Here is a 60,948-nt window from a genome sequence, read left to right as displayed (position 1 = left end):
TGATGGATACATTAAAGAAATTTGGGATGACACTCTTGGTTTAACATATGCTTGTTGTGAATGTGGGATTTTTTTCTATGATTTTGAGAATGCACAAAAACATCTAAGGAAAGATCGTCCGGTCTTAAGGGACAAACTTTTGTTTGGTGGTAGATAGATGTTTGTGTTGTTATTCTTATGTGCACCCTAGTGGGTTATGTTCATGAGTGTTTCATGATTGTATGGCTTATAGCCTTAATTTTTGGGATTTGTAGTTCTCTTTGGGAGGAGATGTACCCCTTTAAAGATCATACTCTTTGGGGATCTTGTAAGTTTTATGCCTTTGGTTCTATATACAGGTGGGGGTCTGCCTTTTAACCCCATAATCTTTAAAAATAAAAAAAAAATAAAAAAATAAAAAAATAATCACAATCCACAAAACAATACTTGCAATAACAACATGAGAAAATTCCATCAAGGCGAGAGAAGTGTCTTGTGAGAATCTAGGCCACTCATCGCAAGGGTGTGTGTATTGCCCCAAGAAGTACTCCAATCAAGGTCCCTTATACCTGCATACAGGTGCAGCCTGCATACTCTTGAACTGCTACAATAACATTGGGTCCTGTAATGGGCACTCATCAAATTGGATTGGGCAACCCCAAAAAAAAAAAGAAATATTACAAATTTACCATATTACAAGTTTGCCAACAACCAATCCAACCGTCTCGGCATAACGAACCCTCGGAGTCGTTTGGGTGTACACTCAAACAATCTCGTCATGTTGTTTGAGTGTACACTCAAATGACCTCACCATGTAGTTTTGAGCGCGACCTCAAACGACCTCACCATGTAATTTTAGTGTTACACTCAAAGTAGTCCATGGCGTGTCGTTTGAGACAAAACTCTTGATTTTTGTTAGACGATATGGCGGGGTCGTGGGTCACCTCCGGGATCGACATGGCGGGTCGTTTGGGCATCTCCAAGAAGGCGACATAGCCGGGTCGTTTAGGGACTCTCTTTAAAGGCGACATGGCTGGGGTCGTTTGGACTTAAACAATTCGGTTTGTTTGTCACGATGTTCATTTTAAAAATCAACTTCCACTTAATCAACCCAAACTCGAAAACGACTTCATCAAGCTTGGACAAGCTCAAACTCAAGTTTAATCAACCCAATCTTCCACCCTAACTCCAAAAACATCAAGTTTAAAATCATCAAGTTTAATCAACCCAATCTTCCACCCCAATCAAGTTTAATTAATCAACCTAATCTTCCACCCAATCAAATTTAATCAATCTAATCAAGTTTAATCAATCCAACTAAGTTTGAGTATATACTCAAACCGGGACCACTTCGAATTGGGTGAAGTCGCCAACTTCAATTCCCATTGTTGATTCACAACTCAACACTCGAAGTATGAACACGACGGAAAACTCGAAGTTTTTTTTTTTTTGGGTTCAGTCTCGCGAGAGAGATGATACCGGCTACAAAATGTTTGAAAAAAAGGGTAGCAAGTATGCTTTGAGGGGGGGTTATTGGCTATTGTTGTTGGACTTAGTTGTCGGGTTGGGAAGTTTTATGATGCAATTTGATGAGTGCCCGATTAAATCACCGTAACATTATGTCCCTATTGAGGGCAAAACTCGAGATATGCTAAGACTTTACGTCTGTGTTGCACAGTTATTTTCCTTTTGGTACATCAGTTGAAACTTTCGTTTCCAATTCTCGCAACATGTGTTCTACTGCAGACCATGGCCCAAAATATCGCCGAGATATCCGATATCTCGCCGATATATCTCGCTAAATTGGTACACCGATATCGATATTTCCGACATATATCCACAATATTAAACCCCTTTTTCCGAGATATATATCGGAATTTCCGATATGAAAGTTTATATCGCCGATATAATCGATATTTCCGAGATAATCGATATATATCAGTTGACTTTTTGACCAATTATTAATAATTTAATATTGAAATTTCCGAAATTTCCGATATATCCGAGATATATCGGCGAGATATCCGATATTTTAGAAACTTTGGCCTGGTCACAAAAAAAACCGAGATATCCGATATATCCGATATATCTCGGTTTTTGGGTACACCGATATATTAACCGATATCGAAATTTTGGGCCTTGCTGCAGACAACTCTTCCACCATCTCCACATTTACCCTTCCAGCATTGCGTTGTTGAAAACCATGAATGCGTTCGAGGCCTCTGACTATTTCTTCAGCCACTTCCTTCACCTTTGCACGGTATCTTGCATTTTCATCTTGTGCTTCCTTCATTTTTCTTTTTGTTGATCGATAGCCATCAAGGGATTTAAAGGAGCTGCTCAGCGAGTTTTTTATTACGATCTTGGAGAAGTTCGCTCCCTGGGGAGTCACCACCAACAACCTTTTTATCTTTGTGTTTAGAAGCGCAAATTTGTTCTATCATTAAATTGCTCTTCCATGCTACTCAGTTCCTCAACTATTTTTGCAAGTTCAGCTAACATAATCGACTTTTCCTTCCCCAAGCTTGAAAACATCTTCTCAAGGCTTTTTTCGAGCAACTGAGCAATCGCTGAGCTCATTTTATAACTTCTGCTTCTCATCCAGTACTGGTTCTGGTGGTTTCTTGTCCTTGAGCATACGAGTAGGCTTAAGATCAGTGAAGCATCGACGGAATTGAGCTGAGCTTCCCTTTTCTTGCCAGAAGATTGTGACTTTTGGATTCGGTGTTTAACATCATCAAGGATGGTGAGCATTCCAGCAACTCTTCTTTGCATTTTTTACCTCCACCTTCTTTAGGGAAGCACTGTTATGGTCTTGGATTATTTTCAATAGTAGCATCACATTTGTTGTTAGGCACTTAGGCCTACAAAATGGGCAATGCCCATAGTGATCAAGTATATATCGAAGCAAACATCAATATGCAAAAAAAATTAAATGCGGTTAAAACGGAACTTTCTTCTTCCAAACAGAGAAGTCGCAAAGTAAAACAGAGAAGAATATGATGGAGAAATAAATATTAAGACGACAAATTCTTCCCAAAGATGAAGGCAACTTCACAATCTCAGATGCTAGGGTAACTGCTACAAACGAATGGAGAAAGAAGAAAGTGATGAATTTGATGGAAGAGTAGTAACACACCGTCGTGAGAATCCTCGGCAAATAAGGAAAATAATTGAAGAACTCTCGCGACGGAATCAGAAATTGTCTTCTTTGATTTGATGAATGATGAAAATAGTTTTTTTTCCCTATCGCAAGAGAATTCCTAACGCTCATTCGGATAAATGAACAAAAATGAATTCAAAAAATTCAAAAAAGAGGAGATCACATTCCTCCATGCAAATACAATAGTGTTACAACACAGAGCAGCACTTCAAACTCAGCAAGCACGCCATAATGATTCTAAGACCTTTAGGGAGAGACAATTACTCGTTTCATGAACAGGCCTTAAGACTCCTTCCTCGTTTAAATAATTTCAAGGGAAAAATACAAGCATCCGTGTCATATACTAATGTTCTTCGACATCATCGCCCAATTGATGCATACTCTCTGCATTTCTGGTTACTGTCTGCTTTTTGTTTTTCTTGTTCCTAGCTTTCTTGGCTTTCATCCGACGCTTTTTCTCATTGGCATCAACCCACGTATAGTCTGATGGTATATGGAAAGGGTCGACCTCTTCCTTGTAACTGCGGCCCTCACTGTCACTTGAGTGTCCGCCCACGGCTCCCTCTCATCCATGAAATCCACGAAGATGAACCGTCAGATTCCTTGGCTTTGCATCTTGGAAATGTCCTGGGCTAGATAGAGGGTTGAAAACTCCTCGCTTTGCTGTTGTTCTTCAAATTTTGTGAAGGTGACGAAACCGGATTGTGGGAACAATAGGTATAGCAACCTGAGTTTAACATTAAGAAAGAAAAAGCCAATTGTATTAGTTATATTATTTCTGCTATGCATGCAGACAATAATGTAAAGTTTAAACCTGATCTAAATAAAATTCTCTTTCATCAACTCATAGTTGAAGGTATCCAACCGACAAAGGGCTCCATTGTACATAATCCAGACTCTCACAAGGATCTTACGATTAAGTGATTAACTGAGTAACTATTATATTACAATCTACCTTCCAAGCACACTGGTGCATAAGCCATTTAAAAGCACATACTAATAACACCTAATATAAAGGGTAAAGAAATTATCACATGTTAGGATCATACTGAATGTTTGAGGCAAAAAGCCTAAGGTCCCATGTGCTCGTCAGAGAGCATAGTGGTATGTCATACTGCCATACTTCCTTCTTTTTTCAATTTTCTATTCACTCGTAGGTTTTACTGTAAGTTGAGACAGTTTGGTTTCACTAAATGACCTTACCTTCTGACTACATAGCAAATTCATGGACAGATACGAAGTACAAAATATGCTGACTGCTCACAAAAGACCAATTGGGTTGGCATATGCCCAACATGTGGGGTATCAAACAAGGAATACTCTTAAGAGCAAGGGATCTACTTCGTACATATTTATGAAATAGATTAGGCTGGTTGTATGTGAGATAGATATTTTCCTTTCATTAGATCTGGCTGGATACACATCGTTGTTTACTTGGTCCAATGAAATCCTTTACGAACATCTACCTATTTTAAATTTGGATCTAATGTTCTATCTTCAAGATTGAAACTAACAACAGTATATTCTCATTTATGGGAATAATCATCATGATCCTTGCCTTAATCCCCTTCGAATGGGGTCAACCACATGACATTGGTCAACCATATAAATTGACATGTTGCAGACACTTAGTTTATGTAATTTAAAGATAAGAAAGTTTAAAGATTCCAGTTTGATATGATAAGTATATCAAACAATCAAACATTTATGAAATAACAAACGCACTAAGATTTATAAACATAGTTATCATTTGTCAAAACATGCATATTATTTAGAGAACTTGAAAAGCATGCCGTAGCACAAGAATATCAAAGATGTCTTTACTTCTGTGAAGCACGAGTTGAAGTAGACATGCAAAGAAACTCTGCTTCTAATTAATAAAACAAGATTTAAGAAAAAAGGGGTCCTCATACAGAAAGATTCCTTTGTCTTGAGAATAAACATCTCTTCAAGTAATATACTATACATTTTGGTGCATTAAACTGAATGGCTTGTCATATAAATAAAATGATATTAACATGAAGAGGTATAAGCCTAACAGAACAGCAAACAAAAGACTACCATATCAGAGAAAGGAATCTTTTAAATAACAGGTTGAAATCGAAGGCATGAGAAATAATATATTTGATTACCTTCACAGGGAATGTGCCATGAGGTAGTTTCAGGTTAGAAGCTCCCTTAGTTAAGCCTTATAGCCTTCACCTTATTTGCTAAGATGTCAAGTAAAGGCAAAAGCTCATCTGTTTTCAAAGGAAAGTCTGGGGTCAACCACAAAACAGGTCTCAACCCCTTTTTGTACTCACTCTCATGCTTAGGTTCCCCAGTGGTTCCATTCTTCTTTTTCTTCTTGCTGTTTTTCTCTTTCCCTTTTTTAAGATCCCCAGAATCCTCCTGCTGCAACTCAGACAATGACCTCTGATAATCAACCGTTTTCTGGTTGCTGCCTTCTGGTGCTAACTTTGAGAACTTCTTTAGGATCTTTGAATCATCAGGGTCTTCTGTTCCATTCTTTCCCCCCTTCTTGTTCCACCCAAACCAACTTTTCTTCTCTTTGGTAACACCATTTGTTTCAACATTTTCATAACCACCTACTACACCATTCTCTTGGCCATCAAATGCCACACGATCCTCGGCATCACCAATATCATCTGCATTACCCATGCGGAGAGCCGAATCTAATTGCATCCTCTCCTCAGGTGTCAAAACATCATCATACTCTTCAACGTTATGGGCACCATTTACCACCCTCTCCTCACTCTCTGCTGCAAAAAGCTCCTCGTCAGTCATTGCACCAGGAACCCTCCTTGACTTTACACTGACCATAACGTGAAGCATATCATAGACCTTTGCCTTCCAACTTCCAACCATCTCAGTTCTCTCTTGTCGACGCCAACTTAATTGTGGATTGAGTTCTGCTTGGGTAACATCGATTCCAGGCCTATACATGTTGGTCTGAGACATCAAAGCTACCTCATGCGCAACTTCAGACTCTGTTGGCTGTGCCCCAGCACCTTCAAGGGCATTTGTAATTTCTTTCTCCTTGTGAGAAAGAACAATCAAAGAACCTGGGGCTAAAGATCTAGTACCATTGTCTGAACTGATACCATCTCCAAGGAAGAGGAATGTTTGGTCAGAGCTGGATCGCGGAATCCATCAAAGCCAGCAAGGGTCATATCAGCACGCGTAAATTGAACCACGCTTCCAAATGCGATAGGTGTCTGATGGGGCAATGCGACCTATGAAAGGGATGACTGAGCTCTGAAAATGGAATGTTATCTCCATATAGAAATCACGAATGCGGCCTACAGAAGATACAATCATGGGTAGGTGGCGACACCATTTGGCCCAGGCAAGGGGTTGGTAGTGGCGTGCAATAATCATGGCAATGGAATCCTCGCGGGTGCACACAGCTTCCTGAAGAGCACTCCAACCATGTTCATTCTGAAGGCTCAATCAGCACCTGCTGCCATAAGAACCTCTGCAGAAGTGGCATCAATGGAGGCTAACAGCAACATGTAATGGAGTCTCACGGCCAGGGACATCCGCGACGATCTATTGCAGCTGAGACAACATCAGCCTGAAGCTCAGCAGCAACAGATTCATTTTCAGTGTTAACCTCACCAGCCTTGGGTAAACGGGGTAGGGCAGAGACTATTCGTTTGAGAGCCACGTAGTCACGGCGAATCACAGCTGAGTGAACAGGACTATGGGAATACTTGGAGATATCCTCCATAATCTTCTTTCCCTTTGTTCACTAAGCTAAGGTTCTTTCCATCTTATCTCAATGTGGAACACAAAGAGACTAATACTTAATTTCACTATAACGTCAATCCCATTTATAAGTTTCACTATTTCCTCAAGTTTCTGGCTAGTTTTTCTCAAAATGAGCACTTAGAAACAAATTCCAAAGCCCAAATCTGATAAAAACTAGCTAAAAAATCACCAAAAGCAACTTGATCTCTATCCCCTTCAAATCTTTCACAACTTTAAACACCACCCCACTTCTCAAAAACCAATCTTTTTCAAAACTACAGTACCCAATCACATAAAAACACTTGTACCCAATCTTCCTTCTTCTTCAAATCACTAAAACAAACTTGATCTCTTTCTCCTCAACTCAGATTCCAACCAACTTAACTTTCAAGCTACTTAAAACAAACCCCAGTATACAAAAACAAAGTACTTCATGAAGTAAAGTAGATAAAGAAGAAAAAAATATACCTGCAAGTTGGAATCTGAGATTGGTACTTGAACAAGACTTTGATTAGTTTTAAGCTTGAGCCACCAGTATTGACAGAAGAAGAAGAATAAGTGTAAAAGACTAGACTTGACCTCAAAACTTGATCCAAGTAACACACTCGAACTTCATCTACTACCACCAGTCCACAACAAAGCTCTTCTTTCTCTCTCCTACTACTCTGTTTTTTTTTTTACTTTTCCTCACTTGTCTTTATTTTTTTAAGGACAATAATATCTTTGCCCCTTATTTAGGATAGATTTACTATTTTGTACAGTTGTAACTGTGAAAAAGTGACTAATCTTATTTACTAATTTTCTCGTGGAATCGTGATTGAGACATTTTAAGTAAGCTTATTTAGATGTATGTATTGAATTAGATAAGATATATGTTAAGCGTTCACGAGTCACGACCACATAAAGCCAGTTTAGTAGCACGACCAATCACGCACGGAGGAAGCTAAAGTTAGCAACGAAATTCAATCATTTGTTCCATGTTAGAGTCTTAGAGACGTTGCCACATCGCAAAATTATTGGACATTAAATTGGATAATTTCACGGCACAAGGACGAAAGAAAATACTAGGAAAATTAATGATTAGTTGGTGTGGTAGAACTGTAGAAGACGTCGTGATATATGGTAGTTGGTCAATCGTCATTGTCATTGGATATAGTCATTTCATTTCTATCCCAAACTCTCTTAATTAACCATTGCTTTAGCCTACTCTTTCCTTTTAGTTCGGGGGTTGTGAATTTGGCAGCTCTTTTCTTTATTGTGTTTTATTTTCGCATAAACCACTTTATAATATTCTTGCATCTTCTCACATTCCCAAATTTCAATGTAAATAAGTAAACAGCTTCCCCGTAAATCTAGTCTAAAATAATAACAACCAACCAACCAACTTGGACCTCACCGATTGTGTTGTAGTTCTCTATTAACAGGCAACCCAGTTTATGTTTCACTTTAACGGTGCACTCCCCAACTTTTTTCTTTAAAAGTTTTGCTTGTTTCTTATATTTTAATTATACATTGGGCCATGATGGAGGCCTATGATAGTACATTGCTAGCCAAGCAATCTCCACTGAGTATAGATTGCATACTCCAATAGTTGGCTGCAATCCAACCACTACCTGACCCTGCATGGAATCTGGTGTACTCTTTCACCGTTCTGCACAATATTGTATGTACCCACTCAGCAGAACTCAGTGTCAGTACTTCAACAAAGATTAAGAAAACCCCATTCACGATTTGTTCCTATAGAAAGTACTTACTGAGTAACTTTGCTAGCAAACTATTTGGACTACATAAGCATTGAGTAGCACTTGTGGTTATAGCTTGTGGTTGGTCTGTTGGTGCAACACACCATTTTGCCTTGCTCTTGTCTGGCTTTCTTAACTGTATGGTCCCTGCTACATGTGGCCAAGGCTTCAAAGTTAAGTTCTTTATTTTGCCTTTATTCAATGAAAGCCACCACACGGATTGGGCACGTAACTTAGCCTGCGTTGCTTTGTAAGTAGTCTGGCACACATGATACTTCGTTATTTCCACGAGTAGGTTTATGAATTTATGAGAGGTTTAGCTCGGTCCCCATTCATAGGGCCAGTGATTAATGATTAGTTGTTATCATCGCCCTCATATGAAAGAGTGGCCAAATCAAAATTGAATTGTAAAAACGAGTTTTTTTTTTTGGCATATCCCTTTTCCATATATATATAGGTTTATCAATTATCAGTGTCAATAATTAAGTTCTAAGAGCATTCCCAATTCCCAATTCCCAATGCAGCTACTATTATTCACCTCTACGTAGTCAGAATTTTTCATCTTTTCACCGTTTTGGTGAAAAGCAAGGTAAAAACTGTCCAATGCAAATGTGAAAAATAATCCGGGACGGGATGTTGGATTCCGTCACTCAATGTAAAAATAAAAAAAGCTACCGGATGGCATCCTATCTGAAGTTTTAAAAAAAAAAGCGAAAAAAGTCGAAAAACACATGAGGCGGAATCCAACATCCTGTCCGAAAAAAAAATCGATTTTTAAAAAAAACACACACGCGAGGCGGAATCCAACATCCCGTCCAAAGTTCACAACTCAACCACTATCTCGGTTGAAGGTTTTACCCATCGTTTTGACTTGGAAAAATAGTCACCTTCATATTCACTTTTGTATTGGGCAAAGATTTTTGTAAAGACTCAAATTCTCGTTAAAAGGTATTTTAAGTAAATTACATAGCAAACCTAAGGACATTTATATAATTGGTCGGTCGGGGTTACATTTCAAACGTACATAAATTAATGAAACTTACCTCAAACTCCTAAGCCCGTTAGATAAGCAAATCTTATGAGAAAAATTTGACAAAATGTCGGTTAATGGCTTTTTTTTCGAAGGTCGGGCGAGTTAACGACGAACTTACACGCGTGAGTGGGTTATTGTTATAGTCTGCGGTGGGATAGAATGTAGAAAAATTAATTAAAAGCGGGTTGGGCGGAAAAATAATTAAGACGCTAAGTCGAATTAGTGGGTGGTTAGAAGTTAATTAGGACCTTAAGCCTAATTTGGTCATATTGGGCTTGGGCCTTAACAACTTAAACAAGAAAAAAAGAAAAAAACGTATCGCACCCAAAATAGAACGAAATCGCGAAAACAGAAAAAAATCGCCCAAATCAAAGCGCACCTATTTTTTCCCCCAATTTCGCTATCTCTTGAAACCCTAAGAGAGAGAGGGTTAATTCACTCAATTTCAATTGATTACAACCTCAATTCTTCACACCCAAACCTTAGAAACCTTAAACCCAAGTGTGAGGATTCGAAATTTCTTGAAATCGCGTCGTACCAAGGTAAAAGGTGAGTTTAATTTCTTCCTAAATAGATATTTAAACTAAATTTCGATGGATTAGGGGTGTATGGATGAAATTAATTGAATGGGGGTGTTGGTAATGTCGGCAGTAGCTATTTGGTGAAGATAGAGTGGAGCGAATTGGTGGAGAAGCAAGCTAAGGAGCTATTCTTGCTGACTCGGTAAGAATTATAAATATTCAATCTATTTTAGAGCATTGATGCTAGTTCACACTTGTTTAAGATCACGTTGAGTATCGAGTGAGTGAGAAAGAACACCCACTTAGTATTATTAACGTCGAGAAAGAATTACTATGCTATCTACAATATTCAACGTTAGCATTATTATTCAACGTTAGTAATATTCAACGTTAGTATTATTAACGTTAGTATTATCAACGTTAGTATTATTAGTAACGTTAGTATTATTAACGTTAGTAATATTCAACGTTAGTATTATTAACGTTAGTATTATCAACGTTAGCATTATTATTAACGTTAGTAATATTCAACGTTAGTATTATTAACGTTAGCATTATTCAACCCACTTAGTAATATTCAACGTTAGTATTATTAACGTTGAGAAAGAATTTGGTTTTGATGCTATCTACAAAACCAAATTCTTAACGTCGAGATTCTTCTCGACTTTCGTAGATAAGAATTTCCTCGTTAATTTGATAAACTCTAACGACCGGCGCCTACATCGATGTTATAGGAGTGAATTCGAGTGGATTTGGTTAAGTGGACTTGATTCGGTTAAGTGGGCTTGAGGAGAACGGAGCTTGCTAAGGTAGGAACTTACATACCAATATATAGCATGCTTATTTTCATGCATGATTTGATTTGGTAAAATTGTTAAGAGATAGTTTGCGTATCAACCATGCATGTATATATGGTATTCATGTTTTGCATTTGTATTTTTCCGCGATATAAACTAAATATACGGATAGCTTTTGTGTGAAAAATGAGTTTGCTAAATCGGGATAGTGGGGATTTATTTTCTTTGTTAAAAGAGTAAAACCTGGTTTTGGGAAGGGTTTCTTGTCTCTTTGTCTCGATGGGAGGCGAGAGATGGATTTTGTAATGCGGGTAAAGATTACCCGGTTATTTGTAACTAGGTGTGAGGTTCGATTGTTCCCTGATGGTTGTTGTTATTTACGATGATTATCCGCTTTGGAATCATCGGTTGTTATTTACTATGACCGCCCGTTTGGGGAGTCATAGGTTGCTTTTACTTGATGGTGGGAAATTCAGGAACTCACACCTACAGAATCAACAGTTTAAAAGGAAAACTAAATATGTAATTATAGTATTTTGAAATAACCGGTAATATGAGTATATATATATATACTATGCTTATCACAAGGGGATTTGGAAAAGAATTGGTGAATTCCTATAAAGAAGGAACTCGTCGATTTCGAGATTCGGAGCGGCAGTCTTCTAGATTCAACCGGGGTACACCTTTCGAGGTGGTGGGCCACCTTTAAAGGGATGCATCACAGGATGTAGTCCGAAAATTCTCTTTCTACTTTTCTAGATAACCATGCTTGTATGTGTCACTATTTGTATGGTGCTTAGCTTGTGTGAGGTTACATGTTATCTCGATGAGGTTTAGACGCGAGGAGGAGAGAGTTTAGTCCACTCGATGTGTGTCGATCCCGAAAGCGGTCTGCGGTCGTCGAACGGTTGACCACCGTAAGTTAGGTGACAATCCGTTATGGGGTCGTAAAAAAATTGTGGCCCCCCGAGCCCTAAAAAGCTTTGGGGATTTTATGTGTATGCCAGAACACGACAACGGCATTTCAAATCTCCTGTACGGTAAAAATCGGAAAACAATTGGTCGCATGGTTCACACCGAAAAGTCTTGAATCGAGATTTGCCTGTGATTCGGGATACCGGTCGTGCCCTCACCATTCTAATAGGATCGTGAAAAATAGTTGTATGATGATTGTGAAAAACTCTATTTTGTATATCAATGAAACATGTCGAGATGATTTCTTCTAGTTAGTGATGTATATATATATATATATAGTCCGCGATATTTGAATACTTTTATGAAAACCCCGCATGTTTTAAATGTTTTCTATAAGTAGACTATTTATTAGTTATGTCGTTTTACCGGGCATAGTTGTTGCTCATCCTACTTAACATTTCGCACAAGCCCGATTCTGGAGGAGGCTTTTCCTAACCCTAGCGATGATGGTTATGAGGATTTGGGAGGATTCCCTTATGCTTGACGAGGGAAGTCAAGTTCATATTTTGGGTTGTATAGAGATAGTCTAGTCATTTTGGTTGTATATATATAGAGAGCTCTTTCCATTTTGATGTAATAAACGATGTATTGGAGTAATAGTTATCTTAAACCTTTTGTGGATATGTGTATATACATCTCTATTGTTTAGAAAGTGGATTTTGGATATACATATGGTTGTTGGATGGGTATTTTATGATGTCGAGGTTTATGAGCCGTGTTTTTTTTATAAGAAACGTCGATTAAACAAAGAAAACTCACCAAATTTCGTTAAATTGGAATGGTGTCGACCTCGAGATTCACTCCTCGGATCCCTGGATGTGTGTTGGATCTCGGCTGACAATTTTGAACCATTTGAAAGTGAATATTTTCACATTCCCACCACATCCACCTGCATTGGGAATGCTCTAAACAGCTCTGTGACCACTTGTCATAACAGGGGCCAAGTCATGGTGGCCTCATAGATTTCTCACCCTAACCCAATATTATCCCCAACATCAGCCACCACAGAGCCCAATGGTAATTGGGCCTAGTCCACTTTTATTAATTGGAGCATTGCCCAATCCGAGACTTTTACTTTTTTAACAAAGGTGGGGCTTTTCTTCTAGTCCACACACCCCACAATTATGATATCCCTTGTCATTGCTTGAAAGCAGCCGAACCTAGTGCCCAATTCATACTTTTCATAGTGCCCTCACAGTCTCTTACCCTGGCCCGATATATTGCCCCCAATCTTAGCCATACTTTTAGCCAATGTACCATTGAGCCCAATCGCAACTAAGCGTCATATATATGGTGAAAAGTTTTAATTCAAAAGGCGTGTGTGATGTTAGGGGTGAGAGCGGCTCTTTATTAATTGGAGCATTGCTTATTGTTGCTCATTGTCTATAGTATTCAAGGAAAATGAAAAGAAATATCATTTGTTGCGCACTAGACATGTAATTGGAGAGAGCGTGGAAAGTCCGGCCAGCATATAGTGTTGAGCAAGTTCCGAACAAATATATCGATTTTCTTTGATTTGGGTGGCACATAGCCACATAGGGACCTAAACGGCTAAACCTGAGGTTACATATGATATGCCTAGTACCATGGTCCATATAAAATGGATCTTGGAGTTTTATGTGGTCATGACTCATGACACCATCAATTAATTGATTTGAGTACTTAATGTACTCTTCACCAAAAAAAAACGTACTTAATGTACTATGTGGTACATGAATTAATTTCACGATTAGTTACATCTTACCTTTAATGAGGTGACAATTGTAGCTCAATCATGAGCGATTATTGCTTCAAAATTTCAGTTCATCGGAATATTCATGCATGAATCCAACTGACCGACTTTTAAGTCCTTTGAAATTTCAACTCATTCCATGATCCATGGTCGCTGTCCTATCACATGGAACACGTGGCATCAACTTTTGTCAGTCCAATCATATCCACTTGTTAAATTGTGAAGTACAGGAGACTCCTCAAATCCATCAACAGAGACTTTTATACTCACTAATAACAATGGCTACTTCTCTTCTTCAACTCTCAGCTCTTCTTTCTCACTCTTCAACTTTGACTGACATGCCCACAAGACAATATATTCATTCAGTACCTAAAAAGTTTACTCATTCGAAGAGAAATAAGCTTACTCTTAAGTCCGCCCTTGGTGATTCCCCTGTGCTTGAACGCCCACCTAAGCCTCCAAAAGTACTTTATCCTGAATTGAAGTTCAAGTTACTGGTCAGTAGCTAATTCAATTCTATCACTTGGGCTTACTTGACTTTGTACTGTTGTGCCTTTTATGAAGTGGGCATGTTTTATTTTGCTTCTAGTCATTACATTCTTGTTGGATTGGATGATTTATTAGCTGGAAATATTGCGGAATCTCTAGAACAAATCAACTAGTGGAAACTTAATTCCCCAGTGAAAATTTACTATGGTATATGCAGACTGGTTTGGAAGTAGTTATATGGTTGGCAAAACTTAGAGTTTTTGCTTTGGGTTTAAATTATACTTGGATTTCGTATATTTCAAGCCTAGTCATTGTTTTCTCTCTTATAGATATAGTGAAGCAAGAAGTAGGTTTCCCATAAGTAAATCGTTTATCGATAATTATGTATCTTGATATTTGTGTCAACTAGTATGTAGGCTGAATAATTTGATTGGGAGTGTGGGAGACATGAATTATCAGTAAGTAGAAATAGTATAATGTAAGGAGAAGAGAAAAGAGGTGGTTCTAGCCATAACATTATATGTTCTAAACTTTCATGATAGCATAAACTTTGAAAACCTATTTCTTGGTTGATTGAAATTTAGAGCCTTTTATAAAGTGTTGGAAAAGAGCATTTTTTGCAGATTACTACTGACCAATTGTCCTTCACATCTGAGAACTGAAACACATCTTTACCTGATTATGCATTATCTATTTTCAGTGCTGAAATCACTTCCTAGTTGCTTGAATGAACTCACTCATATGTCCTAGGTATCTCACTCGAGCAACTGAAAAACTGAAAATCTAGTTTGAGCAACTGAAAAAACTGAAAATCTAGTTTGAGCAAGCCAAAAACTACGGAGAACATTCTTCTATCTTGTCGAAAGCATGTGATTGTGAAAGAAATGCAAAACGATTTTGCACCTTTGATAGTGCATGAGAACTTACACAAGTAGTTTATCTTGTTATGATAGGAAGAACACAACTATTGGAGGTACTACAAGGATGATTGCTTCGAGTAATATGAACTGCAATTTTAGTCTTGCTATATTTCACGATCTTTATCTCTGTCTCATTCTTTCTACATCTTAAAATTAGTCAATTAGCCTTTTGTTTTTTCGTGTGAGGCTAGTTTATTCCTGGAAACTTGAAAAATAGTTAGAAGAGAAAGGGAAACACGATGCCTATAGAGACTTGTTTGTTTTGTTTACATACATGAGAACCACATGTTGAGGCTAATTTCTCCTACTAGTTCACGCATTATCTATTCTCTAGAGAAGTATAAATTACATGAATATAGCTGAGAACCACTTTCATAAGGTAGTTCAAGCATGCGTAGTGCATTGTCTGATTAATGCTGAGCTGATATTGCTTTATGAATTCCTAGATTTACTATTGGCTTTTGTATAAAATTAGCGAGTGGGCATCTGTATATTTTTATATACCACCTCTGTAGTGAAAAGCTCAAAGGTTTCACCTTGAGAACTTAGCCCATCAAGTTGAGCAACCTAAAACAAGTCTAGACCTGGTGGCTGGTGCTAGAAAAGTTTGAGTTTTACAGTTTTACTCATCTTAATACTTAGCTTAGGAATAGCTTTTCAGAACGTTACCATACAGCATAAGTCATTGATAAAATTGCTTGCACAGTTTAGACTTCACGGATGATAGTTCATTCTTTCTAATTTTGAGCATATCAGTATATGACTTACCGTCTTCTTCTCACTGTACTTTTGCATGAAGATTAAGAAAACTGATCTGGTCAAATTTCTATAAATGCATTCAGATTTTCGAGCTCAACCATTTTGACAGCCCAAATATCTCTATTTCAATCCCTTTTAAATCTGCGTAAACATATTTCCACTGAATGTTCTATAATTTTTTGAAAATACATCCATGTATGAGGTGATCGAATGCAGAGTGCTGTTTCTGGGTTGAACAAAGGACTTGCTGCAACTGAAGAAGATAAGAAAAAAGTAGATGCTGCTGCCAAGGAACTTGAAGATGCCGGAGGTCTTGTGGACCTCTCGACTGATCTTGATAAACTCCAGGGAAGATGGAAACTGACATATAGCAGTGCATTTTCATCTCGTACTCTTGGTGGGAGCCGTCCTGGGCCTCAGTTAGGGAGATTGCTTCCAATAACTCTTGGTCAGGTATGTTGTGAGTGTTACACTCCTAATATCCTTATCGTTTGTATGACAGTATAAATGATGTCGTCTAACATCCAAATTTACAGTACAGTAAAATTGGATAGATTTCTTAATCAAGTGAACATTAATTACTCTTGCTTGACCAGGTTTTCCAACGGATCGATATCTTGAGCAAAGATTTTGATAACATAGTAGAACTTCAGTTAGGCACTCTGTGGCCTTTTCCACCTATAGAAGTGACAGCCACTTTAGCACACAAGTTTGAATTGATAGGTTGGTTGCATAGCTCAATTGTTCTATCATGCATAACAATGTGCTCCTAATAGTTCTATGCAGCACTTCTTTTAGCCAAATTTCTTTTCTTCAAAAGGATCTTGTATTGAATTTTGTTCTCTGTTGATATGATTAGGGTCTGCTGTAATAAAAATAGTATACAAGAAAACAAGTATCAAGACAACAGGAACCTTATCGCAGCTTCAACCCTTTGAGCTGCCTCAGCTTCCAGAAGCAATTAGGCCTTCATCTAATGATAGAGGAAGAGGTGAGTTTGAAGTTACATACATTGATGCTGACACCCGCATCACCAGAGGAGATAGAGGTGAGTTGAGGGTGTTTGTGATTTCTTAAGCTCAACAAAGTTTAGAGCACCTTTCTTCAATAGTTTAACACTATAAACTGTGTATGAAAATTTCATATGGTATATACAGAGAAAAATTATAGAAAGAAGATTGTAATTTTGCCTTGAAAGGGTGTGAAAGGTGACATAGAGAATATTTTCGAAAATATGAATATATGACTTCTCTTTCTTTATCCTTTTTGTGGTGCCACAAACTTTGTCCAATGTACTGCTGTATATAGCAAAATCATTCAGACAGTGCATCGTCTCTCAAATTATACTATACATAGGTCAGCTGCCATTCATTTGAAATTTTATTTTCCTTTCCAAATTTCCTCTCTTCCTTTTGAGATATAGAATATTTTAGAAGATTAAAAGTTTTTTTTGTTTTGTTTTGTTTTGTTTGTTTTGTTTTTTTTTTTTTTTTTTTATTTTTCACTGAGCAAAAATTTGTATTGACAAAAGGTGGTGGGGAGAGTACATGAAGAGTTACTTACATTCTACGCACACAGTAGCACTCACTATAAGAATTTAACAAAACTTATAATAAACATGTTCTGGAACCTCCTATTTGGTTATCCATGGGGTTTTACATTAAAAATAACTTGATCATTGTCTTGCAAACTGATCGAGTACTTTGCCAATTGATTTGTTGTGAAATTGGCTTCTCTCCCATCTTGAGTCAATTTTGATAGTCTAAAAAGATTTATGCATCTCTGCTTCATACACTAAGGTACACTTGAAGTTCCAAAAGCATTAACCGTAGATATCGAAGTCCGACTCCACCGATACCTTCTTCCAATTTCTCTTAATAGCATACTCCACCGCCTCTAAAATTGCTAAACATTCGGTTATGAAATTAGCCCCGATGTCTAATATTTTTTCAAAGAATCGCTAGGAACACACATTCATAATTTCTAAAGCACACACCATAGCTCGAAGGCCAGGATTACCACAAGAAGCCCCATCAACATTAACTTTTATGATGTCACCCTCGGGTGGGTACCATTTGCAATCCTTGATCCTAGGAGCCCTCCCTAGCTTATCTTGCAAACCCTAATTCTTCAAGATACGAAACTCACTACCCCTACTTTTCATCTGACCGGCCCGTAGCAAGGCAGCAAGAGAAATGGATAATAGTTCTCAATTGTGCTTTTTTTTGACATAGACTCAACTGTGTTCCCTTCAAAGATGCATCGATTTCTACTTCTCCAGTTGATGACCATGCCTGCTAATACCGCCGACACCCACAACTGCTTAACAAGAGAACCACTTCTTCTATGTAGCCTAAGTGCCTCCAAAATTTTTGCAAAATTGCCATTACATCCAAACTGAAATCCAGCCCATTCTCATAACTTCTTTGCCTCTGTACAATCCCACAAAATATGTTGGAGTGTATCAGCCGCATTACATCCCATGTAGCATCTGGAAACTAGTTTAACACCTCTTTTTTGGAGAGACTCATCAGTAGCATCACAGTTCCTCAATAGTTTCCAAGCAGTACCTGAGATCTTTGGTTGCAACCAATTGTGCCACAAATGTTTGCACCACCAAAAGACTGGTGCTTTCCTTCTAATTGACTCAAATGCAGATTGAACCGAAAATTGACCTTGTTGGTCAGGCTTCCAAGTCGCATGGTCTGCCCCATTGATAATAGGCAATTGATTTAAGTTAAAATCTGCAATCATAAGAATGACTTGAAGAGTTCAAGGGATAGACCATGCACCGGGGGAGAGAGTACATGAAGAGTTACTTACATTCTACGCACACAGTAGCACTCACTATAAGAATTTAACAAAACTTATAATAAACATGTTCTGGAACCTCCTATTTGGTTATCCATGGGGTTTTACATTAAAAATAACTTGATCATTGTCTTGCAAACTGATCGAGTACTTTGCCAATTGATTTGCTGTGAAATTGGCTTCTCTCCATACTGGAGTCAATTTGCAGTAGTCTAAAAGATTTATGCATCTCTGCTTCATACACTAAGGTACACTTGAAGTTCCAAAAGCATTAACCGTAGATATCGAAGTCCGACTCCACCGATACCTTCTTCCAATTTCTCTTAATAGCATACTCCACCGCCTCTAAAATTGCTAAACATTCAGTTATGAAATTCGTCTGATGTCTAATATTTTTTCAAAGAATCGCTAGGAACACACATTCATAATTTCTAAAGCACACACCATAGCTCGAAGGCCAGGATTACCACAAGAAGCCCCATCAACATTAACTTTTATGATGTCACCCTCGGGTGGGTACCATTTGCAATCCTTGATCCTAGGAGCCCTCCCTAGCTTATCTTGCAAACCCTAATTCTTCAAGATACGAAACTCACTACCCCTACTTTTCATCTGACCGGCCCGTAGCAAGGCAGCAAGAGAAATGGATAATAGTTCTCAATTGTGCTTTTTTTTGACATAGACTCAACTGTGTTCCCTTCAAAGATGCATCGATTTCTACTTCTCCAGTTGATGACCATGCCTGCTAATACCGCCGACACCCACAACTGCTTAACAAGAGAACCACTTCTTCTATGTAGCCTAAGTGCCTCCAAAATTTTTGCAAAATTGCCATTACATCCAAACTGAAATCCAGCCCATTCTCATAACTTCTTTGCCTCTCAGACAATCCCACAAAATATGTTGGAGTGTATCAGCCGCATTACATCCCATGTAGCATCTGGAAACTAGTTTAACACCTCTTTTTTGGAGAGACTCATCAGTAGCATCACAGTTCCTCAATAGTTTCCAAGCAGTACCTGAGATCTTTGGTTGCAACCAATTGTGCCACAAATGTTTGCACCACCAAAAGACTGGTGCTTTCCTTCTAATTGACTCAAATGCAGATTGAACCGAAAATTGACCTTGTTGGTCAGGCTTCCAAGTCGCATGGTCTGCCCCATTGATAATAGGCAATTGATTTAAGTTAAAATCTGCAATCATAAGAATGACTTGAAGAGTTCAAGGGATAGACCATGCACCGGGGGAGAGAGTACATGAAGAGTTACTTACATTCTACGCACACAGTAGCACTCACTATAAGAATTTAACAAAACTTATAATAAACATGTTCTGGAACCTCCTATTTGGTTATCCATGGGGTTTTACATTAAAAATAACTTGATCATTGTCTTGCAAACTGATCGAGTACTTTGCCAATTGATTTGCTGTGAAATTGGCTTCTCTCCATACTGGAGTCAATTTGCAGTAGTCTAAAAGATTTATGCATCTCTGCTTCATACACTAAGGTACACTTGAAGTTCCAAAAGCATTAACCGTAGATATCGAGTCTGACTCCACCGATACCTTCTTCCAATTTCTCTTAATAGCATACTCCACCGCCTCTAAAATTGCTAAACATTCAGTTATGAAATTCGTCTGATGTCTAATATTTTTTCAAAGAATCGCTAGGAACACACATTCATAATTTCTAAAGCACACACCATAGCTCGAAGGCCAGGATTACCACAAGAAGCCCCATCAACATTAACTTTTATGATGTCACCCTCGGGTGGGTACCATTTGCAATCCTTGATCCTAGGAGCCCTCCCTAGCTTATCTTGCAAACCCTAATTCTTCAAGATACGAAACTCACTACCCCCTACTTTTCATCCGACCGCCCGTGGCAAGGCGAAGAGAAATGGATAATAGTTCTCAATTGTGCTTTTTTGACATAGACTCAACCGTGTTCCTTCAAAGATGCATCGATTTCTACTTCTCCAGGTTGATGACCATGCCTCGCTAATACCCGTACCCACAACCGCTAACAAGAGAACCACTTCTTCTATGTAGCCTAAGTGCCTCCAAAATTTTTGCAAAATTGCCATTACATCCAAACTGAAATCCAGCCCATTCTCATAACTTCTTTGCCTCTGTACAATCCCACAAAATATGTTGGAGTGTATCAGCCCGCATTACATCCCATGTAGCATCCGAAAACTAGTTTAACACCTCTTTTTTGGAGAGACTCATCAGTAGCATCACAGTTCCTCAATAGTTTCCAAGCAGTACCTGAGATCTTTGGTTGCAACCAATTGTGCCACAAATGTTTGCACCACCAAAAGACTGGTGCTTTCCTTCTAATTGACTCAAATGCAGATTGAACCGAAAATTGACCTTGTTGGTCAGGCTTCCAAGTCGCATGGTCTGCCCCATTGATAATAGGCAATTGATTTAAGTTAAAATCTGCAATCATAAGAATGACTTGAAGAGTTCAAGGGATAGACCATGCACCATCAGAGATAATACTGCTAACCTTAGCTTTACAGCCCTTAAGAACCTCTGGTTGTAATTGTAGCCTCTGTTGAATTGATTGGTCCCCAATCCAACAATCTCTCCATAGATCTACCTTCTCACCTGAACCCAAAATCTACTGAGCCTTGCAAGAAACTTCAGGCAAAGCCCACTTAATTCTTGACCATATAGTAGACTTTGCATAGTAGTTTATCAACTCCCCCTCTCTAGTAAAGACCTTCTTTCTCATGAAAACAGAATAATCATCATCATTAAAACTTATATGCCAAGCTAATTTCATTAACAAAGCCAGATTTAATCTCTTTCAATCTTTTGATACCGAGACCACCATCTTTTTGAGGTTTGCAAACTTTTTCCCACGAGGTTGTCATTAGTCTTTTTGTAGTTGGATTGCCCGTCTAGAGAAAATTCCTTAATAGTTCTCCGGCTTCTTTTATAATATTTACAGGTCACTTGTAGACTCCCATGTTGTACACCAGAATACTAGACAGGACCGACTTTATGAGAACACTCATCTCTTGAAACAATAGTAATTTTCCTCTCCAACCCGTAATCCTCTTTTTGATCTTGTCTAGCTGGGGAGTTAACACAACTCTAGTAACCTTACCTTTGATCAACGACACCCCCAGATATTTCTTGGGTAAAGCTCCCACTTGAATATTCAAAATATGTTGCAAGTGATGTCTTCTTTCCATATTCGTACCCCCAACAAACATCATACTCTTATTCTTGTTCATCATCTGACCCGACGAAACTTGATATCTCTCCATAAAATCAGCTATGTTGGACACACTTCTAGCATCCCTTTTTGTTAAAAATAATGGCATCATCTCATCTGATACGTGAGTAGGGCTAGCAATCCCTTTAACCATTGTAAGAGGTTTAGATAATCCTGTCACCCTCAATATGTTGAGACCCTTGCTCAAAGAGTCATCTGCTAGCGCAAACAACAGCAAGGAAAGATGATCCCTCTGCCTTAAACCTCTTTTTGGCTCTATGAACCCAATAGGACCTCCATTCAACAAAATAGACAACCTAGTTGTGCTAAGGAGAGCCAGAATTAGCCTATTCCATTTTTATGAAAAACCAAATCTGTTCAAAACCTCGAACAAGAAATCCCAACTCAACGTGTCATAAGCCTGAGTTATGTCCACCTTGATAGCTATACTCCCACCATATCTCTTCTTATCCAGTTCATTTATCATTTCCGATGCAAAACCAATACTAGCTTGAGAGTTTCTGCCTTTGATAAATCCACTTTGTTCTTTCGAAACCAGGTCATCGATGATAGTATTGAGCCTTTGTTGTATAATTTTGGAGAAGATCTTGATCAGAAAGTTACTCATACATATAGGTTTGTACTGAGATAACTTAGAAGCACTCCTATCTTTTGGAACTAAAGTAATGAAACTCGCATTGCCACCATTGGGTATGATACCTTCCCTGAAAAAAGATTTGACCGCATTACAAGCATCATACCTGATCAAATCCCAGCAATGAACATAGAAGTGGCCATTGTATCCATTGGGGATTGGAGAGCTGGTAGCCTTCATGTCATTCACTGCTGTCCAAATTTCACACTCTGTGGGAATTGCACACAACATCATATTGTCTGCATCTGTTACTTTGTGTGGGATCAAATTCAGTAGCTCTTTATCTATATTCACCTCCTTATACAAGAACTTGTCAGTATAATATTGGATAATGTAATGGGAGATATCAGCTTGACTGTGTAGTAGGACATTATCTTTAGTTTGCAATTCCAATATTAGAGACTTGGTCTGCCTTATTTGACATAATCTGTGAAAATAAACCGAATTCTTGTTGTTACCATTCAACCAAGAATTTTTGTTCTTCATCTTCCAAAAAGTACTTTTGTTCTTTCTCAAGGCAATAGCGAGCCTCTTCCTTCAATTCTCTTCCATTTCGGTTTTGCATCGATCATTTGTAGGGTCATTGTCAAACTTCAGCTTTGTGCCAATGCAAAACTGCTTGGGCTTTGCTTCTTATTCATACGGAAAATGGGGAGCCCTCAACATAAAGGCGCCAGGAACACTTCATGAAATCTTTGAACTCTTTATGCCTAGTCCATGCTTGGTTGAATCTGGATGGTACATTGTGCGGTCTAGGAATGTGGGCCACTACCCCCAATAATGGAGCATGATCAGACCTCTCTCTAGAACCCACCTTATACCTCCAACCACCAAATTTTTGAATCCACGCCTAATTATAGAACACTCTATCAAGCCTAGCAAGAATCCTCCCGGAGCCATGATGATTATTACACCATGTATACTTGAGACGCACCACTAAGCTGCAAATGACAGTTATTGTACCAATTTAAAAACTCTAGAATCGAAGACCTTCTAAGAGCCAGACCCCCCTTTTTTCTCATCATTATGTAAAAGACAACATTAAAATGAGTCAGACCCCCCTTTTTCTCATCATTATGTAAGACAACATTAAAAGTTTTTTACTTCCCATACATTCTTTATTTTTTCAGTTTGACATTTCATTTGAGTGCGAGTGTTTCACATTTTTTTTTGTGAACCTTTCATGTTCCTGTTCCTATGACACTTATCAAATATTCAAATATCCTTATGCCTCTCTACTAGCTGGAGGCTATCAGGACATTATGTGCTATAATTCTGATTGCTCACGCTTGTGAGAGTGCATTACATCTCTCGCTTCCCTTGCAGGATCTCAAGTCTCAACGCAGATGCCACTGTGCATTCCAGCTAATCAAGCAAAATGTAAAATATATATCAAGTGATTCTACCTCTGGAAAATGAACATAATCCTCTTGGACGGTTCGCTATGGAAAAATAAGTAGAATAAAAAAAATAAGTCAAGGGTACGTCATGACGTTATGTATGGCTTAGAAAGTTTGGAGCGTGTGGTGCTTTTGAGTCTAAAAATTGTTCAATCCTCGTTAAGTCAAAACCAGAGTTTGACACATGCTATACAGATCCACTTCTGCCACTGTCGCACGCACTAATAAATCTGATGATCAACTTATAACCGTTGATTAACATTTTCAAACCCAATCATTACACCAAATTAAAAATCACGAGAAAAGTTCCATAAGGAGCGTAGTACAAAATAATCATCACCATCTTTACACTCTTGCCAAATATAGTCGTTACAATTTACAAACCTAAACGGCTATATTTCATTTTTTAAAATTTCAAATATCCTCCCAAATCTTTCCTCTTTTCTCTCTCACTTTCAATTCGACATTCACAAACACCACTTTCCTTCTTCATTCCATCTTTCTTTCTCAATCCTCATTCTTCTTCTTCTTCTCAAACTCAACATTCTTGTCTGTAAATCATCGAGAAAACTTGACTTGACCCTTTTCTTGAAATCTTCTTCCAATGGCACCAACACAAACACCAAAGTCTCTACATTCTACAACAACCCCATCAAGAACACCACAATCTAAACATCGTTTACACTTTAACTCAGCAAAAGGCACACACCCATCACCAAATCCAGCACTTAAAGAAACTGCGTTAGCCGAACACCCTGTCGAAGTTGTAGGCCGTATATGCGATTACCCTGACCAGAAAGAAAAGCCCATTTCAGCCTTGAACATATCTTCTGACCGGTGTAGTATTAGGGTCAGAACTGAAATTGGGTATAGGGATTTTAGCCTTGACGGTGTTTCTGTATCTAGAGATGAAGATCTTGATATGTTTTATGAGAAATTTATTAAGTCTAGAATAAGTGGTGTGAAGTTGGGGGAGAAATGTACTATTATGATGTATGGGCCAACTGGTTCAGAAAAAGAGTCATACTATGTTTGGGTGTGTAAAAGCAACCTGGAATTGTTTATAGAGCTTTGAAAGATATTTTGGGTGATGAAAATGAGATGGATGGTGTGCATATTGGGCTTGGGTCGTTTGTTCAAGTGTCTGTTTTGGAGATTTATAATGAGGAGATTTATGATCTTATGTCGAATAATAGTGGGGGTGGATTAGGTCTTGGCTGGCCCAAAGGCAATGCATCGAAGGTAATTACTTTTCTTAATCTTTGCTAGTTTGTTGTTGTGTCCTTGAATGTAATGGGTCTATTAATTATGAAGTATGTAGTTGTGTGTTGATTCGATCATAAGAAAACCAATTGAAAAAATAGTTATACCAGTTGTGGGAAAATGATAGTAGAGTTAACTTAGGCCAGACACATGGATTAGGTAGTTATGCACTAAGTGCAAACATAGACGAAAATAGTAGTACCAGTTGCATGAATGGAATATTACATCAAAAGCATTACATTTAATATTATATTGATGGACAATTTTAAAAGCACAAAGTAGGAGATATTTTGTGAAAGTGCTCATCATAACAATTCGGGAGGACAGTCAACAAGTTGGGAAGTTAGAGAATGAAAAGTGCATAACATGATTGGTTGTGTAGGAGAAAAAGTTAACATGAATACCTAGGTCTAGTTCTAGCTGAATTGAGATAATAATCTTAAAATAGGGCTCCCTTCGTAAGTAGCAGTGTTAGTAGTTAGTACTTTTTACAAGTGGTTTATCACTAGGTGTGAGTGAGACCTTTATTATGTGGGAATGGATGCTATCAGCTTTTGTAGTTAGGTAATATTAAGTACTACTATTTTTGTTAAAATGCTCATGATAACCTCTCGTGATTGAAGATTAAAAGTTACAGAAGGTTAGGTGCGTAACATGTGATGGCTTGTGTAAGAGTCCCTAATCCTAGTTATAAATAATATATAATAACTGTTCCAGAGCGGCATTCAAGAAATCAGTTCGATCCTATTCTGTTGCTGTGGTAGTTAAGCAAAGTATCATGGTAAAATTTGTTTTTTCTATCAAGATATGGTTTCCTTCTTTTGTAGCTTTTTGCCTATCATTGTTACAACTTTCAAGAACAAAAAAGTTTTTGTAATGTTGGTGTTGAGAGCTTTCTTCTATTTAGAGAAAAGATGGTAGATTATTAAAGGGTTCTGCTCAAACGGATTGAAACAATTCAATTATCTTTGACAAAGTTCAATGTGTTATAGTTTTATATGAAGCTTTTCACTTGATCAGTAAGTTATCGTCGACACTGCGGAATTTATTTACTGTAGCATCGAATGTGGTTCTATTCCCCATACTTGTTAAATTATTTCTAGTAACTGGATCATATTTTGCTAAGATGATTGAGAAAACTTTGTTATTTTCTCCTGGAAGTCGTACTTTCTTTACTTTATTGTTTTAGCTTAACTTTTGCGCTTTAGTAGTCAAGTTTGCTATGTTCATAGGAGCTTAGATTCTGGTATGGTGTCTTATACTATATATTTTTCTTGTAGGTAGGACTTGAAGTGATGGGAAAGAAAGCAAAGAATGCAATTTTTCTCTCTGGAAATGAAGCTGGTAAAATATCAAGAGAAGTGGCAAAAGTGGAGAAGCAGAGGATTGTAAAAAGTACGCTTTGCAACGATAGGAGCTCAAGAAGCCACTGCATGGTTGGTCATTCTGACATTGATCTATCCGTTTTTGGTTCTACTTGAAATCATTTCTGTTAGATTGACTTGACATCCGATATATTGCAGATAATTCTGGATGTCCCTACAGTAGGAGGTCGACTGATGCTTGTCGACATGGCTGGTTCTGAAAATATTGAGCAAGCTGGCCAAGTTGGATTTGAGGCAAAAAAAATTCAGGTAAAAATATTGTGTCTTGTAGTTGGAACAGCGTAGATGATGTTAGTTTCGATGTTTTTGTTTTGTTGTATGACACTAATCTAATGTTACTGCAAACAGCAAAGATCAACCAAGGAAATATAGCGCTGAAGAGAGTGGTTGAGTCCATATTCTCATGTTCCATTCAGAGATAGCAAATTAACTATGCTGCTGCAGGTAACTCCCATTTCTCTCCACAGTGTAGGTGTTTGGATACCTTCAAGATGCAATTAGGGCTTTCATTTAAGAATTATTCCTGTAATTTCATTTTCCGTCTGTAGGACTCCTTTGAAAACGACAAATAAAAAATATTGATGATATTGTGTGCCAGTCCAGATCCCAAGGAAATGCACAAGACTATTTCCACTCTTGAATATGGGGCAAAATCGAAGTGCATTGTTCGTGGTGGTCATACACCAAACAATGATAAAATAGGTTCAGAGGATGGTTCTTCTGTGATTTTGGGTTCAAGGATTGCTGCCATGGACCAATTTATTATAAAGTTACAGATGGAGAATAGACACAGGGAAAAGGAACGTAATGAAGCCCACAAGGAGCTTATGAAGAAAGAAGAAGAAGTAGCAGCACTAAGGGCTAAGCTTGAGCTGATGGAAAGGAGGAAACCAGTTGAGAGTGAAGAGGAGATCAACCTGAAGATCAAAGAAAGGGAAAAGATTCTGAAACTTGAATTAGACAAGAAGTTACAAGAGTGTCAGAAAATGGCAGATGAGTTTGTTGAACTGGGGAAGAGGCGAATGGAGGAGAAGATCTTGCAGCAGCAGAAAGAGCATGAGTTATTGAGGAGGCGGTTAGAGGAACTGGAAACTGAGCTACAGCAGTCAAGGGACAAAACTGGACATGACAAAGTACGAGAAGTAGAGGGTAGTGGATTTGCAAAAAGACTGCTGGAACTCTATGCAGATGCAGATCAAGGGATGGAAAAGTCAATGGATTTGGATATGGGGGACCAGCAACCCTTGGTCGTTCATGAGGTGAAACAGGTGGACAAGGGTGTTTCACAACATAAAACTTATGGAAGTCTTGATGGGCTGTCTCATCATTTGACCGATACGGAAGTTGAAGAAGATGGTGATATGATTGCTCCAAAATTTACAGAGAAGGTATACTTGAGCACAGTATTTGAGGAAGACAAGGAAGGACAAGACAAAGACGATGCAGAAGACATAGAAGTGAAGAAAGAAGTAGTGGAAGAATCTTCTGTACACTTCAGTAGGAAAATAGCTGATGCTGGTGCCCATTTGAATATCGATAAAGATTCTGTTGTCAGTCCTCAGAATATACAGATAAGGAAGCCTTATACTGGAAGCATTGAAAGGCCTGACTATTGTAGTGTTGGAAAGTTGGAGCAGAGTGGGGTGGGTCTTGGATCGATGGATAACCTAGAAAGCGCAAAAGATCCAGCCTCAGTATGAAAAACAAGAATTCAAAACATTTTCCAACTTTGTGGGGGCCACAGGGAGCTTGCTCAGCATATCACAATCCCTACACCTTGTAAGACAAAAGCTGAATTCACTGATGTTCGATCATCACCCACAGCAGTGCCTAATGAGGAATCAGTTGTAAAAATACTTTCGCTCTTCAGACTGCTCCTGCACCAGAGTTTGGGCATAACTATCGAGTTTTGTCTGATGTAACGACAAACACCATGGAGCCATTTGTGCTACTCAAGTTTTCGAATGAGCAGAACTTAGTAGAATCCCAGCTCAAGAAAGGCCAGATCTCCTTCGAAACAGTAGGAGACATGAAAGAAAATAGTATGCCGGAGGAGGAAATGATTACTGCCTCAGTTAAATGGGAGCCCTAAAAAGAATGCCCTGGGGAATTCATCACAAAGTTGAAGGTGGTAAAGGATTGCACCCTTGCTGATCTGCGGAAACTTATAGAGATTAACCTTGACAAGGAAACTATCAAGCAAGGATTCAGCTTTCTCATGCTCGGAGTAAGTACTTCTGAACAGTAATCACTTTTATTTTCTTTATTTATTTCTAGTTGTCAGTGGTCATCCACTTATCCTCGTCATACTGGTGGACACTCGGTTTTTTAAATTACAAAGAAATTTGCTTCAGTTTAGTTTTTATGAACTCGGAAGATAAGATTGTTTAAACATTATTCTTACGAGTTAAACAGAATTTGGGTACTCTTGCAGTTTCTAAGTTTGTTTACCGGCGTTTACATGCTGAGTTCCTTTTTCTAAAACAATGTACATTTTTTGTTTTTGACTACAGGATCCCCCTGGTGCTCCAGTTATAAAGGAGAAAGAAGCAACAGTTATACAGGATCACTCGACTTGTTTGCGTCCACTTAAGATCATCCAACGGCCTAATAATCTCCCATTTAGCTCACTGGAGAATAAACTTCAAGTTTCTTCTAAATCACCATCAGCTGTTGATAGCTTCTCACCTAAACTAGGGCAATGTTTAAGCCCGTCTTGTTGTATCAGTACTGTGCTGAGGTAGATCATTAAAATTCCCATGACTTGTGAAACATTGGTTTGTATATGACTTGACTGTTGAGATCAGCCCATTTCAAGTGAATGGAGTAGTTTCTTGCAGGATTGTGGTTTGTATTTATCTGTCGTATTGAATTTAGTTCGGGTGAATTACTTGTATCAGATCAAACTATTTTTTTGTATGAATTTTGGTTATCTTTTCTGAAAGAAGTAACGATTCTCAATTCCCTCTGTGCGGTTTACTAGACACTTTTTTACTTAAAGACTAACGTATGTGGAATTTAGGTTTAGTAGTGCTTTAGTGAAAATTAATACGTAACCAAGACGGATCAACTGTCGGAGACGGGTATATCCTTTATCAGCTTCTAATATTAGAAAATGCAGATCTTAGCAGGATGTCTAAAACTATTGAGAACTTAGAGCTCGCTTTTCCCTTTCAGCATAGCACATCTAAAGTTTTAGCAGAGATCCTCATAGGTCTTGCTACTAAATCAGATTACTAGGAACGAGCTTGCAGCAACATCCAAGTAAAGCAGGGTTTCTAGTAAAAGATTAAGAAACGCAGCTTCTGTTCATACAGCAGACAGAGACACACAGTGTGCTAATTATAGTTTATAATACCATCATCGACTGAACTGAACTGGTGCTAATTATAGTTTAACGCACACTCATCGATTGCTTTAAGCTTATTCTTTTTTAGTGAACTGAACTGTTATGGAATGAGAGTTATCTTGAAGAGATGAACCGTGTAGAAAGTAGAAACCAAGTAGTCAAGCTGGACAAACTAGGGCGGAGTTCAGAGTTAAAAACACCACTCCAAACAATATATGTAACTGTACGGCTTCAGCAATCCTCTCTACTATCTTGAAACAAGATATTGTGCGTGAAATTGAACACTGTATTATTAAGAATTGAGCATCCTGACCAAGGATCAAAGGAGAATTGTGAAATCGCAGAAATCTTGATAAGCAAGAAACGGATAGTATATTACTATGAACTATGTTCGGAGCACTTCAATTTTGGGCAAATCAATCGCTTCTTGAAAAGAACGTCTTGAAGGATGCTTGCATTCAAGACAGTGGGATAGCCAGTTGGAAACAAGAAGATTAAATATCATAAAGCTTTGGCAGTCTTCTAAATATTCGGTTTCCATCTGATACCTAATTGACAAACAGATACATATAACTAAATGTTGGCAACTTGTTTCACACAACATTGAAAATTCCGGTCACCCAGTCACACAATTCAAAAGAATACAACCTATTGATGTTAACTCCCTTTCAACGATTGCCGGAATCCAACAAACATGAGACTGAACCTACGACAGCATCCCATTCTAAAACTTTAAGAAGAAGCACTTGGTGTGGATAACATGCACAGAGGGACTTCAAAGGTGGAGGATTACAACCATTTGGAGGGAAGGAAACTTCACGGCGGACTTGCTGGCCAAACAGGGAGTATCTTTGACGGAGAATGAGGAGTGTATCACTGTTGGTAGGCCAATCTGGCTGCACAAGTGGGAAGCTCCATTCCAAATATTTTTCCGATTTGTATGAGTTTGTAATAGGTTATGATATAGACATGACTTGTAGAGAATGAAATAGGGGGGCAGCATGTTGCCCACCCTATACACCATCCCCTTTTGTACGTCTGTTACAGTTTTAATGAATTCAAACTTACCAAGCAAAAAAAAAAAAAAGGTGATATCACCAACAACTCAATAACCTCTTTAAAAATAAATAAGAAAAAGCATCAACACATTCAACAGTAGATTTATTAGTTGGTTTACAGCATAAACCAAATACTTCCATTAAACTTAAGCATGTAGTACATCAGAGACAATATATGCTCGTTACATAGAAAGTAAACACCACAATGTAAAATCAGAATTGTAATACTGCTTTCTAGGAGTTCTAGCTAGAAGTTCAACAGAAGAAATGATAATATATCTTTTCATTGCACCCTGCATCGTGTGACATAGGAATTGAGCTCAAGCTTTGTGCTTATGAAATCATTTGATCGCATACACCAAACAATCCACCTTCACCAAAGCCATGTCTAATAAGTGCATGTTCTGCCTAGCTTCTGTGGCCATTCTATTCACCTTTGTTACCATTCCATGTGGCATATGTTATTCATTGGCGATCTCGATAATCAAATTCCGGATAATGAAATAATAATTACAAATCTAAGATATGTTAGAACAATAATTACAAATCTAAGATATGTTAGAACAACCATTCTCGGCTTAGGTGTGGGGTGTGGCATAGAGAAGTGGTGGGTAGATTGAGTTTTGATTGAGTTTTGAAATTTGGGTTTCAGTGAAACCATAGGATTTTAAGAGGGAGAGAACTGAGTCAGAGAGGGCATAGTACAAATGATTTCCTGCACCAATGTCCTGCACAACCAGGTTTCTCCCATGATAGGTTTATACAGAGAAAACACGGAAGAGTACAATTTTAACTCTTTCATTATACCAAATCCCTCACCCAATTGAACAAAGGATCTAATCGATCGAAAACAAAGCAAACTAAATATACAGCATAACAAACCAAGGCCATCTTCCAGCTTAAAATTTAACGTATACTAACTTATAAATGAACTGGTATCTAGTTGCTAACCTGTTGTAAGACGAGAAACAATGATTAGAATATCCAGCCCTTACATGAACAAAAACCGCATCCCACATTAGGTCTTGGATTCTTGGAACCCCTTTTAACGGGTCGGGTCAATTAGGTCTTAGCCCATCCAAGAAACCCAAGTCCACCTGTTAGAAGAGACCTATATGGATACGGTTCTATTAGTTTTACTCAGTCAAATTCCTAAGACTCAAAACCTAACCCAGACCTGCCATCTATACTTTTCTCTTTACCTCTTTTCCCTATCAAAGACTCGATCCTTGTTTTTCAATGCAGCGACGCCAGCCCAAAGCTGAAACAGTTAGTGTATAGACTGTGATTACAACCTCCAATCTTCTTCCCCTCTCCTCTTCTCTTTCTCTTTTTCTTTTCACCTTTTTCTCTCTCTCTCGGCTCCTCACTGCCTTATATCCTCTTTCTTTCCACGCATCGCGGCGTTACCCCGGCGGTTCACGGTGCCGCTCTCCCACTCTCCACGTTTAGCGGTTTCCAGGCGGTTGGGATCCGCTTTGATCGATCCTGTGCACCACGTCTTCTAACGCTATACCGCATCCGTCCCTTTATCACCACTAACCTCCTAGGTCGGTATACGTCCTATCTGAGATGCCCTCTCTCCGCCCCCATTGTTGGTCCGCGACGGGCGATGGTGCCGAGAACTCCTTTTTCTCTTTCCGTACACCCTCTGCTGAATTCTTCTTGTTTGATCCTCCCACTTCGACATATTCCCTTTTTTCCCGGCCGCGTGTTCCACGTGCTTCCTCTCAGATATTGCCAACCGGAAATCTGGCGTATCTGGCGCCGCAGCGCCTCGTGGGCCCGCCCAAACCGAGACCACACGCCCCCTATTCCTTTGGTTCTCTTTCGGTCAGTTACTCTTTTGCCCCTGCCCCCTCAAATCCCGCTTAAATCTCTTTCTCCTCTCACAACCCTCAAAAACCCTCAACAGTAAACCCTCGCCATTTTTCTCTTCAACCTTCACTTCATCTTCTTCAACCTCTTTTCCCTTTCCGATTACTTTTCTTGGCGACCTCCCAAGACGTCTTGGTTCGCTCCCCTTGCTTTGGCCCTCTTGTTCTGGGTTTGTCTTTTAGCTTCATTTCCTTTCCTCTCGTAATTTGTGCATTCACTTGTTTATTTTGGAAGTGCTTCCTCATTATCTTCTTTTCCTAGATTAGCGATCCATCTTTTTCTCAATTTCCCTCCTTGCCTTTGTTTCCATTATGCCTTCATCGAATGTGAGGGTCATCTCCTCCACCCAATCCTCCGCCACCACATCGGGCCCATCTGGATCCTCGACCCCTAGGTCTAGCCATCAATCAGCGGACGGATCTGAATCCCGACTTCAAACTCTACCGATCCCACCGTGTTCCCTCTACTTCCGGTGGGATCACCTTCTCTCGTCATCCCAAAATAGTCCTATTACCGGACCCAATCTAGATGCCGTTAAGGCCGCTTTTACGGCATTCCGGTGGCGTTAATCTCGAACATGTGCCGGCGTCACCCACTTCCCTCACTTAGTATCGCCCCGTTATTTAGTAGCTCTTGTAGGGACGGATAGCGGCCGCCTCGTTTTTCCTTTGACTCCCCGCTTGGCGTCGAGGTGCGTAACCATTTCAACATTCCTCCGGTGTCGGGGCATAGGTAACTTCCGTGTTATGTATGCCGCCAACCACTACAATGAGACTCACTCCCCAAAATACAACTCCGTGATATCCTTGCCCACTTCTACATAAAGAAAAGCACTAAGCTAGGGGGTGTGGGATACCGATCCTTTTGCACCCGTCCCTCAAAAGAAGTCTTTCCTTCTTCACATTACCGCCGACAAAGTGTGGCATCGATTACCGTTGTATGTGTCGCGGTAAATTTTTGTCCAGCGGACCTCCCTCGGACGGTTTCTCACGAGGCATCTCCATTTCCTAACAAGTGGTAAGTAAGCCGTTAGAGTCGCGGTATTTATCTCTCCCCATCACTAATTTGTTTTGCTCTTGGTGATGTAGGTTGGAGACCAGTTCAGCGATCCCAAATATACAACGGTGTTTACTCGAGAATTTTCCAATCCCTCCGCGAAACTTCGGTAGTTCCGCGATTAGAAGTCCTTGGCATTGATCCGGGAAAAAGCCACCCTCGCTTACTTGACCGCTCTCTAAAAACATTGGCAAATACCAAGGCCCCCTCTATCGCTGCCAAAGAAGAAAGGAAGCCCAAACCATCCCCACCTCAAAAGACAACGTTAGTCTTACAAGTCCTTCAACTATACCAAAAAATCTCCCGTTCACGAAGTTGCTTTCCGGCGTGCATGACTACTAAAAACAAGGCCGATTACAGCGGAAAACCTTCCTCCTTCCTACTCTGGTGGGTGGGAGGGGAGGGCGATTTTGCTGCTAATACCGCTCCCCTGCTGCCCGCCATGGATGTGAACAAATACAAGCTTTGGGACCGGCGACTCGATGGGGACGCACTTTGTTGACTTGTCAAATAAGAGCCCTCCCGCCAAAGGGCCAAAACTTCCGCCGCCGTTCCTTCCCCACTCTAGGCCGTAATGAACCTCCGAAGTGCGTATATCTGCCCGCCGCCCTAGAGCGGGGATTAATCTTCGGGCTGGTCCGGTAACCTCTGGGCTGCCGAGGTGTGGCACCCCAGTTTAAGGCTAGGGACGCGATGTGACGACAAGAGACTTCGGCTTTGGAAAACCCAGCCGTTGCCGCCTCTATATTTTTCAGCTCTCACCTGCCGCGGGATCAAGCTTATGGAGATGCTGGAACCGTTGCTTCCCACAGGGCTTCCATTTACACTGGATGGGAAAAGGTATGTCTTGGGCTAGTGGGTAGTGTCTACCCAGTGTTAATGGTATTTCTCCATTCTTTGTGCCACTCTTATACCCCTTGTGTCTCTGCAGCTGAGTTTAGACATCGGCTATGTGCTGCGTGGTCTGACCAGCACCGTGGAGAATCTGGATGCGGCGAAGCACGAGATACACGGCCCTGACGGCTGGAAAGCAAGGTACGCTAAGCTGGAAAAGGAGGGGGAAGCAAACCGGCTCAAGGCAGTCAAGCTTTATAAGGAGCTCCAGGTAGCTGAGGACAGACACCGCGATTACGTAGCGGGTGTCAATTCAAAAATGGACAGCCTTCGAGAGACGGAGAGGCTTGCTACGCAAGCTGCTGTGGATAAAGGTTGTCAAAGAGGCCGCGGATCGATTTCGGAAGCGCTTCTACGAAAAAAGATCGCCCGAACCGCAATGACTACAAGAACTTGATCGGCTTAAGCGCCGGCCGGACGATTTGCTCCACCTCCTCCTCTTGTTGCAGGGACATCATCCCTTGGAGAACCATCTGAAGCCGTTGAGACGCCTACCACGGACGTCACACCAATCCCCAGCGCGGTCCCTTCTCCAATACCGGCGAATGAAGATGTCAGCATCGCAATCAGTGAAGATGAAAATGCTTCCCCTGGAGAACCGACTACCGCGCCTCAGTAGTAGCCTATCTCGGCTTACTTTCTTTGTAGATGGCCTTGGTTTTGTAATAATTAAACAAGTATCTTTGTCTTTGTCAGGAACCATGTTGTTTGTAACTAGTACTTTTGTGCTCCTTTTGCAAAGTAAATCGCTTTTCGTTGTGTTTGATTACAACGTATATTAACTTCTTTATGCATAAAACTATTAATCAATATATTCCATTGACTTAACCCTTTTTCATTTGGATCCCTAAACTTAAAATTAGCTGGACATTAGATATGATTGTCTTTTTTAGTTGGTTGTATGTCTTGTAGGTGAAGAGCTCTCTTCCTCCGCCTTTAACATTTGCATAATTTTTTCCCAAGTTAGGTTTGCCTCCATTTGCTTTCGCTTTGGACAGCTGTGAAGGCGGGTCGAGTTACCCATTTGATTCGGACTCACAGTCCGCGAAGGGCTCGTCCCCGCTCCGCTTTGGACGGCCGGAAGGTTGGCGGGGTTACCCAGTTTGATTCGGACTCCACGATCCCTGAAGGCTCATCCCCGCTCTCTTCCAACTGGCGTGGGAGCGATAGGCGCAGCTCGGTTTGCCCCGGATTTGACTCACGCGATCCGCGAAGGGCTCGTCCCCGGCGGATTTCTTTGAGCGGTATAAGGCTGATAGGGCGCGGCTTCGGTTTATGCCGGTTTGATTCGGACTCCGCGATCCCAGCGAAGAACTCATCCCCGCTCTCTTCCAACGGCTTTGGAGCTGATAGGGGCTTCAGTTTCAGTTGCCCCGGTTGGATTCGATTCGGACTCACGATCCAGCGAAGAACTCGTCCCCATGTCTTTGAGCGGTTGTGAAGCTGATAGGGGCGGCTTCAGTTTACCCGATTTGATTCGGACTCCACGCGTCCAGCGAAGGGCTCATCCCCGCTCTCTTCCAACGGCTTTGGAGCCTGATAGAGGCGGCTCGGTTTGCCCCCTTAGATTCGGACGTGTAGTCAGCGAAGAATCATCCCCGCTGTCTTTAAGCGGTATGGAGCCCGATAGAGGCGGCTTCGTTTGCCCGGATGGATTCCGGAATGTTGTCCGAAGAAGGGATCACGACTTCGTTAGATCGATCAATTTCTATGCAAGTTATTAGTCGGGGAATGCAAATTGTTTCATTGACTTAGAATTCCTCACATAACATATATACATTACACAAAAGATGCTTGTTTCAATGAAAGCTACACCTTTTGCTCCTCTCATGGAATTTTTTTAGCATTCTTATATTCCATTGTTTCTCCACGATTACCCTTCCGGTCTCTAATTTGTAAGTACCGAATATCCCTTTTGGTCCACGACATACGGTCCTTCCCGGTTAGGCCCCAGTTTTGCGTCATTCTCCTTTTTTGTGGTGGTGTAACCGCCAGCAGCACCAAGTCCCCAACCGTGAATTCCTCGCGGCTTCACTCGTTTGTCATCTTGTCCGCCAGAACCTTCTATGATACTCCTCCATTCGTTATTCGAAGCCAGATCTCTTTTTTCCTCCATTATATCCAACTCAGTAGCCAATATATTTTCATTAAGACCCCTTTCCACGGCCCTGGTTCTTGTCGTTTCCTCTATCATTTCCACCGGTATGACAGCCTCTACGCCATATGCCATTGCGAATGGTGATTCCTTTGTCGAAGTCCGCGGTGTAGTACGATAAGCCCATAACACATGATTCAATTCATCCACCCACGCTCCTTTTCGGTCTTCCAATTTTCTCTTTAAATTGTCCATGATGATTTTGTTTGATGCCTCGGCTTGGCCGTTCCCTTCCGGATTATAAGGCGTCGAGAACTTCTGTTTCACTTTGTAGGCCTGAAGAAATTGACGTACTTTTCCTCCAGTAAATTGTGTTCCATTATCTGCAATGATTGTATGGGGTAAACCGAATCTGCATATTATGTTCTCCCAGAGGAACTTCTTCACATTTTCCTCTTTGACTTGCTGGAGCGCCACTTCTTCTACCCACTTGGTGAAATAATCAGTGGCGGCCAACATAAATCTTCTCTTGCGGCGGCGGGCGGCCCCACTATATCGAGTGCCCACATGGCGAGCGGCCCGCGGACTAAACACATTATGGAGTGGCTCTGCCGGGAATGGATTAGTTGGGCAAATCTTTGGCATTTATCACAAGTTGTTGCATACTCGCATTGATCTTTTTTCATATGAGGCCAAAAATATCCTGCGATATCAATCTATGGGTTCGGTTCGACCGACCGAGTGACTTCCGCAATCACCTTCATGTACTTCGGCCAAAACTTCTTGCACCTGCTGTGGCCCTATGCATCTCAGTAGGGGGCCGCTGAAACTCTTTTTGTACAACTCCCCATCTAACAAAACATATCTTTGGCTAACCTGCTCCATCTGACGTCTTTCCTTGGCATTTTCTATCTCTGCTCCCATAAGAAAAGTTTTAATGGGCGTCATCCATCCTACCTCTTTTTCAACGGTGAAACACACACTCTCAGTTTCAGATGTACTTGGTTTGTTTAATACTCTTATTTCAATAGAACGACCCTCTGTTCCTGGTAGTACCGCGGCCACAAATGCTAAAGCGTCAGCATGTCTGTTCTCACCACGGCTGAAATGAGCAAATTGAATCTTTTTGAACTTACTGGCTTTCTGTCGGAGAACCTCTAAATATCGTGCCATCCTTGGACAACGTGCCACAAATCCCCCATTCATCTGACAAATAACCAAATTAGAGTCCGAGAACACAGATAACTCGCTTACTCCCAGATCCTGTGCCATATTCAAACCTGCTATCACTGCTTCATATTCGGACTCATTATTAGAAGCCGCAAACCCTAGTTTCATTGATAACTCCAACTTTGTGTTGTCTGGAGTCACCAACACCACGCCAATCCCATTTCCGGTTCATGCGTAGGCGATCCGTCCAGCGAATAATCTCCAACCATTCTTGGCATTATCCCATGGGTCCAAGGGATCCGCGACCATTCTTCTTCCCGATCCATAACCATTTCTTCTCCCCGAGTGGGATCCTCGGCCGGAAATTCCGCTTAGAACTCCGCCATGGCTTGCGCTTTTTCGGTTGTTCTAACTTGATATTTGATTTAAGTAACAACTAAGCATCACCGCCCATTTCAAGCATTCTCCTGACTTTTACGCCTTCAACGCTTGCTTGAGAGGCAAATTTGTTATCACTACCAATCGAGTGTGCATCGAAATAGGGTTTCAGTTTTAATGCGGAGAACATCAATGCTAAAGCATACTTCTCCGATTCTCTTGTATCGCGACTTCGGGCGCTAGCATGGTTTTACTCGAAAATAAACCGGTTTCTCTATCTTCTCTACAATACGCACGAGAACTGAACTTATCGCGTACTCTGATACCCCCAGATATAGATATAATATCTCTCCTTCCTCTGGCCGCGCCGTGATAGTAAAGGGGCTTTCCCTAAATAAATCTTTAGTTCTTGGAAGGCTTCCTCACACTCGGTGGTCCATCGAAAAATCGGCGTTTTTCCAGTTTATAAAGCGTCTGGCCGTGCGCACTTGTCCGAGGATTTGGATATAAATCTGTTCAATGCAGCGACTCTACACGCTAACCGTTGCACTTCCTTTACATTCGAGGGGCGGCATCTCCACTAGGGATCTAATCTGCTTTCGGGGATTGGCCTCAATTCCGCGATCACGTGACTATATAACCCAAGAACTTCCCGATAATACCCGAATGTGCATTTCTCGGGTTCGACCGGACTATGCTTCAGCGATGTGAAAAAAGTTTCCTGGAGACCCTTCAAATGCTCTTCTTCCGACATGCTTTTCTCAACCATATCATCAATGTATATTTCCATACCTTTTCGAATCTTGTCCTCGAACATTTTTTCCCCCAACCGCTGAAATGTAGCCCCCGCATTCTTCAAACCAAAAGGCATTCTTGTATAACAATACGTACCTCCTTCCACCACGAAGGTAGTCTTTTCTTGATCTGGGCCAAACATCGCGACCTGGTTATATCCCATGGAAGCATCCATGAAAGAGAATAACTTGAAACCAGCTGTTCTATCTACTAACTCATCCACCCGCGGCATAGGATAACAGTCTTTAGGACACTCTTTATTTACGTCTGTAAAGTCCACACACATTCGAACCTTGCCGTTCTTTTTTGGAACCGCGACCACGTTGGACAGCCACTCTGTACATCCTACGCTCCTGATTATACCCGCATCCCTAAGGCGTATAACTTCTTCAGCGAATCCCTTCCGCGCGTGTTTGGGTCTTCTACGCTTCTCATTTTTACGTCTTATAGGCTTAGCACCCTCCTCCTTCATGTGCAAGTGATGGCAAAGCGAACTCGGATCTACTCTGTTATATCTTCAATCGCCCAAGCAAATATGTCAACATTCTCTGCTAATAATTGTGTCAGTTTGAATTTCCACTCTTCTGGCAAGTCCGACCCTACTGAAGTAAATTTTTCTTCCTCCCCCACCCCCAGGTTCACGATCTCAATCTTCGTCCGAGTTTTGGCCTCGATGAGATTCATCCCTCGATGAGTACGGCTTTACTGTAATTGCTTTCGCTTTATCCCTTGTCACTCTTACGCTTGTCACCTTCTATTCCCGCGGACCATACCTTTTACCGTCACTTGATGTATATTCCGGCAGCGACACGGTCCCCTTTATTTTCGTATACCCCCTTTTCGCGAAGCGGATGACGATAATAGGTCGGCGGAATAATAACTTTCATTTCGTGAATCCATCTTCTTCCCGAATGGCATTATCTTTGGGACCCCGCATCTACCACCATAAATCGGTGAATACCGTCCGCCGTGACCCAGCGATTTCCGACAGCGTTATTTCCCCTATAGGCTTTGTCATACTTCCATTGAAGCCGCACAAATTAGTCGAGAAACCACTCAACCGATCCCTATCTATATTCATCTCTTCCATTGCCCCCTATGAACAACATGTCTCTTGAACTTCCGCGATCTATCAACACTTCGCTTCACTAGATAATTACCCATTGCTATGGTAATCACCAACGCATCTTCATGCGGGCGAAATCACCGATTCCAAGTCTTTGAGTTGAAAGTTATGTTTCCCAATTTCAATCGCGGGTTCACGAAACTAGCCGCGTCATGCTTGTTACTTCATTAACCTTGTTGTAAGCTTCGCCGTCCTTCTCATCTTGTCGGTTGGGCATTCCTCCCGAGTGTCTCTCCACAGTAAATGACATTTATTGTACCCAAGATCCTAGCGGGGAACGTCCTCTCTCTCGGCATGACCAGAACCTCCGACATATTCTCTAAGCATCCCCTTCTCAATCATTCTTTCCACCCGACCATTTCAAAGCATAACATTAAGTTAGTGGCGTGGTTCATAATCGATGATAGGCACAAAATGGTTTTCCTCAATCTCTCGGGGTGTGTTCCGCGGTCCTTCATAATCTTTGCAGCCCCCTTGATGAGGGGCAAGATTTCCTCTAATGGCCTATTCGAGGTGTTTGTTCTATCTCACGTCACGGCTTTCTTTCCGCGAATATCCCTCTGTTTCGATCTCCGGATCATGCGGTCCCCGTCTTTCCCTCTGTTGGATCCCCCTTCTCTCTCTTCTCTACTCTATCCCTTCGTCGTCTCTCTCTATCCGCTGCACTTTGCCTTTCCCCGATCTTTTTGTTCCCTCGCATTTCTTTGCATTATATCTTCGTGCCCGAATATACTTTTCTACCTTTGGATGTGAGCATCTGCAGAGTGGTGATTTCGATTTTGGACCGATTCGTGCACCCTAGTCCCCTGTTTCAAGCCGTCTTTGAAATGCAATGACCATGATATGCTCTTCCGGATTCTCCACCCTCGGGGTCTCTTCTTTGAACCTGCGCGACGAAACTCCTTTAACTCCGGTGACCTCGTTTGATGTTAAAAGGTCGCGATATCCACTACTCTCCGTTTACGGTGGATGAAATGGTCCACGAAAGCTTCGCTCTAGTTCTTCAAATCTCGATGCTCTCGCGAAGATAGGCGGTAATACCAATCCGGCCCCCGCCCAAGGCTTGCGGGGAACATCATGCGGTATGACCCCATCATATACTTATTTTCACCGCCACGGTGGCATCTGTTGTCTAAAATGATGCAAATGATCGGTTAGGGTCACCTTTCCCATCATACCTTTCGAATCTTGGTTGGTGAATCTCTTGGGTACCTCTCGAATTCGGACCGAATCCGCCCGATGGATTCTTGTTGAGGTTAGCAACCTCCTTTTGAGCGCACTTTGGTTCATTTTTTTCACCGCATGCGGTTAGCTTCTCTATCTTTCGATCATGGCTCGTACCACTTCCAAATGATGCCCCTACCGTCTGCTCCCCTAGACCGGTATACCTCATTCTCCCCTTCCATCTCATTTGCCCGGCGATCCCTATCTTCCATGTCATCTTGTGCGGTGTCTCTTTCCTTTCTCGATTAAAATCGTTCTCGTTTCTTAACGACTATTTCTTCTTGCATAAGTCCGTGGCGTCTGCGCCACATCGGATATGTCTTCCTCTCTACTCACCTCTCTTTCTTCCCTCACTTCTTCCTCTACTACCTCTCGAACAACTTCTTTCCTAGGTTTTCCTACCCCCTTTTTTGTTATGGTGGCCATTTTATTTCGCTAGTCCCCACAGACGGCGCCAAAATGTATAGACTGTGATTACAACCTCCAATCTTCTTCCCCTCTCCTCTTCTCTTTCTCTTTTTCTTTTCACCTTTTTCTCTCTCTCTCCTGGCGCTCCTCACTCTGTCTTATATCCTCTTTCTTTCCATTACGCGGCCGGTGTTACCGGCGGTTCACGGTGCCGCTCTCCCACTCTCCACGTTTCGCAGCGGTTCCAGAGCGGTTGGGATACCGCGGATCTGATCCTGTGCACCCTGTCTTCTAACGCTATACCGCATCCGTCCCTTTATCACCACTAACCTCCTAGGTCAGGTATACGTCCTATACAGTTAGTGTAGAAAAAGTTTGGAAAATTTTGATGGAAAAAGAAGAGGCGACTGATATCATCATATCGGTTGTTGATGGTGTTGAAGAGATAGATTTAGATAAAGAAAAGTTGCTGGAAGAAGAACAAAGGTGTCTTCGCCGTCGAAGATCCGACTTTTTTACTTGCCTGCAACAAATTTGGGGTATGTTACTAAACATACTAAACTTTTGGCAGGGCCGCTTTCCGATATGGACTCGATATGTATAAATTTTCTTACAGAGAACGTGAGCGACCACTACTTAAAATATGCTCCAGATTCTGTGGGAGATACTGGAACTAAATTATCTTGATTACACATGGGATTGGATCTATAAAGGCCTGATGAATTCAGAAGGAACGTTATGGAGCTGTTCCTATTGTCATGAGATACGGTCTACACAGTATTCATAATATTACAAATTTATTTAGCTTATAAGTAAAAGGATCTACACATTTTTCTTATATAATTAGATTCTAGCTTTTGCAATAAAATTGCAGGGAGAATATTACTTTGTTAGATACAGTTTTTGGATGAGGTATTGCTTGTCTTGGCAGAGTGGTGGTGCACAACACCCTTCAAAGAGTATATGTACCTAAATGACTAGCTAGATCCTTAAAGCAATTCACATCGCACTTTCTTATTAAAAATCGAGCATCCCTAAGACCCTAACCACGGATCAAAGGAGAATTGTGAAATAGAATAGTATCAACTGGCTTAGAGTATGACAAAATTTTATTGTTTACTTGCATTCAAGACATTGAGAATTTCTTAGCTAGCAGAGAACAAGGTGTTTGGAAATTGAAAATTGAAAATTGAAAAGCCATTGCAATCTTCAATAAATGTACAGTTTCCATCAAAACACCTGATTCCTTGGCAACTAATTTCATACAAGTTTAATCATATGACTCCCGTCGGCTCTACCTTTTAATTGAAAAGGGCATGTTCTGTTTAATCCTCATTGTACTACTGTAGTTGTCGACTGCATTGTAGTATACTAGCCCTTAAAGCCCTTAATATACTTTACACACTTGTAGTTTAAGCTTGGCCAGTAGATCACCAGTTTGCAAGAACCAGTGTTATTGTACTCTACTCGCTTACAGTTTGTGCTTGGCCGGGCAAGCTAACCCTAGTTTGTTCCAGGAGGTCTGGAGTTCTACTTGGGTGGCGAGGTGTATGTATACTGAATTAGAGAGGGGTGGGGATCTTAGGATTGTTAGTTCTTTCAAAATGTTCATTGAGTATATGAGTGTAAACCAAATAACCAAACTCGGGAATGAGTACCAGAAATTAGGTAGATATGAGTGTGCAGGAAACAAAATGAGTTTCCTACTACGCTATGATAATGACATCTTGAGCCGGCCTGCTATGCTATGTAACATTTTAAGCTTGGATTTCTTCAGTGTACTGTGCTGTACAAGGTCTTGATGTAATCTCTGAGGGTTCGACAAAAGTCACAGAGCAAAGGTGTCAATTTTGCTTCGAAGCATCTCAAGGATGGGGACAAGTAACAAGTTGAAGTTGGTTAATGATGATGAAATGATAGCTCTACCTGCAACTGTTTCTGCATTCAGTTTTTGTAATGCATATATGTTTAGGCATCATGTATGGTATAATGGTAAGATCAAACTTGGTGTTGATAACTTACTGTGCTAGCATGCGTGACAAACTTGACTCTTCCTGGACTTTTGTACAGTAATCAATATTTGGACCTCAAATCTTTGAAGCTTATGCCGTTTCAACTGTGTATGCTTAGATCCTTATATTGGATACCTGCAGTCAGAATAAAAAATGCTTAAGATTTGTTTTTGGTTAGTTTTGTGGTACTTAACCGTTTCTTTTTTGTTTTGATATAATGATACTTCATTGTTTTTAATTTAACCCTTTAATTTATTCAAGGCCTGTCCTGACATGTTGCTACAGAGTATATATTTGCTAGAACTACTTTCAGTGTACTCATGGTCTTTAACGGAAGGACGTGAGTTTCAACGATCCTTGGCAGTTTGGTCCTGGATCACCTTGTTGTAATTTCTAGTTTGGGCAGGGTTGACAAACCAAACTTTTTTAGCGTATCAATGTCAAATGCAGAATGTACATCTCAATCACGTTTGATGTTTTTGAATTGGTCGCAAAAGAGTTTTAAGGTCGGCATAAGGATTGAGCTCCGATCAACACGGTTTTAGGATATTAACTAAACTAGTTGATATTACATATCAATACATCTACAGTGTAATGCTGTTGTACAAACTAGTGCCGTCCGACTTGGAAGAACATCCACACCCTGCACAACATACATGGCAACTTTTACTGCAGAATGAACTTTCAACATGCTGATAAGCCTCAGACACTCTGATCCTTGATGAAGCTATATAACCAACAATCATTTTCATGCAATTGCAAAGGATAAACTGAAATAGTTGTTTGTCTCAAATCCTCAATTCAACATATTCTTACAGAAATTCAGAGAATAGCTTTATAGAAAGCATTATGCACATCAAACACTACGCACATTTTCATTCACATATAGGGCGAATGCCATCATGCTACACCCTAGCAATTTTTTATGGAGCAATATGCTGGTCAACGAAACCATTGTAATCTTCTAATTGTTCGATTCCATCAAAACACCAATGACAACAGGTAACAATTGGTGCCACAAACTCAACAATGAATGTATCAGTTGCAAACTAAAATAAACCATAAAACTTCACCAAATATTTCGTACACGAGAGAGAGCAAAACGTAAAATCAGAACTTCATTTCACTTCCATCTAACTAGAAGTTCAATAAAATAGACATACGCCCCATACATCCTATGATTGTGCCTCATCTTTGTGTCAAACTTCACCCTCCATAAACAATTTCACAAAAAACGTATTTGAAGCGCCAAATATCGCCAAATCAACGTAGAAGCAACACAGTATAACAAGACTGACTTTGCTTGAGAAAAACAAAATGAAATATCCCAATTCTAGCTTAAGCAAAACAGTTTACACTACATTAAAAGGATAAATTTTGAAAATTCCATATAACACTATAATGTTCTGGGTAACAACCTCCTATTTACATAATACACTGATATTGTTTGGATTGTGTCTACATATTGACTCAACTCACTATACTATCTAGAAACAAAATCAAACCATCTACTATTCCACCGCTCCAAATTCTTTTAAATACCAAACAATGGTTTTTTGATCACCCGTGTGCTTCTTTGGTCATTCCACGGACTTCCTTTATAATTTTGTATGCTTATTTGGCCATGACAATCCTATACGCATAAATGGCACTCCCATGTGGTTCATTGACCTCCATATACAACGAAATACAATTGAAGAGTCATGAACTATAGAACATTGCGTCAAGGAGTAACATGGTGCTAGAAGGGTTATCGGTGTTATCACCCCTCATCGCGTTGTCGTTTCATCTCCATGGACACCCCCTCATCGCGTCCGAGCGTCCCTCGTTGTTCTTTCATCTCTATGGACGTTACCTTCTTCAAACATGCTCCATTCTTTTCAATTGATGCTCCATTCTTTTCAATTGATGTTCTATCAGGGGAGTGGTTTCCAGTTTCCACTTCCAGTGTTCAGCCAGAGCCTATAGTCTCCCTTCTAGTTCCACATTTGGTTTCACCTCCTTTACAGGTATATACTTGGTCGAGATCCAGGGCGCCAACCTTCTACAGACTGATCTTCTGGTAAACACTATATATTATACATTATACAGAGAAAACACAGAAGAGTACAATTTCATCCATTTCATCAAAGTAAATCCCTCACACAACCAAATAAAAGATCTAATCGATGACGAAAATGTCATAACAAGTAAAGGAAAACAAAACAACACCATCTTCCCACTCATCGTATACTGACTTGTTACTGTAAAGCTTTCTACGTGCTACAAAACTAACCACAAACCTTCTGTAAGATGAAAGACAATATAAGATCCACCCTTTGCATCATAAAACAAAAGCATCCCAAATCTAGGTACATTAAAGAACTAAACCTAAATAGATGCCGTGATAGGTGAGGTTTGAGACTTGAGAGCAGCGATGCATAGGGTTGATAAATAGGGTTTGAGATTTGAGAGTACTCTTTATACTGAACCTTCCAATCATTGTGAGTGGGTCGGGTCAAAGTAAGCCCAACTCCAACAATTAGAAGAGTCACGAGAGGACCCATTTGGATACGGATCTAGAATTTCTAAACCGACTCAGAGTCCAAATTCTCAATACCCAAACTCTAAAAATACAGTAGTTTTTCTCTCATCTGTTTTCTTCTCCATACAGTAGTTTACAACCCATTCATCGTTTCTTGTCAACATGCAAATCTTTGTTAAGACTCTCACTGGAAAGACAGTTACACTCGAAGTTGAGAGTTCTGATACTATTGATAATGTTAAGACGAAAATTCAAGACAAAGAAGGCATTCCCCCAGACCAGCAACGACTGATCTTTGCAGGAAAGCAACTTGAGGATGGTCGCACCTTAGCTGATTACAATATCCAGGCAGACCCGGCCCTAAGCAGCTGCCATGCCGAATATACAAGGCCCCAAAAAATATGTTTAGATGAAAATGCCTATCCCAAACCAACCATCCCAAACCAACCAAAAGCCCAAAAAATTGGAAATTTCATAATGAACAACAGAAATATCCTCTCATATTCTCTTTCCTCATTAATTATTTTGGTAAAAAAAAAATAAAAATAAGATATATAATAAATGAGGAGATCTTCTCAACGAACTAGATATCTCTCTCTCCCTAATTAATAAATAAATAAAATTGTTTAAGACACATTTAGGGCACTTATTTTCCTTTTTTCCTGTCATTTTTTTTTCTCCTTTACGAAAGAAATTAGAAAGAGATAAAATTGTAGAATTTAGTCTTCCTCCTCCTCTCACTCATCAGCCATTAATGTATTTTTTTCCTCATTCGCGGCTCCTTTGTCATTTTCTTTCTCATTTTAAGCAGGAAAATTTTCAATTTGATATATTTCTACTAAACTCCTTTAACCCTTCTACAATGATGAAGAAGAAGTAATTGCAATAAGAAAAAAAAAAATCAAATTTGAAGCAATTTCTAGAAGACGAAAAAAACAATTTGTTTTTTTGGCATTCTTTTACCTTTATTAAAAGTTCTCTTATTGTGTAGTGTGCTGTAGTAACACAAAGATTCTTCAAGGTCCAGAGTATTATTTTCAATTTTTTTTATTTGTTGTTTCCTTTTGGAATGAGTCTCTCGGTCTTTTTGTTTTTTTCTCTTTCTTTACTCCTATTGGAAATATCTCAAATTAATTTGGAAGATATTATTGGATTGAAGCGGTTATTGGGGTATGGCAAAAACTGAGTTAGTTATGGGGTACGGGAGTATTTTTATGGGTATGTCCAAGATCACCCATTCTGATTGGTGTATTGTATTAAAATAATGAGTCAAAATCTCTCTCATCTCTCTTCTCACAAGCCAATCACAATTGACTTCTGAAGTGTTTTTTTGTGTTGGGTCATGTGTGACAGTCGCACCCTTTGGAAAATCACTCCAACTAATTGTTGTTTGAGTCGCCCCTCAATTACTCAAACTAGCAAAAATGCACGTGCTCTGCCACGTGAGTAAGAGATGAAAAAAGCCTAGCCAGGACATGCTTAGTTTATGAAGTTCTTTTATGAACTTATGTCAGTGTTCTACTACTAATGTTCACAGTAGCTGCTAAATTGGCAACCTAAAAACAAATTAGATAATAATAATAAATTTATTTTCTGAAAATACAAGAGTGATATTTCTTTCGATAATAAACATCTCAATGCATGTGCAAAATTCTAAACTCTGATCAACAGTGGAAATTTTTATTACATATACAAAAACCTTTACATTGTAGAAATTTATAAATTTGCTCCACAACACCGGCTTCAATCTTTCCTCAATTTGTTTTATCGATTTTTTTCTAATTTGAAGGTTGTAAGCTCAATATTAATATGCACTTGAGTAGTTTTGGTCTCAAGTGATCCCATTCAATGCATCATAAACAACTAATGTTGGGTTACATACTTCTAGCCTTTACTGAGTGCTCATTCGGGTAAAATGTACTGGCCTCTGAAGAAGGTGCTTCCACACTGAACGCATATGCACCAAGTGTGAGGATTAGCAGTCTTACAAAAACAAAAAATAATATATTGATAACACACATGGGAGTATTGCCATACAAATTTAAGGAGGATGGGAAGACAGATTGTACTGACTGATCTTCAATTGGGTTTCACGATGCCATGAAGCTTCCATCTTCCAAGTCCAAACCAATATGAATACCTACAAAAGAATACCCAATGCACACTTCAATAGTATAAGGTTCTTTGACTTATCCGAAACAACGGGTTTTGCACACAACATAGTACTTAAGAAAGATATTTGCATCACTTATTTAGTTATTTGGCCTTTTACCAAAGTCAATGCTAGAAAAGCAATACCAAGTTACCAACCCCAAAGTGAGCTTGCGGGCTCGCTCAAATGTCCCCAAGTTTCCTTAGTAAAACGTCATCGGTTTTGTTTGATGTACTCAAGTGAATGTCCGTTGCCAATGACATGTCGATTCATTCAAGATAATAACATGAACTCATATCAGGTTCTGCATGCTTTCTCTAGATTGAAGTTATACACATAAAACCATTTCAATTTAATCAAGTGAGATAAAAACCCCTCATGGATTTGTATTTTATATGGCAATAAATCTCCATAAAACCATTCATTATTATGGCGATTTCTTTGTGTTGTCAATATATGGGTTTTGTTCTCACTATATGATCGGGCTTTTACACACATAGATCGCCAAAGAAATCTATATAGTATACTGATATATTACTTGCATATGCCACGGATGAAAATAACATAATCAACAATACATTTGATTCTATAAGTGTACATGCTACAAATGAAGTTAACCACCAACAATAGCAATTCAAATAATATAGATGCCTAACCTCTTCCCGGATTCCCTCGTAGCTTCAAGCAAAGTAGTGTTGCATGTCTTCAATTCTCTTTGGGGAACCGGATCAAAGAAATTGAAGTCAGCCTCCTAGTTCCCTCTATTATGTTCCATGCCCGCCGCAATTCATTTTCATTAGTCGACTTTCACATCTACTGCGCGGTTGTGAGAAACAATGTGCCGCATACAGTTTCATGAAAAAAGTAGGTTATCCGGTTCCCATTGTACCATTGTACACCAAAGATAAACTTGTTCAACTTCCAATACACAACAAAAGAAAAAGCTACATATGCTTTTTCACCTCTGGGACATCCCATATCATTGATGCAATATCTGACATTTGTAACGCCCACTCAGTTAATCACACAAAGCAACTCTTCCACATTTCTTTCCATAAAGATAGCACACCTGCAAGTCGTTGAATGCCAATCATAACATAAATATCATATATTGCATCAATTCATTTGGTTTTTTGAACCTACGCTTCGACTATCGCCACAGAGTTAAACAATACATATAAAGATATTAAAACTTGATAAGCATTTTCCGAATACCTTTTTCAATTGGGTAAATGGTTTTCTTGCAAGCAACACACTTATCTTGAGTTCCACCGAACATATTTGAAACTTAGCTATTGGCATGGCCCTGTGCAATTCAATCCACAACCGACGAAACAAGCTGAAACAAGATGTTATGCATAAAAGAATTTGCATGAACTCAAAAATATGTTTAATGTTTGCATATAGCTTTTTATATATAGGATAATGGGTAATTCAAGGGATAAATCTTGTAATTTAGTACCTCATCAATAGATTTGTCAATTTTAACAGCTCTAGGAGCACCTACAAAAAGTGAGAAAGGAAATGAGCAGTGATGAGATGAAACTAATAAGTAATAACATCATATTCAATGAATTGAGTACCACACACTTTCAAAACTTTTGTCCAAACTTCGATTCCAATCCTCTTAAAGAGTTGATCAAAGTGAGGTTTGCAGTACAGAACCCCCTCGAAGGAGGAGTAGTTATTGAGCTGCAAATGAATACCAATTATTAGTGAAGAGAAACTCCGACTCAAGGACTGAAGTGATCGGCGATGGAAGAAAGAAGACGACTTCTACCTTGTTGATCCTTCAAAATCAGCATCCAATTCACAGACTGGATCAAGAACAGGAGATGGTGTCTGATAGCCCCCACCTCCACTTGCACCAGGGAGATTGTTTAGTGTTTTTCGAATAAGACCCATCCATTTTCTGGCCGGCGCATTGTCTTCTGATCCCAAAACATTTCCAGCATTCAAAGGAACAATTTTCCTGAAATCTGGAAAAAGGAGGACTTTTAAGCCTTGTGCTTATTGCAAGGATGAAGAAATTGCATGGTAAAACAAAATTGAATAATAAAAAACATACCCTAGAACATAAATATCTGCTGGAGGTGAAGTATGAAGCCAATCTTCAAGGTTTAAATAATTTGGTGGAGACTTTCCACCCACATTTCATGTAGCAACAAATATACTACAATCCCCCCAAAAACAAAAGGTAATTAAAAAATCTCCAAAACTAAACAAAATCGAGAATGAAAGAAGAATACAATATACCCGTAATTATGTACATCCTCAGAGCTTGAGTTGCATCACGTTCAATCTTCCCTCGGCGAACTCGATCGAGGTCCTCTTGTTATATCTTTACAGACAACAAAGGAATTAGAGAAACAAAGTTTAAAAATCAAAGGGAAAGAAATCACAAGTCTCTTATACATGTTTTATAATGTGCATGTAGTCCAAATCAATTTCAATGCTAGTCTAATTTTACCGTTCTACTTTTTCTTGATACGCATGTCTCCCACCCCATTAACAGAATTTGTTCCTCCATTCTCCACCTCCACCTAAAAAAATAAAATTACATCAAGTTGTTAAAGCCATGATTACAATCACGAGAATACACCTAATCCCACATTTCTCGGTGCTACCATAATCATAAACAAAGAAAAGAATTCTAACTGAATTACCTACGAACCTCAAATCAAGTCTTCAACCACTAAAAAATAAAAAAAAAAAAAATTTCTCTCGGAAGTGGAGACACTAACCTTCATAAACATCATCTGCATGAAATTCTTGGAACAAATAAGAGGCACAATGTGCTAAAGAGAAAAGAAACATATAAGAAGAGAACAATGAAGATAACTAACCGGATCAACTGCGTCGTGATCATGGGAGTTATTCTTTCTGAAGATCAATGTCTTTTACTTCATTTCTATTCTCGTAAGGATTGCCTAACTTCGTGCCATCGACTTGGAAATTGACCCGGTAAGGGGAGTTTCCATCAAAGACAACCGTTGTCATCGTAAGTGCAGAAAAAAGGCGATATCTCCGAGCTTGTACGGCGGTATGCAAATGAATCATATCTACATTAGATTGGTCGGTCGCCCCAGAGAGATGAAGAAGGGGTGACAAAACTTCTCCATCCAAAGCTTGTGTATGTTAGTTACGATGAGAAGGCGTCTACCACGAGGCTTTGAGGGCGCGTTGATCAATCTGAAAATTACCTAGAAACATACTTATGTATGTTTAAGCATTGGAATTGTACTTAAACTATTAGAGGTGTTCAAACTGCAAGCTTTTGCAAAGCACTTCAATGGACAAACACATTAAAAGTTTGCTGCTAGTTGAAAGAGGAAAAATCAAAAGCAAAAAATAATTCATATTAGAAGTAGACTTAAAGAAATGGTCCCCTTTTCTTGACATACCTTTCTGTGCAGATTCAAAATCAAATAGTTGAAACATAGCTGAAGTCCTTTTGAAACTGTTCCCTCTTGTTTCTTGTCTAATGACAACGTATTCCCCCCAAAAAAAACGTATTCCCCCAAAAGCTTCTTTAAACGACTCCATTTAAACCCTAAACCCTAATCAAATACTGAGGGAAATTAAAAGCTAGATTATCAACCTTGTGTTCATAAATCTTCCCATTGCGGTCCAATTTATACTTTGATGTACCCTGAAACTGTCCCTTAGCTTCCCAATGAACCCTTGGAACACCTCTCAAATTCCATCCGATAAGTATCACATTCTCTCGGACGGTACGCCAAATCCCGGATGACCTCAAGGGAAATATCTCAAATAGTATTCTTCCATGAAAACACAATGCCCAGAATATCAATTTGTACTTTTCCATGCCAGTGAATGTGTTCAAGGGATCAATGAAGGTTATATCATCTCTGCCAAAATTTTCAAACAACACATATCAGAAGTCAAGGCACTAACTATTTCTAAAATTAGGCATTCTAAATCAAATTAAAATTCTCATCTTCGTGAGGGTATGATCATGTTCCGGAAAAACTACCTACATAATCTCTGGGGAATATAGAAGTGGTTATAGAGTCAAAAGTTAAGATCAAATATTCATTTTACACAAAATGATGGAAGACTGGAGAGGTTATTTCCACAACGGGTGTCAAAGAGGTTTAACAAACACGTATTCATCAATTAACAGTTTTATCAATTCAAGAATTTTTCAAATCCAAGGATATTTTCATTTTCATTTTCATTTTTCTTTTTCTTTTTCTTTTTTCCTTTTCCTTGTATTTGACAAGCAAACCCAATGATATACTAATACAATGTTAAAATTAACTGATCCATCAATAGCGCCCTGATGATGGGTGTTGGGCAAAACAGAAAGCATTCTCATGTATAATGAACTATAATAACGCACTCGAAAACCAATGGCTGAGAAGTCTTACTTCCATTTAGAAAATGATGATATATCCAATGGTAATAATTGTTATTTCCCCTTCATTTCACAAACAAAAATGGTCATAATGTCTATAAGCAAGTTCTCAAAAGTGCCAATGCAACCATATATAACTTTCTAACTTTTCGACTTCCACATACCATTAGTACTAAAAAGTAATACTTAATTTCATCAAATGCCTAAACACACGACCATTGAAAGTATTGAATCATAAGCAAAACTATCAAAAGCACTCCAATACATAAGTTCACAAAATTCATAACCACTAAAACAAATTCAATCACAAATAAACCATATTTACAACAATAAGTGACAAAAGGGTACCCTCAGAAAATATTGTAATTAAGATCTTTAGAGAACAACAAAGGCATGTCTTCAAGTGTCCTTACAAATTAATCCCAAATTAACATAAAAATCATTACTTTCCTATTTATTAACATCTTTTTTCTCTACTACACTTGAAAGTAGTCCACCCTTATCTTGCAAACCTCCCTTTGGTGGTGTTTCAAGCTTTGTAAGTGGGAATGAAAAGATCCGAGACAACCCCATTTGCAGTTTGGCTATAATAATTCACCAAGGACTGAAAGAAAAAGAGGAAGTATATCAGTGTGTGTTGAGGGAGAGAGGCAACAAAGAGTTTATCTTTTTTTTATCAATAGAGGACGAAGAGGGAGAAGAGAAGCCAGAAGTAAATACCTGATTGGGAGAGAGAAGAAGAGAAGAAGAAGAGAGACCGGTTGGTTTCTTAATTTTACTTTCGGTATAAAAGGTCATTATTTGGCAATTAATTAATGAAGGTAAGTCGCGAACAATTGAATAGGGGCGTATAGTTGATTTCCGACCTGAATTTACACATACGTCCTTAAGTTACTATATAATTTTAAGGGTATAGATGGTATTAAATTTTGAAATGACTAAGTAGTCCTTCTTAAAGGCATTGAATATTTGATTTTAATATTTTATCAAGAGTATTTCATGGTAGAAAAAAGGCTGGTCCAATTTAAATGTCCATCTTAATTATGGTATACTCTACTAATTGAGATACAAAAAAAAGAGTAAAAAAAAAAAAAAAAAAAAAACCCTTTATTTACCTTCCCTTCTGATCATTTAGTATCCTCTCGTTTTCAAAATTTCTTTATTTACAATTGTAGATTTGTATTAGTTTTCACTTTGCTCAATCTCAATTATTTATGAGTCTTTTTGAGTTATCCCCCCAAAGTTATGTCGAGTTTTGTGTTTAACCCCCAAAATTTGAATCATCACAATTAGACCCCCAATCTGTCTCAGACCTCTAAAAACACTGTTTATTTTTTCCATAATGCCCATACTACCCTTTCAAAAAAATTATGGAGCAAATTGTTTTTCCCCTCAAATCCTTAAAAACTTTTTTTCCCTCTTAAAAAAAATCCCCAATTTTCCCAAATTATTTTCTCTCTTTGCTGCAATACCAAAGTGCCCAACTCAATTCCCTGTCTCTACTTCTCCTTTCCGCTCAATTCAAGGTAAATTGTTGTTTCGTTTAGCTGTAATTTCGATGTTTGTTTATTGCTTGTGTATATGTTGCTAATCTGATTAAAATCATATTAAGTGTTGAAATTGAGGTCGAGGCTAATTTGTTTTGGATAAAAAGGATATTTTTTTGTTCTTAATTTCAGTTGAGGTAATTAAAAGATGTGTGGAGAGTTGGTTATATTGTCAAATTAGTGTCTTGCTCTAAATTGGTTTTTGGTTTTTGGTTTATTTTAGGATGAGCATGAAGAGATTCTCAAGAAGAGAGAAAATGTGGATTCTCCACTGACGTGGAATGAATACAAGTCTATGGCATTCACTTCTCACGTTAGTGTAGCAATTTTCACGCCTTCATAATCAAATTAATGTAATCCAACACGGCCTGGTTTTAAAAAAGATTCATATTCTTTTGTATTAAGCTCGGCAACATAGCCCCCTTGGTTTTCAGAAGAGCTACAAGAGATATACAAATAGACGATAAGGTTCGAAGCAGCTTATATTTAATCTAAACATCTTGCCTCAAGATACCATCGAGCTACTAGGGAACACAGTGCAGCACATATCAAATTCGATCATATTAGATTCTTAATTTCAGTTGAGGTAATTAAAAGGTGTGTGGAGAGTTGGTTATATTGTTGGGGAAGAAAGGGGTAGTTTGGGCATTATAGAGAAAATTAACATTTTTGTTAGAGGTTGAGACAGATTGGGGGTCTAATTGTGAAGTTTCAAATTTTGGGGGTTAAACACAAAACTCGACATAACTTTGGGGGGATAACTCAAAAAGACCCATTATTTATTCATCTAACTTTTGATTCTTCTTCAAGTAAGCATAGCTTATAGAATTTTGTTGACTGTTCCCGTTAATGTCGCGTCTGCAGAAAGAAAATTTTCAAAATTAAAATGATTGAAATTATATCTTAGATCGACTATGTCACAAAAAAGACTAAATGAGCTAGCGTTAATATCTTTTGAAAATGAAATTTTAGAGAAAATTAACTTTGAAAGTTTTATTGATGATTTTGCAGCTAAAAATGCAAGAAGAGCATTATTTCGATGATCCATTTTGTATTGATATAAGACTGGAAGAGTGCCACATTTTGTTGTTTGCACAGGGCCATTGAAAACTCAGGACGGCCCTGCTACTAGTTACCTTAAATCCTAGTTCTATATACTCTCAGCATTTGGCTATTTCTTAAATCTGCTTTGGTTGTGATTTTTATGTCATGTTCTTTTAACATATCTTATGATGTGACAAAATCATGCAGGTTCAATATTTACATTTAAATTTGAAATTTTTTCACAGTACTCTGTTGCATTATGTAGGAAAGGCTATTGAATTTATTTTGCATCGGAAGCCAGATTCAGTACCTGCATTTGGCCTTGTATTAGAACCTTGATTGTGGATGATGGTTTGCAGTGGAAAACTTAATGTGGCTTGAGCTGTTTCCTTGTTTTTAATTTTGGTAGACCTAACGCAGGATTAGAATGTGTGTTTAGTAGTACTGTAGTAGAATGTACTGCTTGTTCTGTCCATGAAATAATCACATGAGTCCTGATGGCTCGTTGAAGTGGTCGACCGTGTTACAGTGTACTAGTCCTTAGTCTGACTGAACTTTACTCATTGACTTAAAGTTTGAGCTTGTCAAGTTCATCATCTGGCAACACCCACTCTTATTGTAATTACTCCCTTATCTTTAGAGGTTGGCCAGTAGATCCAATGGCAGGACCTCTGTTTGTACCGAGAGGTCTGGAGTTCTACTTGCGGGGGGTTAGGAGATTCATGCAGAAGAAAGGTCCTTACACTTGTTAGTCTGATAAAAACATTGATAGAACTCAAGTGTTAACCACTTATCCAAAATAGTGAATGGGTGAAGGAACTTATTCAGATCAATGTGCAACCTTGTAAGACTAAGCTTGGTTGTCTGTTGTTAAGGGCGTCACGTATTGCGCTAGCAAACATGACGTTCAGGAGAAGGGATGGATCTATAAGCAACATAGCTCCTTATATACATAGGGAAACAACCTAATGGAATGGATAGATCCTTTCGCAATCTTCCAGGGAGGGTACTTGTAAACTCAGTACGTATATTGTGAACAAGAGAAGTTATTGAACTTGAAGAGATATCATGCATAAACTATTGAGAATCTCAAAACAACGATTTACTGTGGTAGTCCTTTTCCCAATATATCACTATTCATATTTGCTAAGAAGCCGATTTCAATGTTAAAACCATGTCAGATTACAAATCTGGAGCAATGTGATTTTTCTAGTGAAAGTATTTGTCAGTGCAAAGGAACATGGCGGCGCCCTAGTGATGCTGAGATCCACCAATATAGACGGATGATGTGAAAAACAAAGCCCATGAGGCACAGGACTGCTCACTGGACAGACAAATCCTCATTCTCAATGGGATACAACTTAGGAATGACCAAACCTAGCTTGGCAGACCGCATAGTTTAGAAGGAATATAGTTCGCAACTTGTCATCATGTGAAGAGCTAGTCTTTGAGGAAGAAAAAGCATGCATCTTTGTGGTACTGAACTCTGAAACCGATTATTAAGGTGCATGACAGGGAGGCGATCCAGTCTTCGTGGATGACCACTTGGAATTACTTCGTGAACACATTGAAGCAACTCTTAACCTTCTTAGTTTGACTTTGTTTTCACTCCATCCAGGAACAGTTAACTGAGAAATACATTACTCTTCTTTGTTGTATGTTCAAGACTTTTCATGGGCATCCAGTGAAACAGCCTATGCGTAAAATTATCCAACTTGCTCTGGAAGAGGATTAATTTGCACAGTTCATCCAACAGAATAGTGTTCTTAATATTCATTCTTTGTTAAACTGCAGGGTTATTGTAAGTGTACATATATGCTAACCTACTTCAAATAATTTCAAACACTAACACCAAGTTGTCAAAGTTTTCCTTCATAATTTACATTACATAACTAATGTTATAATTATAACCTTGTGCTTTTTGGCCATTTCATATGCTTCCTTGGTCATATCATCACCCTCGTCTTTCTTTATTCCACATCCCTCAACCTCCATGCATCGTACAACTTTCCACTTCCTTCCTATGTGCTTTTGGATCAACTTCTGTGCTACAGCCATCCGCTTCTTTCCTATGCGCTTCTTTGATCGTCTCATCAATAGCCAATCCATAAACAAGAAGCACAAACCTTCTCTGATCAAATCACATAAGCAATTGACAAGAAGACCGAGAAAAGAGATGGCGTGTTTATACTGAGAGGAAACACAAACGAAAATACCAACCGTTAGAATAGTTGTATGAACACAAAAACTAAAGTAGAAATGTAAGAACAAGAGCAATGAAGAAACAAGGACAGCAAAGATGGCGGGAATAACCAAAGGCGGATTAGAGTACGTCCTTAAGGAAAGATTTAAGCCCCTTCCAATGGTGCGAGAAAGGCAACAATGGCGTCTTCCTCCACAGGATTCAATGGTTAATGTTGACTGACTTTGCACTAGAAACGGACTACCCTCTAGAACGACAATATAACTCTCTCGGGCGGCGGGTAGAAAGAGAAGAAGAAAAAAGGACTGGTTTGAGTTTTCGTTTCTCCGAGTTGAGTTTTCGATCAAGTCTATTTTCTCTATGGACTCACAAATCCTATTTATAGAGGTTAGGAGAAAGAGAGACCAACTCCTAATAGAACACCTAAACTTGATGCTCAAGAAAAAAGGCAAAAACAAGTTTAGGCTATTGGTCAAACCACTACCCACAACGGTAGGGTAACATGTCTTATAATACGTGAAAGTGGTGGATTAAAAAATCTTTGAACCAACATTCCCTTGTAGTAAAATAGAGGACATGCACCCACATTGCTCTTTCATTATATGCCCGTTACCAGCGGTTGTTTGGCTTTTTTTGGCCCTACATACGCCTGTTATGTGAATGCTCTAGAGTACTTGCACGAATACTCATAAGAACCGACCCGGTTCTACATTCAATGTAGGTGGATATCCATCAAGTGTACATAGCGGTTAGAATACACTATCTCATAAAAAAATAATGGACTATGGATTCCATTAAGAGTAAAATAACTTCACCTTTTTCTCATTGCTATTCAAGTTATACAAAGTATACAATAATGCTATCTAGTCATAGGGTGGGGCGTCTCAAAGAAAGACAATAGCATACCGAGGCGGCGAGGTGACTTGTTTTTCCCTTTGAACCTAATTCATGGGATCTCCAATCACATAGGTGGGGTTGCCGTCCACGCCTCTATCTAAGGCAAAAGTCCCATCCCCTCGACGATATAACTGTCACACCCCGATTTCGAATGAATTGGAAAAACATTATTTGTCCCGACTCTTCGATCTCCGAGGTGTGACGACTCTCTACTCCCAAAACCCATAAACAGCGGTTTTAAAATATCGCGGATAATAAAACCAATAAAAATTTTAACTTAAAACAATGGTCATCTTCGATTACCAAAACAATTTACAAATGAAAATGCAAATAACCTTATCTCAACTGAAAATCTATATCACCTCGAGGAAAACAAAACTTATCCCGAGATGCTGCTTAACGCAAAACCACAAGCAGCAACCGATCATCTTCAACACTAAACCTGTCAAGACTTATCAACTATGTTCATTTAATGAACACACCCGATAAGCAAACATGCAAATCGGGTCAGCATTATAAACAATGCTGGTGTGAGTAGCCCTAAAATACAAATATACTTATACATATATATACACAATCCACAAGGCAGTTAGTTCCTCCACCGAGGCGCCTTAACTTTCAACGACAAATACAACATCCTTAAGAATAATAATTAAGGCAGGTAGTTCCTCCACTGAGGCGCCTTAAGTTCCCACTAACCACACAACAAACTATACACATAATAAATAAGGCATGTAGTTCCTCCATCGAGGCGCCTTAGGTTAAACTAAACAAATAACCAAACAAACGTATTATATACGTACCTCATTCCCTGCTCAATCACAGAGTGGGTCGTCTCTGCCCAAGTAATTAATTTGACCCACCCTTCTGCAAAACTATATATAATCATCTATCTACAGATACATCATTAACAAATATATTACCATAATTATATTAATTAAGGTTTTCTTTGCGTGTCCCTAAAATCACGTCGTATCTATGTCTTACCTAGTTTCCCTGGCTACCACAATCGCAAACCCAACGCCGAACATGTACATCCACATGCCTCCCTTACATAATGAGCCACTCCGTGCGTAACCACCCTGAGCGGGATGCCGCACACCAGGTAAATCCTCACACGGAAGCCAAATCTATGTAAGCACTGCCACTATTCGGCATAAAATATTGCGCATCATCGTTCTATTTTGCGAACGGAATATATCAAGCCACTATTCGGCTACGATTGCCCAACACATGGGTCAATCACATCTTATATATACACCCAACACATGGGTCAATCATATCACATAAGCCCACACAAGGCAAATCTCATGAGTTGTGGTAGTCAGGTTCTAGGATTTTCGTTACGTAATTTATTCAAAATCATACATTAATGACTCATAAACATTCCATTATATCGCGTCGGTCAATTACCTTATTGCACTAAGCCACAATCTCTAGAAATATCTCAATATATCTCATAACCATATTTCATACTTTCACGTGCCAATATCTTATTGCACTACACCACACTCCCGTGGGCAAATATTCACCAATGCTATATTAGCATTTCACATATAAAATAATGGAGTGTATATACATTTCTCCAATATATTGCATTAATACAACTATCCTAGCATATTATATCATGTCACAATGCTTCAACGTATCACATACATTATAACGTATTAGGAATATAATATCTCCTAACATCTCAATATCGTCACGTGTCAAAAATACACAATATCAATGTCAAATCTTTATTAGATAATGACAACCAAAGTTGTACAATATCCGACAGTATTTTATTACTATATATATCCATATAAACAAACATATGAAAAACTGGAAAAGTCAACATCCACAGTCAACGGTCAACAGTCAAAGTCAACGGTCAACGGTCAACACCTCATGGTCAAGGTCAAACTCAACATGTCATGGTCAAAGTCAAACTGTCATCGCCAAAGTCAAAGGTGAAAGTCAACCGTCCATGGTCAAAGGTCAAAGTCAATCGTCCATGGTCAAAGGTCAAAGTCAAACTGTCGTTTTCGTGTTCGACAGGTCCAGGGTCATAGCCATGGTTCATGGCTAAGGACAAAGGTGCATGGCTCATGGGCTCATGACCACGGTAATAATTCGGACCCAACTGGCCAAGCCCAAACCTTAGAA

The 60,948-nt window shown here is 39.3% G+C and overlaps 1 protein-coding gene, 3 long non-coding RNA genes and 2 pseudogenes across 6 annotated transcripts; 4 read left to right on the top strand and 2 right to left on the bottom strand.

The window, feature by feature from the left end:
* Positions 1 to 3,395: 3,395 nt before the first annotated feature.
* Positions 3,396 to 7,599, bottom strand: LOC147506007 (uncharacterized; annotated as a pseudogene). Its single transcript, XR_015193551.1, has 2 exons — positions 5,275 to 7,599; positions 3,396 to 3,869 (listed from the first exon to the last, which is right to left on the bottom strand). The product of XR_015193551.1 is annotated as an uncharacterized LOC147506007 (transcript).
* Positions 7,600 to 10,012: 2,413 nt separating this feature from the next.
* On the top strand, positions 10,013 to 11,000 carry LOC147506006 (uncharacterized). The gene is made up of 3 exons (XR_015220727.1): positions 10,013 to 10,219; positions 10,322 to 10,393; positions 10,926 to 11,000. It is a non-coding gene; the product is annotated as an uncharacterized LOC147506006 (long non-coding RNA).
* Positions 11,001 to 13,926: 2,926 nt separating this feature from the next.
* LOC147506005 (plastid-lipid-associated protein 6, chloroplastic-like) lies at positions 13,927 to 17,123 on the top strand. The gene is made up of 4 exons (XM_086558352.1): positions 13,927 to 14,192; positions 16,080 to 16,316; positions 16,460 to 16,586; positions 16,723 to 17,123. The coding sequence occupies exons 1-4, from the start codon at positions 13,974 to 13,976 to the stop codon at positions 16,938 to 16,940; spliced, it is 801 nt and encodes a 266-aa protein (XP_086414478.1). The 5' UTR covers positions 13,927 to 13,973; the 3' UTR covers positions 16,941 to 17,123.
* Positions 17,124 to 23,569: 6,446 nt separating this feature from the next.
* On the top strand, positions 23,570 to 29,564 carry LOC147506004 (kinesin-like protein KIN-10A; annotated as a pseudogene). The gene is made up of 6 exons (XR_015193550.1): positions 23,570 to 25,203; positions 26,505 to 26,660; positions 26,748 to 26,850; positions 26,949 to 27,053; positions 27,158 to 28,836; positions 29,123 to 29,564. The product of XR_015193550.1 is annotated as a kinesin-like protein KIN-10A (transcript).
* A 593-nt stretch (positions 29,565 to 30,157) lies between these two features.
* Positions 30,158 to 32,033, top strand: LOC147506003 (uncharacterized). The gene is made up of 2 exons (XR_015220726.1): positions 30,158 to 30,707; positions 31,047 to 32,033. It is a non-coding gene; the product is annotated as an uncharacterized LOC147506003 (long non-coding RNA).
* On the bottom strand, positions 31,101 to 32,083 carry LOC147506002 (uncharacterized). Its single transcript, XR_015220725.1, has 2 exons — positions 31,968 to 32,083; positions 31,101 to 31,450 (listed from the first exon to the last, which is right to left on the bottom strand). It is a non-coding gene; the product is annotated as an uncharacterized LOC147506002 (long non-coding RNA).
* Between the last annotated feature and the right edge of the window lie 28,865 nt (positions 32,084 to 60,948).

The sequence above is a fragment of the Coptis chinensis genome, chromosome 4 (assembly GCF_015680905.1).
Source record: "Coptis chinensis isolate HL-2020 chromosome 4, ASM1568090v1, whole genome shotgun sequence".
Taxonomy (NCBI): Eukaryota; Viridiplantae; Streptophyta; class Magnoliopsida; order Ranunculales; family Ranunculaceae; genus Coptis; species Coptis chinensis.
The sequence above is the reverse complement of the archived record's forward strand: the minus strand, read 5'-3'. Positions and strand labels throughout refer to the sequence as shown.

Coding starts and splice junctions, on each gene's coding strand:
- LOC147506005 (XM_086558352.1), top strand. CDS start 13,974: ATGGCTACTTCTCTTCTTCAACTCTCAGCTCTTCTTTCTCACTCTTCA. Junction 16,317..16,459: donor TTCCAATAACTCTTGGTCAG/GTATGTTGTGAG, acceptor TTGCTTGACCAG/GTTTTCCAACGGATCGATAT. Junction 16,587..16,722: donor ACACAAGTTTGAATTGATAG/GTTGGTTGCATA, acceptor TGATATGATTAG/GGTCTGCTGTAATAAAAATA.